Source organism: Rhodamnia argentea, chromosome 10 (assembly GCF_020921035.1).
Source record: "Rhodamnia argentea isolate NSW1041297 chromosome 10, ASM2092103v1, whole genome shotgun sequence".
Taxonomy (NCBI): domain Eukaryota; kingdom Viridiplantae; phylum Streptophyta; class Magnoliopsida; order Myrtales; family Myrtaceae; genus Rhodamnia; species Rhodamnia argentea.
The window spans coordinates 2,379,940-2,448,900 of NC_063159.1; the positions used below are offsets into that span (position 1 = coordinate 2,379,940).

General features: G+C 39.6%; 5 protein-coding genes across 6 annotated transcripts; 2 read left to right on the plus strand and 3 right to left on the minus strand.

Annotated features, from left to right (window-relative positions):
* The first annotated feature begins 15,712 nt into the window (after positions 1-15,712).
* On the plus strand, positions 15,713-17,364 carry LOC115739902 (dof zinc finger protein DOF2.4-like). The gene is made up of 2 exons (XM_030673201.2): positions 15,713-15,928; positions 16,094-17,364. The coding sequence occupies exons 1-2, from the start codon at positions 15,878-15,880 to the stop codon at positions 17,036-17,038; spliced, it is 996 nt and encodes a 331-aa protein (XP_030529061.1). The 5' UTR covers positions 15,713-15,877; the 3' UTR covers positions 17,039-17,364.
* Positions 17,365-25,784: 8,420 nt separating this feature from the next.
* Positions 25,785-30,089, minus strand: LOC115739861. The gene is made up of 7 exons (XM_030673151.2): positions 28,399-30,089; positions 28,186-28,276; positions 27,931-28,088; positions 27,604-27,655; positions 27,329-27,408; positions 27,133-27,226; positions 25,785-27,044 (listed from the first exon to the last, which is right to left on the minus strand). The coding sequence occupies exons 1-7, from the start codon at positions 30,001-30,003 to the stop codon at positions 26,326-26,328; spliced, it is 2,799 nt and encodes a 932-aa protein (XP_030529011.1). The 5' UTR covers positions 30,004-30,089; the 3' UTR covers positions 25,785-26,325.
* Positions 30,090-35,056: 4,967 nt separating this feature from the next.
* On the plus strand, positions 35,057-55,856 carry LOC115739879 (casein kinase 1-like protein 1). The gene is made up of 3 exons (XM_048271308.1): positions 35,057-35,068; positions 39,351-39,360; positions 54,889-55,856. The coding sequence occupies exon 3, from the start codon at positions 54,960-54,962 to the stop codon at positions 55,854-55,856; it is 897 nt and encodes a 298-aa protein (XP_048127265.1). The 5' UTR covers positions 35,057-35,068; positions 39,351-39,360; positions 54,889-54,959.
* On the minus strand, positions 42,936-44,764 carry LOC115739903 (cyclin-dependent protein kinase inhibitor SMR3-like). 2 transcript variants are annotated; one of them, XM_048271747.1, is made up of 2 exons: positions 43,938-44,764; positions 42,936-42,947 (listed from the first exon to the last, which is right to left on the minus strand). In XM_048271747.1, exon 1 carries the CDS (start codon positions 44,478-44,480, stop codon positions 43,962-43,964), a length of 519 nt encoding a protein of 172 aa, XP_048127704.1. In that variant the 5' UTR covers positions 44,481-44,764; the 3' UTR covers positions 42,936-42,947; positions 43,938-43,961. The 2 variants fall into 2 exon arrangements, with proteins under 2 accessions (XP_048127704.1, XP_030529062.1); XM_030673202.2 differs by lacking the exon at positions 42,936-42,947 and adding an exon at positions 43,705-43,776 and having other exon boundaries at positions 43,938-44,763.
* A 2,269-nt stretch (positions 55,857-58,125) lies between the features above and the next one.
* On the minus strand, positions 58,126-59,112 carry LOC115739880 (putative pentatricopeptide repeat-containing protein At5g13230, mitochondrial). The gene has a single exon (XM_030673174.2). It carries the CDS (start codon positions 59,110-59,112, stop codon positions 58,126-58,128), a length of 987 nt encoding a protein of 328 aa, XP_030529034.2.
* Positions 59,113-68,961: the final 9,849 nt, after the last annotated feature.

The window sequence follows — 68,961 nt, forward strand, 5'->3', positions numbered from 1 at the left end:
TCTTCGGGGGATATTAAGACCGCTTCGGTGTCTGATACAGGAAGGTTCATTGCACCATCAAAATACATTGTCCATTTATCTTTTGATATGTTCAAAATTTGACCTTCATCATTTCGCTCTGGATGTCCTTAGGAGGATTTTCGGCCAACATGTCGGCGATCGCTCTTCCCTTAACGGATTTTTGGGGAGAGGTTCTAATGTCAAACTCCGAGAGGAGCACTTGCCACTTGGCCATCTTTCCTATTAAAGCTGGTTTTTCTAGGAGATACTTGATAGAGTCATTTTCGGTGACCAATTGGATATGATAATGCAAGGTATCTTGCTTTAGTTCGTGGAGGACCCAAACCAATGCTACGCATGTTCTTTCCACCGATGAGTACTTAACTTCATATGCGGTGAACTTTTTGCTCGGGTAGTAGATGGCTCGTTCCTTTCGATCCTTGGGGTTAGTTTGGGCCAATAAAGCTCCCAAGGACTCATCATGAACTGTTATATATAAAGTTAAAGGAACGTTAGGGATATGAGGTACCAATACTGGTGGTTGTACCAAATATTCCTTGATTTTCTCAAATGCTTGTTGACAATCGGAAGCCCACTTCACTTTTGCGCCCCTTTTTAAGAGTTTGAAGAAGGGTTTCGCCGTTTCCGACGGTTGCGATATGAACCTAGATATGTAATTCAGCATTCCAAGTAGACCCCTTACTTCTTTAACAATATAGGGAGTCCCTATTTTCCATATGGTTTTGATCTTGTAAGGGTCAATTTCGATACCGCGATTGCTTACAACAAATCCAAGCAACTTTCCAAATCCGGCGCCAAATACGCATTTCGCAGGATTCAGCTTGAGTTTGTATTTCCTCGGCCGATCAAACAATTTTCTCAGTACTTGAACATGATCTTCTCCAGGTTTGGATTTGGCCATCATATCATCCACATAGACTTCCACCTCCCTGTGTATCATATCATGGAAGAGGGTCACCATAGCCCTTTGATATGTTGCCCCCGCATTTTTCAATCCAAAAGGCATGACTTTATAGCAGAAGATCCCCCATTGAGTGACGAATGAAGTCTTAATCTTATCTTCTTCTTTCAGCATGATTTGATTATAACCCGAGAAGCCATCCATGAAGGAGAACAATTCAAAGCCCGCGGTGCTATCGACGAGCACGTCAATATGCGGTAAAGGGAAGTCATCCTTTGGACTAGCTTTGTTCAGGTTTCAATAGTCCACGCATATTCGAATTCTCCCATCCTTCTTCTTAACCGGTACAATGTTAGCGACCCAATCAGCATATGGGATGGCCTCAATGAACCCCACTTTGAGAAGTTTCATCACTTCTTCTTTGATCTTGTCGGACAACTCGGGATTCATCCTCCTGCATGGCCGATTAACTGGCGTGCAAGCGGGATTTGTGGGCAGAGCATGTTCCACTATATTTCGGTCCAATCCTGGCATGTCAGCATATGACCAAGCGAAGATATCCCGATATTCTCTAAGCAACGCTGTCACTCTCAAGACGTTCGTTGCGGATAGATGTCCCCCTATTTTCACCTCTTTAACACAAACCGAGTCTCCCGGATTAACAATAATAGGTTCTTCAGAAACAGGAGGCTTAGACTCCTCAAAACAATCCCATTCTCTTTTGATATCACTTACATCTGCTTCCTCTTCATCAATCTCATATGAGTAGTCATCGAACCGATCTGAGTCACATATTAACCTGTTATGCATGGGTAGGATGATATGCCCGAAATGCATCAAGAAAGGTTAGTATGCAAAATTGATAAAATTACGGAATGTATGACTTACTTTGACAAAAACATTTTCGAATTCCTTTTTGAAAGAAATGAACAGGAAAGAGAACTAGTCCTTGATTCTTCGGACATCCTAGTTCTCAAAGTGTTATTTTAAAACCCAAGATCATATGGCGGATCGGGCCTCAAGTTATATGGTCGGGGCAATGGTCATCATCGGACTAATCCGTTGTTCCATATATCCTTAATAAAACTGGAGATGATTTTATTAATAGATGCAACTAATGGCAATACAATATCGCACTTCTTGAATCACAATACGAGATCCAAAGGGTGATTAGAAGAAACAGCAAAAAGCTTTAGCTATGAGAAACAAATGCAGTAATTGAAATGCATTGAAAGGTAAAGTTCAGAAAGAGCCTTTTACTCGGGGGTGGGAAAATCATCATCGAGCCATTCAATGATCACATTCACCCGGTTGTCCGGAAATGGGTTGAATAGGTCTAGCTCCGCAGCATCAGAAATATCTTCGTTTTCCAGCCATTTACCTCCCTTGGAGAATACTTCCGATAAGGGATTCTTGAACGTCTTCCCTTTAGCTTTCCAGGCATTAGTACCAATAAAACGATCATCTCGGTGTCCACGACGTCCTTGGTCTCCATAACATTTGTTTCGACCTCGGCCTCGACCCATATCATGCCATATTATCTCCTTATATCCCGGACCAACCTTGTGGTCATTTGAATTAAGACTCAGAGGATTACGGATTCCTTGGCCATACTTCCCCAATCCGGTGTTAGGGATGAAACCATTTGTGAGGAGCACCCTTCTAGCCATAGTTGCAGGTTTTGAGAGCTCCGGAGTAGCTATCCTCGCATTAGATGGTATATGCATGACGGATACGATGTCGAAAGTGTGATAACTAAGTTCATCCTCCTTTAAGGGCTCAATATAGGGAACCATTCCTTTCGGAGAAGCGCGATGTCTCATTTCACCGTGGATAGTGATCAGTTGACCTCGAACCACAAACTTAACCTTCTGATGTAGAGAAGAAGGTACCGCCCTAGATACATGGATCCACGGTCTTCCCCGGAGCAGAGTGAAAGCACTACGAATATCTAAAACCCGAAACGGTATGGAGAAAGTTACCGGTCCAATGGAGACATCCAATTCGATCTCACCCACCACGTTCTTGGAAACTCCATCGAATGAGCGAATAGTCGCCTTGGACGTCTTGATGAAGTCTTCATTTATCCCCAAGCTCTTCAGAGTGCTCAGAGGACACAGATTAAAAGCCGAGCCGTTATCAATCAAGACATGAGGTACCTCTTTTCCATGGCATCTTACGGCGATATAGAGAGCCTTGTTGTGAACACGCCCTTCTCTCGGGAAATCTTCATCCGAGAAAGAAATCTGATCCTTCAAAAGGATGGCTCCCATGAAGTTTCCCATTTGGACTTTGATAATAGTTTCAGGAACGTGCACTTCATCTAGTACCTTCGGAAGGGCGTTCTTGTGCTTTTCAAAATTTTTGAAAAGGTCCAGCAAAGAGATCTGTGCGGGCATTTTCCAAAGTTGGTTTACGACTTCGTATTCACTAGTTCTCACAACAGATTGAAGCCTTTCGACTTCTTCCGTGGTTGGGACTTCTTCTCAGATTCCGCCTCTCTCGGAGGATAATATCTCTCAGATCTCATCATGGCATCAATCTCGCCGGTCCCGTAATCCCAATGTACCGCCTTTGGGTCATATTCCTCCACGGGTGGAAGGTTGTTCTTCACGGGTTTAATTCCATCGTCTCGACCTTTCGAGACTTCTGTTACCTCTTCACGGGATGAATCTAACGCCGACGGTTTCTCCGAACCGGACGCTTCCTAGTTATCCACCTTATTTAGATCGATCACAAAACGGATCGAGACATCTACCATCCCAATCATTTCATCCTCATGGACGCTTTTAGGATTATGGTCGGGACATGGCCTTGCCGGTATTGTATGAGCGGCATTCCCTTCATCAAAGCGTCTTTGTCTTTCCCTCTTAATTCTCATGATGATGCCCTCTATTCTCATACCAACATCCACCATGTGCTGGAAGGAGGAATATATGTACGCGTACATACGATCAAAATATTCCGCCGGCGGTGATTTGAGCATGAATTCCAACATTTCCCTTTCTGATAGCGGTGGTTGTACCATCATAGCGTGCTTTTTCCACCTTCCGGCGAAGAGTTCAAAACTCTCATCTTCTCCCTTTCTGATATTCAACAAGTTGGCTTTGGTAAAGTATCCTCTAATCCCAGCTTCAAAGTGTCGTACAAAGTGCTTTGACAATTCTTCCCTGCTTGGGACCCAATCCAGATCGATTGATTGAAACCAGGTCAACGCAAGGCCGGTCAAGCTATGCTTAAAATTTTGGATCAACGTTTCGTCATCTTCATGATAACTAACCATTTAGCGAAGATAATACGAAATATGTGCCAGAGAACACCCAGCACCATCATACTTCACGCGGAAAGTCACCCTCGGATTCACGCCTTGGGGCGAAATATTTCTAGCTTGGGTGATTGGCACAATCAACTCTTTCAATTCGTCCACCTTCTTCAAAATGTCGTCTCTTTGCTCTTGCAGCAACGCGATTTGTCGATTCTGTGTTTCAATACTCCGCCTCATCTCCCGGATCTGCGTACTTTCTTCCACTATTGCGGTATTGTTCTTGACTACCGGTTCGGATACTTCTGCCACCATACTCATCGGATGACGTACATGGGTTTCCAAGTTAAAAAGTCGCATGTCAGATTCTTGATTCTTCTGTTCATCCCGAGGGACCTCTTGATTCTTAATTTCATCAATTGCCTCCATGAACACTTCACTGTTAGGGTTGTCCATACCGCCCCAACCATCGAGAACTATATCTCCCGCATCAACAAAAAAGCTTGGCGGTGCTGAATACAAGATCTTAAAGTTATAACCGCCGCTATCTTCTCCGAGATTGTCAACGATCTCGCCTCTTTCAAGGGCTTTCTACATAAACCTTTTGTCACCTCGGCGAGCTTTCTCAAGGCGGACTTCATAATCATCTAGCTCTTCTATCTCCACATTATCTTGGACATTCATAAGGTATCCCGAAGGAATTCTCCAAGTTTTTCCCCTCGTAGCTTTCATCATGACCTCCTCTGCAGCCATATCGATTGTTACATAAGTCCCTTTAAAAGTGACATCTTCCATTCTTCCGATGATGCCTAGACCGATCAGCCGTTCCATACATGCATCCTTTTGCTCCCTAGAAATACTCTCTCCTTCAAGGTATTGTGCAGCTAACGTAAGGATGTCTCGCATTCTATCCACGTCCATTATGAATTCCAATGTTTCTTCGTGGTCATCTTCAAATATCGCGTTCACATCGCGATGTTCCGGTAAAGGATTCTGTTACACATTTGGTTCAGTCCTATCAAATTCTAGGACCTTACCGTCGATCGGGGCTTGCACCTTGTATTTAAGAGCGAGACAGTTATCAACATTATGCCCCCCTTTCTCCCATGTGATACTCACATATCCGGGTCTCATCGGACCCAGCAAACCGAGGAGGATTCGGTCTAGGAGGCTCCTTCGCAACCAACCGGTTCTCCAACAGCATGGGTAGTAGTTTAGACAAAGGTCGAGGCAGTGGGGTAAAAATAGGCTGGTTTGTTTTTCTTGGCTCCGGCGATTTAGGGACGGTTCAAGAATAAGTTCCTTGGGTAGGGTTAGAAGGTGAAAACTTTTTCGGTGTAGGTGGGTTAGGGACAAACGCCACTTCTCCAGTTTGCTCTCTATCCCTTCTCATGGGGTATTGGCGTCTAAAGGACGAGTCAGGTATTTTCTTTTCCCGCAACGCCCATTCATGACGTTCCGCCACCTTAATCAAATGCGTAAACGTTTGACACCCAGAGGTGTTCAACTTGTCAAAGTACTCGAAGGGTAATGTTTTAAGGAAGAGGTCCACCAGTTCTTCTTTAGGGACGGGTGGTTTCACTTGCACAGCCAAAGCTCTCCACCTTTGAGCATAGACGCGAACGGCCTCGTTCTTTCCTTTAGCGGTCCTCAAGAGGTCTTCCCTGGTAAGGGTCGTCAGAGTGTTAAACTTGTACCGCCGGAGGAACTCATCTGCTAACTTGTCCCAATTGGCGAATCTTTCGGGTTCCAACTCGATAAACCACACCAAAGCTACCCCGGATAAACTTTCTTGGAAAGTGTTGACTAAAAGTGGGACATTGTCTGAGAATTGAGACATGCGGCGCAAATAGTACTTCGGTTGCGCCTTGGGACATCCGATCCCATTATACTTTCTCACGAAATCGGGCTCTTTGTAATCAGCGGGAACCTCGATCTTCACAAATGACTTGACTTTATCAAAGCGTGAAAGTTCATATCCTTGACTAGCCAAGCATTCTTCAATCTTGGCGAGCCTCTTAATTTCCTCCTCCATCTTGAGGGCTTGTTTTTCTTTCTTCTCTAGATCAATTACAACCGGAGGGTCCTTAGGTGGCCGCTCCGTATTTGAAGAAAGGTTCATAGCAAGGGCCGGATTAGCATTTGTACCATCTGATGCGTCCGGAGGAGCTTGAGAATTCGGATCAATGGGATATCTCCCTTGATTGGCAATCAGCATCGCTTTCATTTCTGCCACCATTGTGGCGATCATGTTCATTTGGTTCTCCAGATTACCCACGCGAGGCGCGAGCTCTTCTTGCTCCATTCTTATAAGTCGCGTTTTGCTACGAGTCCTCGTGATTTTGATTCACCTGTTTTTCATGACATTCATCAGTATAGAGAACATTCAAAAATCTAAAAGGATTGATCCGTGGTAATTGTATTTCCTATATGATGATATGTATGCATGAAACGCTCATAAAGAAAATAAGATGCATTTATTACAACCCAAATTGTTCAAGAGTGTCTAAAAGATAACAAGTATGCAAAACTAAATGGGGAGAATGGATCTATCCGAGCCGAGGACGCTTGCATTCTTCTTGTTCCTCCGATTCATCAAAATCCCACAGATAAGGATCTTCTCTTTCTTCAAACATCCAGAGCTCCGGATCTTCTGGAATGTATGGCTCCACTCCCGAGACATATGGTACTATGTACTCGGGTACATAGGATTCCACTTCTTCGATGCGGGGAGATACGCACTCGTGTACATATAGCTCAACCAATGATCTGCGGTATTCCTTGAACTTCTGAATATACTCCTTGGAAGCCCTATGGATGTTCATCTCATCATCCAAATAATCCGACCATTCCACTTGTTGCAACGAGGAATTCTTCAAGGCATGAAGGATAAGTTTGATTCGAGCCCGATAGAGCTTCTCCGATTTTTTGGTGAGCTTTCCATGTGCCATATCGAATGAGAAGATCCCAGGACAAACATCTAGTGACACTTGTTGTAAAACGCCAAATTACCTCACCACACGAATATGATAATAGACCACTGCGCCGGTGCATCCCAATAGAGGAATAGGGCTATCATCAACACTAGTAATGCGAGCCTCCGGGATCTTGGGCCAAGTCGGGTGCCACCGGATGTGCTCAGGCTCCAAATCTCTCAATAGCTCAACCCATTTCTTGAAAGAGTGTTTAGGTACAAGGGATTGGCATTTGAGAAAGGATTTAAGGGGATGAACATGTTCGTTAATCTCATAACATCCCACTCGGAGTTGGAAAGTTTTTATGTGAGAAACGAACCACATGTGTAGTAGTCCGTTGGATGCTTGAAAAATAGCTTTTTTGGAAGTTTTAAAATGGTTTAGAGAGAGGAAGGTCTCAGCTAGGATCACGTAGGAGTAATTCCATTGGCAACATGCTTGTCAAGCTATGTGGACTATGGAAGGGTCAAAAGTAGTCCTAAAAGTGGGAAATAGGACGAATGCAAAGAAAGCTAGAATGAACACCTTTCCCGATTTATGACCGGTTTCGGCGGATAGAGAAGAGTAATTGTCAAAAAGGAATGAGAAGGTAAATCTGCCGGAGTTGGATTTGTAGATCTTATCTATCTCGGAAGTTTTGAGGCGAAGGAAGCTCGATAGAGAGAGGGTAGGGTCCATGTCTAGAGGAGGTTGAGCTATATGATCATTGAACTTGGCCCCGATAATAGCAGAATACTCTTCAAGTGTAGGGGTCATCTCGAGGCCTTGAAAGTTAAACATCATCGTGTGCATATCCCATGTCTTGGCCAAAGCTTGAATAAAGGCCGGTTGATACTCCACTCTAATTAGATTCACAAGTCGGCCCAAACGTCCTTCAACATCTGCCTTGTTGATCGAGTTGAGACGATCCCACCATTGAGAGAGCTCTTTGCGCGGCACCAGGATGATCTTGATATCTCCATTCCCCATGATCTAAAATATGCAAAATGATTATTCTAAAGTCAATTACCACGGATTATTATGGATATGCATGAAATGTGATGCAAATGCATTAACCAAATTCCATGTTATCTTTTGGTAACATGAGGGTCAACTATTCCCATTTGACTCAAATAAATCAAATAGGGTAGTCATAGACCAAATCCCACCCAAAGATGGCATGTAATTGATTAGGGTCATTTAAGTGCAATTGATGTAGAAAGTCACTATTACAACTTTGAATCTAACAACCCACAAAATTCACGAGCCTAATATAGTTAAACTCAAAGAGATAGGATATAAAGGCATCTAAAGATGTTCGACTAATACATGTCGATAACAAGTACAAAGACAATCCGGAGGGGGTGCAATAAACCCTAAAAATGTCCCAAGGTTCAACTAAAACTAACTAGTCGAGGCGACATCCTCATCCGACGATATCTCTATCAACTCGAGGGTTTCGTCATCTTTTTCATCATTGGATGATATGACGAAAATTTCCCTCTTCTTAATTGGAGAGTGATCCGGGGCCGTCTTGATAGCGTGAGGCCGCCTCATCAACTTCTCGTATAGCTCTCGGATCCTCTCTTTTCCCCGCTTGAGCTCCAAATGGCGTGCGCAACTTGTATAGTCACAGTTTTCACCACGGATGCGGTTGCATCCATTAAGTTCTCTCCCATGGATAAATCCAAAGCCTTGAAAGGTATCTGGCTCTCGATCCTTGCGTCGAACGCTCCTTCGCTCCCACACGAACACATCCGGGACATGAGTCCATCCTTGGGGCGTTATCTATCCTAAAAAGAAAAATTGACCTTCAACCCCGATCACTTAAATGATCGTACAATTTTCGATGATATGTTCGTGAAAAATGCATGATATGCATAATTTAAATTTACATGTTCAAAAGGGAAACAGCCTTATCAACCGATGTTACTCATTTTTTTTAGGTTTTTGGTTTTAGGTATACCAACCTTCCAATTACATGCGCATGAGACAAGTGAGGTTTAACTCTAAAGAAATTAAAAAGGCTCGGGTATGGACACGAAAAGGTTCCCGTTATACGAATTGATGATTCGCCCACAAGCGCAATCAAACAACAAGTGGGTAGGATCATCAACCTCGCATAGCGAGCGGGATTAAATATGGTCAACTACAGTGCAATCAAACACAGGAGCTTCGCATACCAATCCCTATCTAAGGCGACCTAAAAGGGTGATTCGCGGCTCGGGTTTAGGTGCTTGTGTGTGCAGTGTCGTGATCCTAAAAAAATGCAAAGCATGCACAACAGTTTATATCAAACACCACTTCAATATGTGCATAAGTAAACACACAATACCCGAAACACCATATCCGCACAAAATTGGTTAGCATAGACGTCACCCCTTATAACTCCCATCTGCATCAACATTTAACACTTTTTGTTAGTGGACGTATCTCACCTTCAAGAGCATCTGCAGAAAACAAAGTTATAAAAAAACTCAACTTTTTTATAGGCTTAAGTCCTCTTAAAAATTTCGCAATCATTGACATCCCCAGCGGAGTCGCCAATCTGTCGCGACCCTCTCAATATCGGCGGGCGGAGGTTAACGAGCCGCGCTTCCGACCCGGTTGGCGGTGGATCTTGACATGCGGATCCCTCTCGAGACCCATTACTCAAGTCACGATGTGAAGAAAATTTTTAATATCGGGTATCGACCTTAGTGTGATCGGGTAACATATGCGCAATGTAAATACATATGGAGTCGGCACCGATCAATTTTTGGAGAGTATGACCGGGAACCCTATTGAGCGGTTGGGAGAAACCGTTCGATTCTATGAGAACCGGAGATTTGGGTCCGGGGATTTGGTTATGCCGAGATTCGAATCCACACCCTTTCGATTACCGAAGTTGAGTGATTTTCTAACTTAAGAATTCATGCATATGAAATTTAGGACGAGGTAGGCTCTAACGATCTAGGATATCATGCAAACGGGAATTTGCTAACCTATCAGTCACAATCAAGAATATGAAAGCGCAATCAAGATAATCACAGTCAAATCAATCAGTCGGTCAAAAAGAGCATATCACGTCTAATATGGCCATATTGGCCCATAGAAAGATATATTCGAGTTCTGAGGTGGTTCAAAAAATTTTTGGGGCCAACTGCCCGGAAGGGTAAAATGGTCATTTTGAGAGTTTCGGGACCCAAAAATCATAAAATAGGATCGGGCCAGTTGAATACGACCATTTCCCATTTTTTGTGATTTTTCAGAATTTTTGAAATTTTTTTTCTAATTTTTTTGGATTTTTTATTCATTTTCTAAAAATAGGAAATTTTCCGAATCAATATAAATCAACCCTCGGAACCTCGAAAATTCTTGATCCAGACTTTAAGAGTCCCGAATCGATCCAAACATTTTTTAGAAATTTTTCTGGGAAAATATGGGAATTTTTTGAATTTTAGTAATTTTTTTGGATTTTTAGAAAATTTTTATGAATTTTTTTTTATGAATTTTTATTAATATTTCGGACCGGGTCAACCCGATCAACGACCGGTCAACCCAACCCAAACCTGTTCGACCTAAAAACGACGCTGGATCCCTATATTTCTATTTTTTTTTTATTTTCTAAAACCAATTTCCTAATATTTGAATATATATAAAAAAAAGAATGGACAGCCAGGATTAATTCTAGAAATGATCTTGACTATCGACCGACTCGTGCTCACGCGCGCTCGGCTACATGGGATCATATCCGCCCTGCGCATCAAAATGACGCCGCATCGTTCCCGGATGAACGGCCACGATTTAAAGCTAAGTTTAATCCGGGCCGTTGTTCACCTAAGCTATAAAACGATGACGCATCAGCCCTTCAGCCCAAATGACGTCGTACACTCACTTACATAAACGGCGCCGTTTCTATTTTTTATTTACTATCTAATAAACGAAAATTCAAAAATTTAATCGGACGGTCTACAATTAAAAGACTCAATTTATCCTAGCCGTCCGATCATTTGAGTCAATTAAACCGATCTAACGGCCAGGTGACTCGGCGACGCTCTGGACCAATGACCGCTCACCACCTAGACCTGTGACTCGTTGACTCGCCAGCTCAACTTCGTCTTCTTCCTCACGACGACAAGCAAACGGACGGCCGAGACTTCCCGGCGAAATCCGACGATGAAATCTCGGCCAATCGAGCTCAAACCAGAGCCAATCGATTCGTCAAGACTTCCGGATCAACATATCGGAGAATCGAGCTATTTCATCCGCTAGATCACGAATAATAAGCTTCGCACGGAACGACGTTGCAGAACTCAATCAAGCAATGCAGAGCACAAAAGGCTAGTTCCTTCATACAATCACACAAATAGGAGTTCCAGAGACTTACCTCAAGCTCGGATTGAGCTCGCGTGGCCTAGAAATGCCCGGCCAATGTTTGACCGGACCGCGATGTATTGAAGGCTCGACTCGAGGTGTTCAAGTGAAATCGATGCAAAACAGGAATACGAATATGCTCAGTGATGTTCCAAAAGAAAAACGCACACATCAATTGCGAGAATCAAGTTCGTGAAGGCGAGATGCCATAAATGCACAGTGAGACGGTTCACAACTCGACTTACCGTTTCCGGAGATCTCGAGCTAATCTGATTGGTGGGATCACTTCTCCTCAACTCAGGCGAGCTTCCGGTGGCGGTCCGATGTCTTGATTTGGCCTGGATTGGTTGGGCTGAAGTCGCGAAGCTTCGGCCTGGAGCTTCGACAATGGAGTCGCCCGAGGCTGTCTCTCTCTCTACTCTTCTCTTTCTCTCTCTACTCTGGTATTTCCAACGAGCACGAATGACCTCCCCTCACTCAAAAACGCGTGAGACTTTATATTTCAAAAAATTCAATCTCGGCCGTGCGCAAGAGCTTGAGTCGGTGACGACCCACACGTGCTAATCACGTGATTTTTGGCGGCCTGAGGTCGGACGGCGATGACAATCACAATGGACTCTGTTTGGTTCTCTGTCAATCGCGAATTGGGATGAATTTGGTTGGATTTGTACTCGGATCGCATATTGTTGACTTTTAGAACCACAAGTGACTTTGATGGATGTTCCGCCGTGCTCCGGCGACCATTGGCTCCGAGATTGGGCTCAATCGATGTGCATTGATTTAAGGAACAAAACGCCTAAGGTATCCTGCTCGATTATCATCAATTGGCCCATCAATTTGATCGTTGAATCTCAGCCTTCAAACCTGCAAAATGGCGTGAGTCTGTGAAGAAGATGACACTATTACGGACCGGTTCGACCGGTCCGACCAGCAATCATACCGGTCCGAACCGGTTCAAACTTAGAATTTTCAAAATTAATCAAAATTCGTGGGGAATTTTTACAATTAAACCTCAAAATTGAACTTAGGGGCCTAAATACTATCTAAAAATGTGATTTTGCCCAAAATTTTCACCAATTTCTATAAAAACCCCAAATTTTTCTAAAATTGTAAATTGGGGAAAAGTTCAATTGGATGCCCAAATGACCAAATTGGATCCAATTACCCCCTGCCAATCGATTCAGAATATGTGAAAACCTTAGGGGGCAGTCCAATTTTATCATGAAAGTCCCTAGATTAAAAGTAATTTCAAAAATTTAGAATTTCGGGGACTAAATTGGAAAGATTTTGGGAATTTTTACCCAATTCATGTAATTTGCGCAATTGGGGTGCAATTGATTAAATTGAAGTTGCAGAGGGCTGAAATTGAATGTCTTGACTCAAGATGTGCAAAAATTACAAATAAAAAGACTCAAATTGTATTTTTTAGGAGAATTCAACCCTCGATGTTGTGAAGAAACACCTAAAATTGAATTCAATTTTTAATTTTTCTTGAGGTCAATATAAAGAGGGAATTAAAATAAAAATATGGAATATTTTTCTATATTTTTGTGACCTCGGGAAGTATTTTTCATGAATTTCTTGTATTTTTCTATTTTTCAAAAATATTAAAAAATGTGAAAAATATGAAAAATTATTTTTTTACTCAAAAATGGTTCCTTATGCTTGGTGAAGGCTACCAAACTTGATTTTTCAATTTTTTGATTTTTTATGAATTTTTGTGAATTTTTGTGAGATGAAACTAAAAAAAATACTTGATAAAAAATTAGGTGTCAACAAAAAGTTTAAAGCTAAAATGGCAACTGTACAGTAGGTTTGGGGCCAGTTGGATAATTTCCGCCAAAAATTGTTACCAAAAATAAATGCCAGCCCGTGGGGCGCACATCCATAACTTTAGGAGTAGGTCAAGACCAGGATCAAAATCGTAGAATGTGGAATTGAGATCCTAAAAGCTCGTAACGAATCAAAGGACGTCTTAGGAGAGAAAAAGCATATACACGCTCATCAAAATCTAAAGATATTACTTATTATATTATTATCCTTCCTTAATTTACCAAACTCACGCTCTTGTAAATTTATTTTAAGCTTGTTCTGTGGAGTTTGAACTTTGAATCGCTCATAAGCTTAATTTATATTCCTTTCTGAGCTGTAAATCGTCTAATCACATTTGCCAGTTTTTGAATTTGATCTTCATTGGGGAGTCAGCCTTCCGGGGGAGAGCATCCATTTGTGCTTGTCAATTGTCGCTACTGATTTTTACAAGGCATCTCACTGCCCAATGGGCTGGACTAATTTTTTCTTTTTTCTTATTTTTGGGCTTGTATTAAATCCTCGTAATAATGACTTACCTCCATGTAACGGACCAAATCACTTGTAATGACAACATTTACACACTTGATCGAGATATGTTGGGGACCGCAATATGATTCCCACATAGTATATGGCCAAGTGATCAAAGTGCCGCCAATTTCTTTTTGGTAGCCTAGGGACACACGAGCACGAAGATCCGACTATCTAGGGGCCAATGAAATGTCTTTAAGCCCCGAGAATAGGCCTTTGTATGCGCATGTGGTCCTAATCCAAAGCAAAGTGCACGCATGCAATCAGTGGGATTTGCATATGTAATCTCCAGTTTCTGAGCTAAAATATCCTAATATAAATGCAAGCCATATCAACCTTGAGGGTTCTCAGCTCCAGTTTTAACCTTTTAATGACTTTCTTTATTTTTCTTTGATGGGTTGCAATAATTCTCTGTTCGGAGCATGAGTGAATAACTATCCAAAAAGTCGTAAACCCATTGTATGACGATCAATTCAATCCTAAGCTACTCAATTTTTCCAATTCAGTCCTAAATAGTTTGATGTTTTGTCAAGTTGGTCATAAACCTTTTGATGATTTACTAATTTAGTCTTTCCGGCAAAAGTTTGGCCAGAAATTGCTAACATGGTGATCGTGCCCCGTAGGTCCACATCAGCAATTTCTACTCGAAATTGGTCGAAAGTACTGCATTGGCAAATCGTTAAAGGTTTATGACTAATTTGGTAAAATTAAAAAGTTCAAGGATGAATCGATTGCCATACAATAAGTTTAGGATTTTTTGCAATGTTTTTCTATGGAGTTTGTATGCTCATAGTTTCTGTGATCTGACAGCCCTACTAATGAAGGGGGTGTCTATGAGATTCGGAATGCAATCAGCACATTCACTAAACTCAAGCTTTCAGGCAAAACTTTAAGGTGATGGCATGACTGATTTGCTAGATGGTTCCTTTGACTTTCCAATGGAAAAAGTGCACGTCATCTCATCATACACTTGAATCTCTGAATATCCTAAGCATGACACAACCCTAATATCTTCTCTTTCTCTCGCTCCCCTATCCCTTGAATCTCCGATAGTCCAAGGCAGAACCGCCATGGCCATTGGCCACTGTGCTATGGCGCCGCCATGTCACACTGCGGCTTCTTGCTGCTGGCCTCGAACCCTCTTCACAGCCACCTCGCTCTGTCTCTCTTAGATCTGTTCCTCTCCCTCCCATAATCTCTTCCCTTTGGTTGGCAGAAACTGTGTCTATTTCAGAGGTTTTGGTAGACGGAGCGAGGTTGACGGAGGCATCTCCAATCGGTAGTGATGAGCATTTCAAATCCAAAATGAGGGGGGAGAGAGAGAGTAGTGTTGGAACTCGACGCCGATTGATGGAACTGGATGATCTCACAGAAAATCAAGCCGCCTAAGGTGGTTGGTGCCGACACGGCTGCTTATATGACATTTTTGAGTGTTTGTTTAAGCTGAAAATTGAAAGGCGGTTTCGGATCAAGAATTCGTGCTGGGTTCGACTAACATGCCATAACTTTTTGATTTTAGGAAAAGTTACGGAGCTCATGGTATATCTACTTGTTCCGAGCACTATACAATGTGCAAGTGTCCAATATAGGGGACTAGAAGAAAGATGAACAAAACAGATGGTAAGATTTCATTAGGTAGTTTATCGTTAGCTAGATGTACAGATGGTAAGATTTCAGAGGGAGGCTCGTGCAAAGTTACTTCGTCCTGAATCCAACTTTCATGTAGGATTAGAGGGTTGCTAAGCTTTTTCTCTTCTTTTGGGACAAAAAGAAAGATGCTTATGCGTTAAGGAAGAAGGAATATTTGTCCCTTTAATCCCTAGAAAGCGTCTTAAGCTAGTGAGAAGTGGCCAGGACAAAATATATTCCATGAAGAAATACGGCACACATAAAAGTTCCCCTCTTTAAGTTTTTTGCTCCTTATTCAATCCTCTCTCTCTCCCTTCTGCAACTCCCTCTCTGTTGATGTGATTCTCCACTATTCCCTCAAGAAGCCCCTCATTGAGACCTTTACCAAAAGGGAAGAGCATCATCACACAAGCCATGGATTTTCCTTCTCTCCCACCTTATCTGGATCCATCCAACTGGCAACAGGTGAGGGTTTTCTTGTATACTCCATGGATTATCTTTCTTTCATTCTTTCTCATCCCAAAAGGCAAGAAAGAAACTTCAAAAACAGAGAAATATATTCTCTCCACTTTTGCTAGTCTTCTTTGCTGAATATACCAGATATTTGATCTTTGCTTTCTTCTTCTTCAGCAACAAACAGATCATCACCGAGCTGGAAACTCCAGTGCAAATACTCAGCTCCTGCCTCCTCCTCTGCTGCCGCCGCCACAACCTCATGGAGGCGGTGGCCCCGGCTCGATCAGGCCCCGTTTGATGGCCGACCAGGCCCGCCTGGCCAACATACAGATGCCGGAGGGGCCATTGAAGTGCCCTCGATGTGAATCAATCAACACGAAGTTCTGCTACTTCAACAACTACAGCCTCTCCCAGCCGAGACACTTCTGTAAGACCTGCAGAAGGTACTGGACGCGAGGGGGAGCGTTAAGAAATGTCCCCGTTGGAGGCGGTTGCAGGAGAAACAACAAGAGGAGCAAGTCGGGGAGCTCGAAATCAGGGGCGAGTAGCAGTCATCGGCAAATCACAACTCCGAGATCGGGATCTACTTGCGTCCCGACCTCAAACGGCGGGTCCAGGGTTGATGCTACTGAAATATTAGAGGTTGGGACACAGCTCCCGTCGCTCGGCCGCTTCATGGCTCCTTTGCACTATCTTCCTGATAACATGAGTCCATCAGCTGGCGCTGGACTTAATTATAATACTGGAGCACCTCCACCACTAGGAGACTTGAATTTCCTGGCAGCAAGCGCCTGCGACAGCGGACCTTTAGAACGGTGGCGCTTTGGGCATGCACAACCATTTTCCTCCTCGTGCGGGTTGGATCCAAACCTAGGATTGTACCCATCTGAAGGTGGGTTCGAGTCATTGAGGGCTCTTAGTGTGATGCCTTATGCACCGTCTTCATCAGCTGGGCTTATTGCTCAGTTCTCCTCGTCGGTGAAAATGGAAGACAGCAATCCGCCCTTTTCTAGGCAGTTTTTCGGGATTAACCACGAAAATAATCACTTCTTGAGCAGTCCCAGCGCATGGACGGATCTTTCTGGATTCAGCTCTTCTTCCACCAGCAACCCCTTATAGAGATGCCTTGGTTAATTTGATCCTCTCTTTTTGAAGCTTTCATATTTCTCCTCCTTTGTTTCATTTTTTTGGTCATGTCAACCAATCCTTCACAGGTAGAATGAAGCCCTAGAAATGTTTAGTGAAGATGTTTGCTGACTGCTCTTAAAGATGAAACCCTAGAAATATCTATCTTTGTTTTTTGTTTTTGTTTCTTTTGGTGTTCATTTTGTTAGGCTTGAACTTTGTCACCTGCTCACCTTAGGGACTGTGTATGACTTTGCCAAGTTGTGATCATATCATGTTCTGACAGAATGATGAACACATATTTCACTGGCCAATCTCCATTATCGGAGGTTTCTCCTCTCTCTTTAATTTGTGATGATAAATTGAGGCAATCTCTTCAGTTACCAATTGTTTACTGTGAGTAGATGTTCTTTATGAGACTTAACTTACATGTTTTCCTATTTTGAGGGACACAAGAGCACTAATGTTAGAATCTGCAGCTCAATAGTTGTCTGCAACACATCTTCGGAAATCGTATTGACAAATCAAGTTGAAGATTGCATCTCAAAGAAATGTGCATGAAGCGATGGTCATATGCAAAGCACTTGTGATTTTTAGTATGGATCAGGTTTCGAAAGTAAATTGGAGCTCTTTCAAGAATTTGAATCCTCATTGCCTATGTGGCTCCTTGTATTACAAGGACTCCATCTTTCTACTAAATTTTAGCCTCTTACATCTGCCACTGTGCCTTTGCTCCTGGAGTCCACGTGATTCGTAATGCAATTACTCATTTAAATCTCGCTTTTCATGAGTAAAACTAGACTTGAATTTAAGGACGTATGTATTTATGTGGACTCATCTTCAGAAGGGGTTTAAACTTTTGGAACATATTTCTGTCTAACCGATCTTCCAAACTTTGTAAAATTTTTGGGTCATAGCAACTGGTTAACGTCGAAGTTTTGCTGCCTCTTAAAGTTATTGACAACCGACCAAGTTTCTATCCAATTATATGTGATTACTAATAACTTAACTAATTTACTATCAGCTTGAGAAGCCACTCTTTTGAGGGCAAACTCTGACCACCAGGCGCTGCGTATATATATGTTTGCTGGTCTATCATGGATACCTTTTGTTTAGTGAAAATTTCTCAGGCAAATCTTTTGATGACCAAACCTAAAAACAGAATCCAGAATTGCGAGAGGGACATCAGTCTAAAGCTAAGACAATAAGTACCGTCAAGTTGTTTATCCAGGGGTTAATTTCATCGTAAATTAACAGACATATTTACATGTGTGGATTAGGTGCGTGACAGTTTTGTCCTACATCTTACTTGGATCATGATTTTAGTATTACCTGCTTAAGGCGAACATTACCGTCATTAGAAAATAAAAATGGGATCTCGGGTACATACACATCCATCATCTCATAGAATTTGCCAAAATTATTATCTTCGATTTATGGTGGGAAAAGATATAGGGATATAAACGAGTCAAGTCGAGCTAATACCAGTGCCACGCTCAAGCTGGACTCAACTTGTGTACGTGGTACTAGAAACCCCACTCCCATACTTGGCACTAGATACTCGACCCGCGAGGTCGACTCAACTCGTTCACAATCAATTTACGAAGAAGTTGGAGCTCTAGCTTGACTTTAGCATGCTTGCAGATCTCTCTATATGCATTATGTGCATACAGTGTACGTTGGCATGTAGTTGCAAGGAATCTTGCGTCCATTTATAAGTATCAGATATTTTTAAAAAGCTAATAGAAGTTCGATTAGGCTAGCGAGCCCAGCAAGGTATTAACAAGCTGATCTCAACTGGACGAGATACCGGAATAATTCGACCTCGAGAACTCGAATGAACAACGAAGCAGGCTCCAAAGTACTCTCTCACTCTCTCATGAGCTAATGCAATTGGTAGGTCCATGAAAACAGAAGAGGAAAGTGCAGATTACACAGCTTTGGCCTCGTTGTGCCCACAACGACGTTCTTTTTTCCCCTTCTCTTTATCCCTGAGGGGCGGCTCTCATTCCGAGATTCCTCATTTTCCCTGCAAATTCAAAAAGGAAGATCCGCCTAGACTTCAGTATCTTCTTCACGTTGGTTCTGTACATTTTGAGGGACAACTATGTTAATACGTCGTCAAGATGTTGAGTAAAGATTCTCGGGACGTGGATTATGGAAAAGGGAATGATTCTGTAATAATTTGTGTGGGACTTCGATTTGATTATGGTTGGTGGTGATGGGTTCGAGACGAAGATTTTGGGACCGTAAGAGAGAGAGAGAGAGAGAGACCAAGAGCCTCTTGATTTCGCAAGACAAGCGCCTCAAAAGACGCCAAATTTGTCAGTTGCCCAATCATCTTTTCTATTCTTTTTGTTTTTGTGGTTATTGCCATTCGGTTCTCTAATCTCACTTTATTTCAAAACACTCTCAATCGACCGATCCACCTCTGAATAGCTACATAGACTTAGAACAGTACTATCGTCGAGGTGAATGATTTCTCAGGCGCCACGTTGAGAGGCACGTGATCAATGGCTTATGATTATCTTGGTCTATTTAGATTGAGACTATACAAGATTTCTCCATTTTTGTTTATCATTTTGATAAGATGGCATTTTTCGATTTCATAAACTCTTTTAGTAACAGCTTTTCTCCTTTTTTTTTTAATTAACATTTTTCATCGTTTATTGCGAGATTATTGCATCATTTATCAAGAAGAAAGACAGCATTACAAAAGGATAAGCATGCCCGAGCGGGTCAATTTTTTGGCCAGAACGTGAAACCGACCTTATTGGACTCTGCTACATGGAATTTAGAATCCGAACCTCCCCGATTGATTTCGAAGCCGGTTGGTTTCGGAATCCAAAATCCCAATGGATAGTTATCATGCGGAATATGGATCGACCCTTTTTAGGAAAAGACATTTCGGACGTGTACCTTTCAAATTGACTTAAACGAACTCTAACACCCACATAAGACGAGGTTAAACATCTAAAAGAGAACCGCCAAAACATATCACAAGTCAAAGTTCTAGAAACAAAGTTCAAGTGTTTGTTCTTTTAAGGGAAAAAGACTTAGTTTAGAACCAGTTCTTAGGCCGGCACAAATTCCACGTTCTTGGAATCCGGAACCGAATCAGTACATCCTAAAGTTGATTTGATCGGTTGCTCACCCTTTCACAAACCTAATGCCCGACCTTCCTAAATTAGATGAAAACATATTCGTTGATCGCATGTAGGGTAGGAAATAGCCTGCGTATATAGAAATAAGAAGAAATTATCGACATATTCAATGGACAGAACATTGTGGATGATGATAATTTTTTTAAAAAATCAAACCATCATCTATTTTTCTAACGACACCCGATGAGCCGCTTACATAAAAAATATAGGGAAAATCTACTGATGGAATTCGATCTAATTTTAATTCGTCATGAAGAAGAAATTTAGGTAGATCCATCTGTTTGGCGAAAAATGAATGATTTGAAAAACAATTCCTTAAAACCGATTGCTTGTATCGCCTATAAAAACGGATGAACAAAAAACATTTCATCGTTCACGAAAATGCTTAAACATAAAATGTCGTCAGTAATTTAAAAAAATCAAATAATTATTTCAAGCGATACATGCAATCGTTTTCAGAGAAATGCTTTCCAAATCAATCACCTTTCGCAAAACAAAAGGAGAAAGAGTAAATCTCGTGCGCATGAAATGCCATCGCGATACCAATTTGCATGCTCATAGCTTTTCCATGAATATACAATATTTCTTAATCAGATTCAGAGAGACTGAGACACTTTATTCCAGAGTGCTACATTACAAAATGCCAGGAATTGTTGCTGGAGATGCGAAGAGTGACGAGGAAGCAAGGCATCGAATTCCCTCTGGGATTTGCTTTTATCCCTTTGTTTATCCATTTAGTTTCGGCAAAAAGACGGGGGCTCAGACATTCTGCTCACGAATAAAGCAAGATCATTCAAAACCACACAGGGCGATTGGTGGTGGGTCTTCGGTCTTAAAGTAGTCGATTGGTCATACGTGGTTTTTTTACAGCTTGTCTTTGCTGGACCTACGGTGACTGCCCTTGCCGGCTATGTCCTCCTCATGAATTTACTATTTGAATAACTGTTTTAAGAAGTGTGAGGTTGCTATATCTAAGGGCAATTTCAAGAACTATTAGGAGTCTCTCGACTTATGTCTGGATTCCACAAAGATAGGTCGGAATTGGTCTTTTGAGGTTCTGATTGTCGATCAGTTGAGTCTTTGTTGTCTTATTTTGATGAATTGATTCCTTAACTTTTTCTATGAAAGGTGAAAAACACTAGAAGTGTCAAAAGTTTCGTACAACGTTCACTTTAGTGTCAAAATATATTTTTTCGGATCACCTAATTACCACTTCAAAAAAATTATCATTTAAATGCTAACTCCGATCTGAGTTACCGGCAATTCGACATGGCCATATTTTATTAATTTCTCAGACCTATGTGGCTCGCCGGCGTGTCCAGTCAGCATCACTAACCCAAAACGACGTGATTTAACATGTTTGTCCCAAATTATAAATCCTAATTTAGACAAATCAAGTTTCTTGAAACCCTAATTTCTCATACCCCTCTTCTTCAATCCCTTTGATGAGCGAACTCCCACCTCTATCCTCCATGATTCGGCAAGCCACAAAGAAGCTACTCCACCGGCCCATCCTGACCTCCGCCGTTGCTGTCCCAACATCAACCCTCCCGGAACTTCTCAAGCTCGATCGGCTATAAATTCATTTCTTTTTGGAAGCAGAAATGACTGAGATGGGTGATGCCGAATCTAAGTTGAGTTGAGGCACGCGAGGAAAGGGGAGGCCAAATCTGGATGAGCAACGCTGACCGTCGTCTATGACCCTCGTCCGGTGTTGTTTGGACATATCTGATCAGTTCAGTCAGTGCCAGCAACTCCGCTGGTGGCAACGGTGTGCGAGGGGCGGAAGCTGGACTCGGAGGGAGTGGAGAACTTACTGCAATTGAAGCTCAGCTCTGCAATTCAGAGCAACGGAAGGACGAGCAAGGAGGAGGAGATAGGCGACTCATTTTAGTATAAAAAATCTGACATGGACTTCTTTTTCATATAAAAAATGCCAAGTCAGATAAAAAATTATTATGAAATCTACAAAATATTCTTGGCCAAAAATTTTCGTCATAGGTACTTAAGTGATCTTCTTTTTTTTAATTTGACACTTAAGTGAGCCAGCAAAAAGTTCTGGTATTAAAGTTAGTGTCGTACACAATTTTTGACACTTCTAGTATCCTTTTGCCAAAAAGAAGTGTACTCAGATCCAGAACCCGCCGCCTCGCCAATGGATTTTCGATATCGGGTGTTCTACGGGGCTTTCAAAGCCTGTGGATGGCACTAAAAATAGGCCATGTGAGAGAGACATAAGATTTTCGGCGTCAGGATTCCCCCAATGTTAAGTGTTCTACTGGGCTTGATTCGCATTTTGGAAACTGTTAAGGGCGATTTCACGTATATTCAACCTTCTTTTCCTATATATCACATGATGTATACAGTGGCTTTTTCTTTTTTTTTTTTTTTTTTGGGTGGGGGGGGGGAGGGGGTGTTGGTGTTTGGGACTTTGTTTATACTTACACTTTTCTACATCAATGTAGTTTCCACACCCAACAATTGACGTTGTGGAAATGAGGATAAACACGAATAATATTTTGTAAGTATTATTATCATACTTGGACACTAACAGAAAAATCTCAGTTAGATTAGGAAATTCAAAGAGGTAAGCTTCTTTACAAGACAAATGGAATTGATATGATATATTAGCAAGATGCCCCTCTGTTGCACGTTATAAATTTATATTTGTTACATTATTTTGAGTGCGGGCATCAATATGAATTTTCATATACGTAATAATATTACGCAAGAAGTAGTAAATGTTGGTAGTTTGTTTGTAGAACAAACAAAGAGGTGGCTTGTCCCACTTGAAAGTTATTTTATTTGTTCAATTGACGAAAGGATACGAGTGTATATATGTTCAAGTAGCAGTTATTTTTTGCCTAACGATTTTTAGGCGCTCTCACAACCTTTTGAAAGGTTGTATCTATTCAAACATTTTGTCTATGAATTACTGAACGTTTCTGTTCACTTCATAAGGACAACTTCCATTTTTGTTTCTTTTCAAAGGAAAAACAGCCACTTTTGTTTCCTTTCGTTCACTATATTTCCCAACAGTAACACGACTAACATGTGCATCAATCAAATTCTTCTCTAGAATTTAGTTGATTTTATTTAAAGTGGATATTAACCCATCATATTGGTATATCCTCCAATTAAAAGAAAACAAGGGACTTATGTAATTGCAAAATTTTGTTAAATAGTAATATAAGTACATGTAACATTTCGTGCACGTAAAATAAGATGAATCAATAAGAACATGAAAGTATAAAGTACGAATGTAAGTTCCCCTCTCACCATAGTTTTCCTCCATTCGTAAGAATCTTCACCTTTGTCACATTGATTGGTTTTGGAAAAAGAGAGCAAGCAAGCTATCTTGATAGGATCTTCATGAAAGTAGTATCATTTCTTCTCTCTTTTCCATTTTATCCTCTCAATTTGTAGAGTTAGAGGTGATTTCTTCGAGATCATCTTCTAATTGTATATATTTTAGTTTCTTATTTAAGAAAGTTCTCCCTAATCTTTTTTTGCATGTCCTTTTTTTTTTAAGAAGAGTTAATGAATATCTATAATCCACCACAATGTATTACAAAGAGCGTTGTTCAATATCTTACAAAAGTATCCAATATTCGACATGTATCATTGAAGAACGCATACATAAAGTTCCGTTCATTTAGGCTTCATTGGTTTCGTGGAAAATGAATGATTTGAAAAATATTTTCCTAAAAATAATTGATTGTATCACTTATAAAAATAAATGAACGAAAAATACTTCCATAATCCACAAAAATGTTTAGACATATCATTGTTGATAATAAAAATATTTTTCATTAACTAATTATTTTCAGCAATACGAGTGATTAATTTCAGGAAAATATCTTCTGAATTATTCATTTTTCGCAAGACAAACGAAGCCTTAGTTCATAATAAAAATATTTATATTTTCATTTCTTGACTTACGAAAATTCCATTTCCAATAATTTTTTTTTTTTGGTCAGACATTTCCAATAATTGATTGATAATGTACTTTGCAATTACAAATGGCCAAAACTTAATTATTTTTCCAAAGTTTGTAATACCTTATTGGTTGTATCATGATTGTTAATAATTTTTTTTTTTTTAATTTTTTCTTATATTTAGACATTCATGTCACAAAAGTGAAAAATAGTAAGCCCTTACTCTAACAAGTAAGCGAGTAAACTAATATCGGCATTACAATCATATGAGGCCAGACGCGAGTATGGCATGACATACATAGTGACTGGTGAGGGCCCCAAATACTTACTAGCACCATATTTATCCAAACTAATTTCGTATCATAAAAAATCTCTAACGGGTATGTTCGCGTACAATCTACTCTTCATTAGGTTTCTTTCAATATTTTCATTAAATTGCTAACATGGAAATGCACGTGAAAAAATAACTCGGAAAATCGGCTCTTGACATGCATTTGACATGAAAATTCAGAATAAGAGGCTCTCCTAAATAACGTCATCTAAAAGATGTTAGGTTTGAAGAAAATCAATTGGGATTTGAAAATCTATTAAAATCTGTTGGTTTTGCAACTCCTTTACTTTTCAAGAATCAGTTATAATCCCTAATTTTGCTCTAAGACTTAGGTTAATTGTCAGGTGTATGTTAGTTTGTAATTTTCTTATACAAAAATTAGTTTGGAGTAAATGTAGCACGAGTTTATTGATATGGGATTTTTTTTAACATCCGAAAATTAGTTTGGTAATTGTGACTTGTGATTACCAATTTTACGATTTTTAGTGGTATTAATTCTATTTTATATTAGTGGGCTTCTCCAGCTCGTTAAAATAGAGGAATGATGTGGGGCTAGACCGTACAAAACCTCCTGAGAAACAACAAACAGCCCATAGGGTTCACCAAAACATTGTAGACCTCGATTTCACTCAAATAATAACCATTCCAAGCTTGAAAAAAAAAAAAAGAGCTTCTCCTATTTAATTTCTGATAGAAGCAAAGGAGTTTCCAGACAAGCCTGTTTGGTGCAGATTTCTTACAACAATTACTACCGTGAAAAAGAAGTGCCGCATCCTTAATATTTACCACAGATTTTAGGAAACTGTCCCATCTAGTTTTGACGTATCGCAGATCACTCACATATATGTAACATTACTTCATATCATAGCTATGTCAAATACCTTGAATAGTTCTTTCCAATCAATGATCTTCTCTATGCTACTTAGCCAATCAAGAAAGTCCTTGGGATGCAATCGGTCATGGAAACCGGGAACGTCCATTTTGATCTCACTATCTCCTTCATCTCGATGCCCTTCTGAGGCCCAAACCATGAAGCTCTAATACGAGATGTATTGAATTTCCGAGGCAAACAATTTTTTTATCTCGAGAGAAATTGCAAAGAAGCCGCTGGATCCTCCTAAAGAATCAAGAGAAAATCCATGGAAATTGCTATTCAAGTTGCACAAATTGGACGTGGGAAAGAGATGACACTAGCAATATCTAGGAAATGAACCATCATGTGCGTATGTGAATATCTAAAACAGTGACTAACTACTTGGAAGTTTTCACTTATAAACTACCTTGCAAGTTAACAACAGAGCTTATGCTTTGTAGAAAGGAAAACAGCAAAACCTTCATTATGAACTCCTGTGATCGTGCATAAACAGAAACATAATTCACACATACTGGTGAGTGATTATGAGAACTGAACAAAATCGAGCCAAGCTCTGGGTTTGTGCTGTTTCGGTATGGACGAACACAGATGTTCCATTCAGAAACCAGAAATCGAAACTCAAAATCAGCCAGAGTTCAACAGAAACTGTTTGCGGAGCATTCTTTCGGGCGCAATTCCATCATTTAATCAGTCCGATGCCGCTCCTTTGTTCTCGATGTTCTGCTATTCTTTTGCACTAAGCTGAGATATAGTTACGTATGAGAACATGAGTAATTGAGCCGAAATCTGCAAAAACAAGGTTCTGCATAGCTTTGACCTCTCTAGTTTCGATGTAGCGGACTAAAACTTTCCTCTGGCATCGATCATTACGTCGGGGAAAATCTGTGTCCCATATCAGATGAGATTCTTCATGTTTGAGCTTAGGATTCATGCTGATGCACCTTGAGATTGGGAAAGGTAAAGCATGTAAGGTCTTAGAAAAGATTCGCTTGACGACCAACTCTGCGCGGCAAACCGAAATTCTGATAAGCTCTTATCTCGCCCCTTAAACCTGCAGTGACGATCACCATCCCCCAAGCTGTCGCTTGCCTAGCATTAGCCCCATTGCTGTTGCTGCTGTCGAACCAAGACCAAGATGAAGACCACGAAGCCGACGATGAGTTCACAGCCGCCGAGATGGATGGCGATTCGCCATACCTGGCTGAGCTGAAATCAGAGTTGAAAGACTCCCCGATCCCGCTCCCCATCCCTGAGTCCAGGCGGGACAGGTGGGCGAGATCCTCTTCGGGTGGAGTTGAGGAACGCTCCACGGGGTTTGCCTTCTTGGGTAGAGGTGGCAACATCAATCTCTTGCTGTTCCCTAGCAAAGGGCTATGATCCTCTTGAGTCGGCGAGCCATTGGAAGGCGGTGGCTGTGTCGAGGTCAAGCGCTTGGAGTGCCTCTTGGAATGGATTGGCATGGCCGGCGGGTCACCCCTTATGGTACCGGGCCAAGGAATTGCCACTGAGACATCTCGGCAAGGGAAGTGTTCATATGACTTGGTAGTGATCAGAGCTTTGGCCTTCGCTGCGTTAGGATTCCGGGGTGTCTCTCTCTTCCACACATAGACTTGAGAATCTTCACTCGCCGATATCACATACTTCCCATCTTGAGTAAACGAAGCCGCGATTTGGCTGCTAGTATTACGGAAACCTGTTGCGAAAAGCAGTGAAACAGTTACTTGGAGATGGAGGCACTTGAGGAGAAATGAGTTTACATTCTCGTGGAATCGCTGATCTACCTCTGAGCTTGTGCTTGATGTCCGAGCCCTCAACAATGCGAACACGGGAATCGGCTGAGGTAACAAGAACTTCAGACGGATTGCTAGGGGAGAACTGATTGGAAATTCAAAGCAGAGAGTTACTTTGATATGCCTTCTTAGCACGTTTTCCCCCTAGAACCAGAACAGGTGACAGTAACCTCTGAGTAGAATTTACCTGGAAACCGGTTATCTTTTTGGCTTGGGACTTTTTCTTGTTCTGAATCTCAACCTGACTGATTTGGTTCAGTTTACAATCTGTTCAAACAAGTGAAAGAGAGACACTATAAACCTCCTTTCTGATGCAACCTCAATAGCCCACTAAATAATTATACTGCAACTTGATGTAGGAGGGCCATTTAAAAGACACATATACTTTCCAACTTGCGTCGTTGTTTCTATGCCGTTGCCAATAAAATTTGTGTAGGAAAATGCTAGTAGAGAATTTCATACCCTTTGTGCTGTACATTCGGCAACTTCCTTTGTGCGATCCTACAATAGCGCCCTTCAGTCATATGAACCCATACAATAAGGAAGAGCAATTAGAGCGAACTCGGCACAATATATCCAATAGAAGTGCTCTTTAATGCAGACTACGATACCAAAACAATCTCATTTGTGCTGATTCAGCTGAAACGTTTGACAAACTCTAGCTAAGGTTCTCAAGCTACACATGAATCGATATAACCAAAATGTAGTACTATCTTCTGCAATTGAAGTGCATTGCTTCTGAGAAACTACTATGACTGTCAACAACAGATCATAAGACCCACTTAGTACCTCGCCATCTGGAGAGTAGCAAACCGCGGTGACCATCTCATGAAGATCGGTCCAGTCGATAACCTGACGGTCTGGTATGCTCCATATCCGGATCTTTGCATCCAGCGAACCGCTTATGAAATACAAGTCATCTATTGGGTTGAACTGTATGCAAGTCACTGCTCACAATGTGGAAGCATATTTTTTTCCAGTTGAGAAACGAGAAATACGAAGACGTTATGCCTACTCATAAGAAGAGACTCGGGCTGACATTACCATAGTCGTTGTGTGCGAACAGCTTCAAACAGCTTTTCGTTTCCATATCCCACAACCTCACAGTTTTGTCCATTGAAGACGAAAGGAGTAGCTGCAGGTTCATTAAAATGAAACTTGAGCATTGAAAAAGAAAGAGCAAGTCCACTCTATATTATCTGTCTCAAGGTGGAGACACTGAGACATCTTGTTTGCATAATGTTTCAAGAAGCTAACCTCTGATTTTGACCAGGATAGATCCAGGACATCATCCAAGTGACCTGTGAAAGAGCACACGGGTCTCTCCGAGAGCGAGAAAACCATTTCAGGCACGTGAACATAGTCGGGGATCGAATTCCCCCTCTTGCTACTCAGCGAACCCTTCCCCTTCTTCTTCTCCACCGGCTGAGGCGGTGGCTCGGCATAGAACTGCCGGTCTGGAGAACTGCTGGCCGAAGAATGTATCGGGCTCCAATTCCACTCGTCTGGCTGCCTCAGAGGCATCATGTCGCAATCTTGTACCTCCCACACATGAATCGTCTTGTCCTCTCCAGCGCTTGCGAGGTAACGCCCGTCCGAGTTGAACCTCATGGTCCAAATTGAGCCCTCGTGAGCCTGTATCTCCTGACAGAAGTGCAACGCGCTCAGTTCCTTGTACGACTTCCCGTGCTGCCTCACTTTCACCCAATCCGACGAGCTCTTGCCTGGCTTCGGGTCTTGGACTGGCTGGTTTTCCCTCTCCTTGTCCCCGATCAATCCACTCATCGAGTTCGCGACCCCCTTTATGTTCTTCAGCAAGGCGACTCCACTCCTCTTGCTCAGCCTCAAGCTTTTTGAGAAGTACGAATTTGGATTTAACTTCCTCTCCGCCATAATGATGCTACCGTCGGTGATCTGTGATACGTTTTCCCTCCGCATGAGCTCTTTCACAACGGGAGAATAGCCGACGCTTTTCTCAAACTCTTCCATTGTTAGCTGCTTCCCAGTCTGCAGATCACTGAGCCGATTCCACATTCCCTCTTCGTTGTACTCGTTCACGATGAACTCCTTCCCAGTGTCCAAATTCTTTATCAGAAAGAACGCGCCTAACCGACTGTTTGAGATCATGTTTGACAAGCGCCTCCGCTGGTCAAAGGATGACGAATTTCCACCTTGCGGCGATACTCTGATGGAATCGGGATATCGGCAAGCCGGCACACATGGCCCGCACAATGTGGACGAAGTCCTCGTAAGGCGCTGTTTGGATGTTGCACCAAAAAACTCTTCCTTTCTCTTGGCAATCGGGGGGAAATCTATGTCACCTTCCGATCTCGATCGGACAAGAATAGCAGGAGCTAAACGAATACAAGACGCGTCTCCCTTTTGTCGCTCGTCACTCGGATGATCATTATTGACAATCAAAGACGAGATTTTTTGGCTTCCAACCTTCTTGGAGGCAACCTGATTGAACTCGCCGCTCGTGAGTCGGAGAACGTCCGTGTTAGAGAGCCCCATCCCTTGGAACAGCCGCTTACGCCTCTCGCTGATTGAAGCAGGCTGTGAGATCCAGATCTCATAGTCCTGGGACACGGAGGTCGAAGCCCTGTTGCCTGATAGGCTCCGAAAATCCTCTGTGGATGCGCAGGACACAGCAGAGGCGAAGGAGATACGGCTTTCTTCGAACCCGTCATCGTCGTCATCAGAGTTCGAGGATGCCAAGTCCAGCGCAATGGCGCAGGAAATCCGGTCTCGGGATTCGAAGAAGCGATCGTCGTCATCCTCATCGCCCAAGGCATCCCAATTCATAGTCAAGGTTCGCTTGGGTCCATTCCCGTCCATTTCGCAGGAATGGCATGGGATCATTGATTTGGATCGAGGGACATGTTCTTCTTTTCTTTGGCTGCTTTTTTTTTTCTCCCCCAGAGAGTGTGAATTGGAGCGTTTCGGTTGTGCTCTAGGGAGATTGAGGGAGGCAATGGAAGGGAGAGAAACAAGGTGGGTGGTAGTTATTTACCGTTATGGTTACGTGCTTTTTTGTTTTGACTTTCTTACGAAAGCGAAAGGAAACGGTCAACGAGGGAGTCGTGGGACATGACAACTCTTCACGACAAGAAATTCCCCAACGTTATTTAAGGGTTTTTGACTGAGGATATGTGCTTGCATGAATCTGGCATCCTCTTTGTTTCTTTATTGGGTTTTATTCCTAGAAAACACCAAGAGATTGACCAGCATCCCTTTTGAAGAACATGCTCCCCCTATGCAAAAGCAGAGATTTTCTTAATTAATTTTTGGAATTTTTGAAGCTTGATTTCTGGAATTCATGAAGCTAGCTAGCCGGAGCTTTGACAAGTAATGCAAGAGCATTGGGCCTTGTCGATTGATTCTCAAGATCAACTCCGAAATTGTCCATTGATCCTCATTCCAATAAGCAAAGATCGATTTCGGCTACACTTTGACTCCATGGGTTCCAAGTTGAAGTTGCCGATTATGCAAAAAAGTTATCGATATGCAAAAATGGTTGCCGATGGACTGCCAAGCTATCAAATGAGGAGTTAACGATTCTTCCCTTGTCGATTAATTATTTGGTTAACGATTCACCAGTCTAATTGCCGATTTTAAAGCTAATCAACAACATATCGATGGGAGGCTATTCTGAGCAATTTCTTTGGGTATTTGTTGATCTTTAGAGATGGTTATTTTCTAATCAAGGTTGGTGGACGAATTTTGGAAGGTGAAAAGCAAGGTTGATGTGACGCCCTGGACATTCGTAGTACGTAATTCGCCCCGAGTTCAATAAAAAGGATTATTATTGAATTCCAGTTAGTATAAGTAAAGAATTTTGGACGAGTCCCGATTTATCGATCGGATTAGATTAGGTCTCGAAATTTCGGTCGTTGCAATTTAGGATTTTTAATCCTCGCGCCTAGACTTAATCCGGAGCGAGCCTAGCCCCGTTAAAATTCAAATTTTATTTTCAGTCAGTTGAGCCAAAAATTCGTTCGGTCCCAATTTATCGGATTACCAATTTGCCCTCCAATAATGCACTAGAGGACAAACTTTTTGAATGAGACTTGATGGGTGGGGCCCACAATCATTCCCCCACCCACCAGTCAACTCAACTTAGCTCTCTCTCTCTCTCTCTCTGCCCTCCCCCTTCCCTGTTACTCACGCAAGCAGCCCCCCCCCAAACCAAGACCATCATCCTCCTCCTTCCTTGGTCTTTGTTGAGCGACCACCACCTCCGACTACCAGCTGCCTTCCTCCACCACTACTCTACCTCCATTTGACCGCCGCGTGCCGCCGTGAAGCTCTGAAACAACCTTCAAGACCCCCTACTCTGTTTCGGCGTCCATGGGCTGTTCGGGCTCCGATCGCCCTTGCGGCCACATCCAACCACCACCATCCACCTCGTCGTCCTCCCTCCAACCCCCAAGCCACCGCAAGACCGCCGACAGCCGCTACGAAGTCACGAAACCGCCGTGAGCAGCTCCCCCTGTTTCGGACCCGCCTATCCCGCTTTAACCGACTCACTGTTCCGCCACCTCACACCATCGTCCGTCGTCGTCGCTGCTCCCTTCCGCCATCTTGCGAGCCCCCCAACCCAAACCGACTTTCCCCCAACTCATGAGCCACCCGAAATCCTCGAAGCCGCCCCAAAACAGCCTCGTTGTCCACTCCCCTATTATGGCCGCCCCTGCACCGCCCCGCTCGACCACATTTCACTTCCGGCCGCCACTATTTTAGCCACCGACAACCACCGGCCACCGTCCCGAGCCTTGTGCCGCTATCTCGAGGTGTCGCCAAGTCCTTCGGACCATCTTTGACCGAGTTGGAAGCCCAAAGTTCTAGTGGGCGCAAGTCATCAATCATCGCCATTGGGCCGAGCCAAGTTCAATGTCGTCGCCGCCCCGATTGAGACCGCCCGAGCTAGTTCAATAGTGAGTTAGCCCCTAACTCTCGGTTAGAACGCTAATTGCGTTTGGAATCAAATTAATTAACTAATTAGGGTGTTTAGGTAAATTAATTATAGTCGGACTAGATAGAAATATGGTTTAGGCTAAATGACCATAATTAGTTAAGATTAGTTGATTAGCTAAGTTGTTTGTGGCTAATTGGTGATTAGAACCGATTGAATTGATTGATTGTATTGATTGATCGCGAGCGAGAGATAGGTCAGAGGCGAGCGCCGGACCGGCTATCAACTGGAATTGAAATTGTGATTAAAAATCGATCGATCGCAATTGATTAATTGATTCTCGAATTGTTGGATTTGAATGCCAAAATTGACTGTTGATTGCTGTGGGGGTCCGATTAGAGGTTAATCTTCCCAAATTGCTTGAATTGTCATTCGATATAATTATGCATTTATGTGACCACGTATGATATCAAATTGCATGATTTTACACGAAAACGGCCTTGGGCCAAGTATTTAAACATGAGAGTATGAGCATTCAACCTAATTCAAAGAAATGAATTGGTTAGTTGTCGAAGTACTTGAGTAGTCACATGATTGGATAATTCCGACAATCATTGTCTTACGGTTGGTCGGTCCCGGCAATCATTGTCTTTCGGTTGCTGGATGCGCATCAGTCATTGTCTTCTAGCTGTTCATTTACCGGTCGCAGCTTGTGAAGAGCCGAAGCCTTTTAAAAATTCATGTTAATTTCGTGTCGTGTCGACAATCATTGTCTTCCGGTTAGTCGAGCGGAGTCCCATGGACTATCAAAAGCCGTCGCCGGAAGTAAGAGACGATGTCCGGTCTTGCCGGGAGAGCACTAACCGACTAGTGTGTTGGACCTATGAGTCATATCTGATAATAAATGGACTACACGTGGTGTCATGTGCATGCAAGTGCTATGATGTTTTGTCAATGGATTGAATTGGTTTTGTTGATTTGATTGTTGAGTCGGGTTTGCATCGCACTATGTGTGGCCTAAAGGATAAGTTTGCATGTAGTTGAAATATCTGCTCTATGATGATGTGATTGTATGTTAGGATGTCTGAGATGTTAGGACGTCTGACCGAATCAACGCCCTAACCGGGCTTAGGCGTTGACTCACCGAGATTTATTTCTCACCCCGGTGTTTAACCATTTCAGGTCCCGAGTGATGGAGCCGTGGATGCTTGGGCATGTTTGTTGAGTAGTCTTTTGGGAGTAGATGAGGGTTTAACCCTACATAACCGCATTTCTTTTTGAGGTCCTAGATAGCCGCCCCGAAGTATGAGATTGTATATGACTGTGTGTAGCTACGTAGGGTTAAAATTCATCTCCTCTGACTTTATTAATGAAATTGTCTTTGGGAAATGAGTGTGATGATTTTCCTATTGTACTATCCCGTTGATCTTGTTTTTTTAAGAGAGTTGCACGTTTCGCATGCGCCGAAATTTTATAGGTCAATAGTGTACTTGGGACGCTATCATTCGTGACCTGAGACGAGTTTGGTAGAGATGTCGCGGGCCCGGGGATCGGGGCGTGATAGCTGAAGAGTCAAGATTTCGGTCTTTTATGTCACTATTGCATTCTTAGTAGGGTGATCCATTCTAGGGTGGGTTGGTTCCGGACCTAAAAATTAGAACATAACATGTTATAACCGTTTCTTAGTTTTTTAAACCTGGAACTTGCCCTATTTGCTTGGAACCTATTTTGGAACCTACCATATTAATCTGGTCCGATTTCAAGGTCTACTCGAAAATATGTTTTTCTTTAGTTCTTTTTTCTGGTTTCATTATTTTGAGCAAAATAAATGAGTACTAAGAATCATTATCCGCCAAAGCAACAATCCCTAAGACAAAAGGCAAAAAGAGTTGCCATGTTGCTAAGTCACAACTGTTGAGATTAGATTTTAGGGGAAAAACACATTGTAGTTTGATTTTTTTAAGACATCAAACCGGTACCATAATTGATCTGGTTCTCGAGTGGGTATTCACTCGAAACCGAGGATCGGACCTGTTCCAATTGGTTCCAAAGATCTGGGACAAGTTCCAACACGAACTGGTCCTCGAACGTGTTTTTCGGATGGCCTGGTCCGATTGCATACCCCTAATTTGTAGTTTCTAGGTCTTTATGAGTTTTAATTGTGTTGCCGACTTCGCGAGTCAAAGTTCTAATATCTAGGTGTTTTATTGCATTTGTTGGTTCCTAAGACTTTCATGTGTTTTCTAGCTCCTATGACTTTATTAGTTATATGTCCTAAGTGTTTTTTTTTTTTTTATCTAATGTCCTAAGTGCCAGTTTCTCTATAAAAGAGGCAAATCCTCATTTGTAAGTAGCGAAGATTTGATGAATAAGAACATATGAGATTTTTCTCTGTATGAGTGAATATCTTTGCAGAGTGGATAACTCCTATTCCGATTTCCTTATCCTTGGAAAGTAAATTACTCCTCAATGGTGAGCCAAGAAGCGCTTTACCCTCGGCTGGTGTTATTTTTTAAGTTTTGGTGGTGAGTTTCTCATATTTCGAAGTCCTCTAACCTTAGCGGCTGTTTCGTCCTATAAGCCTCGGTAGTGAACTTCGTCTATCACAATCTTTATCCTTGGTTGGTGACACGTCTTTTATGACTCAGTAATGATCGAATTCTATCTTGCATTATGGGTGGAGACGTCTAGATTTTGCGATCGGAATGACCCTTCTATGCTTAAGTTAGAAATTGGACAAAGAGAGAGAAAAAATTATGTGCAATTCGGATCGCATTCCAGAGTACCTAACCTATTTCTCGGCTTCTAAACGGCTGTAAATAGAGTCACCCTCACTAGTCAGGTCAGCGTTGATAGAATGGTCATTATGACAAATCGAAATACATGGTGATGGGTGTAATATATCGTGGCGGTTTAACTTTAAGGCCTCAATCTAAACCATCGATCATGACTCTAACTGACAATTAGTACTCTTTTCTCTTGCCCTTTTCATCTCGACCATTGATTTGTGCGGTGACTTCTAAACTCGTTCCTAGCCATTGATCTTTTCGAATAGTCTAATCTCATCCGTCCATCTATGCTCCTTTCGCTTGCCAAATCACTGTTAATGGTCTTGGGACAATCGTCTCAAAATACATTTCTCGGAATTCCTAAGTCCTTGGACTGTTGAACATATCCGCTGCGGTTGATGGTGGGACTCTAGCCCACAAAAGCGTATCTCACTCCCGTGAAGTCAATCTTCTCAGTTCCCCTATCCCTAGATCTGTTACCGCCCCAAATTTTGTACCCTTTTTTCTTTTAAGAAATTAGTAAGATCGACGTAAGGTTTATCGAGAGTTGACCTTGGTTGACCTGCGAAATACAAAGCCCAAAACACATTTCAAACAAACACACAAAAAATAAAAATAAAAAATTTTACTCGTTAAAACGAGTTTTTTGACACACATATCGCCACTAGAAACGACAATTGATTTTTTACGCTTTGAGATCAGTCGCCCATCTTTCACAATATCAAGAAGTTTGCGATTCACCGATTTCGATCGAACATCCCGAAACTGGGGATCACAGGGGTCCCAACACAAAAAAAAGAAAAATAAAATAAAATCGAGTCATACAGATGACAAATGGGAGCAAACTTAGGTCAAACCGTTCTATACACGAAAAGGGTCATAGAGTCCAAAACCATTCCTAGAGATATTGGAATCGAACGAAAACTTCCAGACCTCTAAGTTGCGTGGTAGTCGATTATGTATGGAAATGATAATTCACAGAAATGACGCTTGGTTCATAGTCTTGAGGCTTAAGCCCCGTGGTTGAAATCTTCGGCCTATGATTTCACAATTTCACCTAATAACATTAGGCTTGTTGGAGAGCTCTTCACACGACCATTCCAACGGCGCCAAGATCACACGAGTTGGATTTTGGACGGAGGAGATGCAAGCCCGAAAAGAGCGAGCCTCGGCTCGAGGCGTACACCTCATCTTGAGATGGAAAAACAAAAATGGTGAGTCAATTTCTCTTGAAATCTCTCAAATTGAAGTCATTTCTCTTGTTTTCGGTTGTTTTGTATTAGTGTGAATACCGAAACTGTCACGCTGTCAAGATAAGTCCCGCTCCCTCATTTTCATATGCATTTACAAATGCAAGCTAAGACGTCAAGATGCTTGTTGAAAATCATGAGATTTAAAATACGTTGTTACATCCGTTTGAATAGTGAAAAAAAAAAAAAAGAAAAAAAAAACCTCATGTTCTTAGGCCGTTACAATGGCAAAATGAAACCTCAAAAGCCTAGAATAGGTCGTGTTGCTGCCTGTATGAATAGGTAAAATGCATAACTTAGGAAGTCGTAATGCCGAAATAAGATCTCGAGTGAAACGATTCGTGGCTTTTGTGATGTTGGCTGCCATGCGAAATGTGATGGAATGCATGCCACTATTGTTATTGATAAGTAAACCATTCGGTATAGAAGGATGGAGGTGGCAAAATGGGTCTAGAACCCATATTCAATCCATATTTAATGATGGTGGGTCAAAAATGGGTTGGCTTAAGTGCTTAAGTGTGTCATAAATTGGTTACTTAAAAACTTAGTGGGTCCTAAACAAGTTTTAAATTGGACCATAAATGGATTAACTAAAACATCTATCTCAAGGGAGTTATAAATAAGTTTTGCGAATATTTGAATTTTTTTTTAAATTTTAATATTTTATTCTCATTTTATTGTTTTTCTTTTCTTCCTATCTTCTTTTTCCTCCTACCTTGGCTGCCAATGGCCGGCGACAGCCATCGGCGAGCTCAACTCTCCTAGATCTAGCGAGCCTCGAGCTCGTCGGCCCCGGGCGAGCTCGGGCTCACCTAGATTGATCGAGCCTTGAGCTCACCTAGATCGACCGACCATTTGCGAGCTCAAGGCTCGGCCGATCCAAGTGAGCCGAGCTCACCCGAGGCCGGGGAGCTCAAGGCTCCCAAATGCTTGCAAGCATGAGCTCGCCCGAGACCGGGCATCGCTTGCTAAGGGCGGCCTAACAAGAGGAAAAAGAAAATAGGAAAAAAAGAAAGAAAAATAAAAAAAAGGAAATAAATATTAAATTATTAAAAAAATTGAATATTTTTAAAATACTAAAAAAAAATTCATTTATGACTCACTTAAAATCCGGCGAGCCTCGAACTCATCGGAATTGGCCGTGTCTATGGTTAGTTACCCGCCATTGCCGAGGCCCGACGACCAATGGAGAAAAGAGGAAAAACGAAAAGAAAATTTTTAATTTTTCTAGAGATTATAAAAATTATCCATAATGTTTTAAGAATATATTTTTTCAAAATTTATAAGAAAAGAATTTTTCTAAATATAACTAAATATTAAAATAATATGGGTCGAATAGAATATGGGTCAGGTCGGATGTAAGTCGTTAAATTTGTACTATATGAAAATGGGTCAAAACAGGTTAAATAGGTCAATATGGATCGGACCATATTCTACCCAACCCAAATCAGACCCAACCTATCCGTTTGACACCTCTAGAAGAGATGCAAAGTGATTCATATGTGGAAGTGCTACATCAGAACACCATGTTATAAAAAAAGACAACCCGTAGGTTATGCATTTTGAAATCAAACATGATTTTGTTTATGTACCTTGCATCTAGTTTGCTATGTCATGCTACTTGTGATATAACAATTCTTGCAACATCAATCGTCACATTTATCATAGTTATTCACTAACTTCATAGCAACCATGAACACCGTAGCTGTCGTTAGGGGTGATTTATTTCCGATCCGTCCAGTTCCCCCAAGGAACTGTAAACCGGACCAGTGGTCCCGGTTTCTAGTTTTCAAACCCGGGGATTAGACCGAAGGTACCTAGAATAAATTCTATCCAGTCCTATTTTCTGGTGATCCAATAGAACCGATGAACCCTGTATATATTGACACCTAAATTTTGATTTTTAGGAAGATCGTTCATTTAAGCATAAAATGAGAATTAGTTACAGTTCTCACAAAAATAATTTCTCATGCATTGTATATTTTTCGTTAGTCATACGTGTCATTTACATCTAAGATAGTGATGAGTCAATTGAGCTTAATTTTGATAGGCGATGGGATCAAAGACTCAGTCTAAAAGTTTCGCCTAGAGTTAGAGAGGGTGCCAAATTTGCCTAAATTAGTTGGACTTGTTCTTGGGCTCGATTCAATTCATTTAAGCTTGAGTTTATTATTGAGGTTTTCAATTTAATATCCATTATTTAGAAGGAGTCTTATTTGAGCCCAAAACAAAAACAAACCTATGATGGAAAATTTGAATGGGACGTAGATACATGGCAGCCGAAATTTCCATGTAGGTTTGGACCCCGATTTAAGTTCAATTTCGTTTATTTTATAAGGCCTTTGGATGATCATTTACCTGATTGAAGGCCAATCAAGCTTAAGATCCCATCTCAAGCCCACGAATGAGGATATGTTCAGCCACTTCCATCATCACATGCCTTAACCGAGGATCCGATGAAATTTAGATAGGTTGAGCTCTTCAAATTTTGAAAAATTTGATTAAATTAGGACTCTTGCTTTAGGTAGAGTTTTAGTAGATGCGGAAACTCAAAATCTAACGGTCAAAAAGCAATCCTACTTGCATTAGGAGTACTAATCCTATGGTCACAATTATTTCCTATCTCGACTAGGATTGGTGCACTAAAGTCTATAAAAGGAGCTCGTCACACAAGGCAAAAAAAGAAAAGGGGAGAATTTTCGGCAAAGATTATAGAGCAACTGAGAGTCTGATTGTCTCTTTCGAGGTTGATACAATTCTCTTAAAGCCAAACCATCATACGCCTACTCCGTCAAGTCGTAGCCTCAAACTCCACCGGTCCTCCTCCGCACACGACGTGACCTCACCGTCCGGCGTCGTTCTCCACCATCCAGCAACCTCATGAGCAAGCCCTACTCCCCGCCGATCGGTCCCGCTCATCATCTACCACCGCAGGAGCCGTTGCATATCAAACTGAGCTGCTGTCCAGCTCTTTGGCGCTACTGATCCAGCATTGTACGAGGGTTGTTTGGCTTAGGTTTTGATTAACAACTGGTGACTAACCTGTGTGTCACTTTGTGCAAGAATCTCTTGAAGTTTAGAAGTCAATTCAAGCTTGAACAGCGGCTATTTCGAGCAAGAATCAACACTGTGAGTGTGTTGGAGTTTTTGCATAAAAGGTACTTTTTCTTCAGTTTTTTTTATTGCAATTCAATGCTCGTTAAATCGATAATTTACATGTGTGTTTGCCATCACATGTTGATTTACAATTGAAAGGAATTTTTTTCATCAACTTTTGTTCAAAGCCGAAAACTTGTTCTGATCATGAGAGTTTGGCCGTAAAATTGTTTGAACGATTTGAGAATTGTTCGACCTTAATTGGAGGACTTTTTTTTTCTCACATTAAAATTGTTCATCACCTTTTTATGACTTAAACTAGATTGTGAAAAGGGTTTCATGAACTAAAAGTTGTAGTCTTGGGTACATGTACATCTCTTTGGCCGAGCCTATCATATGTCGTGGATGAGTTTACGTCGGGATACTCACCTTTGAATCGGTTGGATGCTTGAATGCTCTGGGAAAGTGATTTTAATTCAATTGGAACTTGTCTTTTCTTAAATAAAGGTTATTCCTCAATGATCGTCGAGTTGCATTGAATAAAAAATCAGAACTTTATGGCATGAGCATGGAATTTTTGGCACGTAGGCAATCCGTTTGATCGAACGGTTTAATGTGAGTGGAGGATTAATCTTTTTCGCTACGTTGGTTGACTGGAACTTATCCATTGGGTGCTCGATCACAACCTCGTGTTGTTGATAGGAATTTGTGATTGTTCGATGTTATCTCCTAGTATGAATAAAGATTTAATCAAATTGAAATTTTATCTGATTTGGCTAAATTAGATAATTTTTTACTCATGGATACATTTTTTTGAGCTAGTCGTTATCTTTAACGCATGCGAAACGATTTGGATGTTATATGTTGTTATCTTATCTTATCTCTGGTTGGATTGAATGTCTATCTATTTTTTTTATGAGGATTATCTAAAATTAAATTTTCAAATCTCAAAGATAATTTCTCAAATTAAAAATTGACTGAATTTTTGGATAAGGAAAGGTAGATCCCCAATCTCATAATTTCGGCCACCCCTCTAATTTTCGAAATTTCAAGCTCAATTGATTCATTTTACTTTATTTTTGTCGTGCTTGTTTGTTTTGATTTGTTATAAAATTTGCACAATTTTAAATAAACATGCCCATAATATATGCTCCCCTTTGTGCCTAGACCCGTCGGAAAAAAAATCGCACGCCTTAGCCACGATCTCGTGGAATGGGATGGTGATTTAGTATAGAAATTCGTATTCTGCCTTTCAGCAAAAGGAACGTTATTTTTCTACACACATATCCACATACTGGTTCGAATCCTCGAGGATGTAGCGGATAAAATCTCGCTCTAGCCCAAATCTTTGGGAACAAGAGGATTTTCGAAAAAAATCGAAAATTAAAAGGTATTATGGGCATTTTTGTTTAATTTTGTTCAGATTTTTTATTGCTTTTGAATGTTTTTTTTTATTACCGAAAATATAAAAGAAAAATCATCCTTTGGACGCATAATATATGGTCTCATATTACATTTTTTCAAAAAAATCAAAATCATTCAAATCACATCGATCAATCAAAAAGGGATTTTTCATGACATTGGTACTAAAAGGGCATTAATTTTTCCAATTAATGTAACCAAGTCCCCAGACTCATTCTTTCCGGTTCGTAGAGATAAATTAGTTCTCCCGCTATTTTATATAGGTTTCTAATCAACCTACCGTAAATGATTAGTGGCGGCTCCGATTAAATATTTTCTCATGAATAAACCTAAGTTGCGATTCAGTAGGACTTGGAAGGGTTCAAATTAGGTTAGTTAACCCGATAATTCGTTAGCCTAAATTTTAGGTCGCGACAGTATATACGGGCGTGATTTTTTTAAGTCATACAACATGTCACATTTCTCAATGAATATATTTCATGTATGTGTTTTATGTTTTTCTACTAGTTAGGGTTTGAAAAGATTTTGGGTTTTTGAGTTCTCAATAATTATGACTTACTTAATCATGAGGATTGAATTTTAATCAACAAAATTGACAGTTCGGTTGGGAGGTCCGATTCTCCCCGTGGAACTAGGAATCAAACCGCCTAATTACAGGTTCCAATTTTTGAAATCGGGAACAGGACCCGTGCTCTCGAAACCGTATCAAGCGGGCCGATTGGTCTGGTCCGGGCGATTCTTGGTTCGGTTGGGCCGCCTTGCTTATCCCTAGCCGTTGCAATGGCAGCAAGCCCCCACAGCCTACATACTCAGCATAATGGCCGCGAAAATTTCTCCTACCATTATCCCGCCTATCCTCTAATGAATTGTATTCCTTTTGGGAAAGTTTGGACATCGGTTTAGTCCGCGTTGCCGAGGTACGCTTATGGGACGGTTGGCCATTGGCTTAATTCCCGATCGGTGCCACTTCGTCAATCGGAACCTGTTTCGTCTTCAAGCCGAGAAGTGATCACCTTCGGTTGTCATTCTATAGCTTGTTGAGATGCCCTTCCACGGTCGGGAAAGAGGCCCCGCCTTCCAATCTTCGTAGGCGAGATGGTTATCCCCAATGCTGTTGTTACTAGATGTCACGTTCCCACGATCTCCGGTCGATACCGACGCAGTGGAAACGAGGAAATAAACACAAGTCACCGCTCGCAAGCACACAAAGCGCAACACACACGAGGCTCACAGAGTTTGTCAGTAGTCAATAGGTAAGCTGAATTATATGAAAGATGAAGCATAATTCAATACGCGGGACAAACCCGAAAAGTTGGAAACCACGTCTAGTAAGCTTTAATAACAAAATAATATCACTGACTAGAATCCGACTCCGAGTGATATCAACCAAGATATCCTTAGTAAGTCTAAAACCTAAAGCAGAAACAATAAATTCAGAGACTCTATAGTAACTGATTGACATATATATATAAGTATCAAATTTATGGTTGCATGTGACTTATCTTCCAACAACAATAGCTCATATCTAGGCAATGTGCGATCAAAATGCTTCTAAAATTTATCATCCCCACCTTGCCTCCGATACCATTAACAGTAGCCCATCCAGATGCCGCAAAATATTGTTCGCGCTGGTCGCAACTCGTGTACTAGTGCACGGTTTTGAAATGCATAATGCTAATTGAAGTTTGTGCATGACGTATCTACATTTACAAGAGTCCCTATCTAGCCGGAATGGGATCGGAGACGAATATGAAATCTAATACAAACCCAAACAGATTTTTTTTTTTTTTTTGGTAATTTGGTGCAAAAAGAAAATTTTGTAATCGAGAATGGTATGGGTTTATTTTTCCAAAGCAAAAGATCAAAAGCTTTATTCTCCGTTTCGCATTTATAGATCCTACAATAAGGGGTAAAAGTTACTCGCCAATGGCAGACGTTCTTAGAGTCAATCATACTGTGAACGAATTTCTATGCATGGTTATGAGAAAAGAGGAAAAACTAGAGTGATCTAGCCTTATTATGCTTGGGAAAAACTCGAGATGAACTGTAAGTAGAGAGGTTATATTACTGGCAATTTTCGATCAGACCATTAACCTGAACCCGTAGTAGCAGATCACATGAAGCAGCCAAAGATCATGTACATCGTCCTAGAAGAGACACCACACGCGTATATGTACACAAAATCCTCCATACATCCATTGATACTGTTTGTGTTGAGTACTCTGGAAACTTGAGGAGACCTCCTTTATCAGGTAATAAAGGAAAAAGAAGAGTAACATGTAGTATCTTCAAATACCGAAGAGCAAAATTTATTAGCCCACGAATTACAAATGTCTGCAAAAAGTAGAGGTGAGCATGGTTCCGGAGTAGAATTTGAAACCTGGATACGGATCGGTGGGGAACCCGTATATTTCTAGGTTCCGAGGTATGGATGGTAGGTTTTAAATTCCGAAAATTGGAGAACATGTTCTAACGGGTAGGTTCTAGGTAGGTAGAACATGGAACCCGTAACAAGCTTTTGCGTTTTTCTTGGTAAATGTTTTCGCGATCCTGCAATATTCTATAGCATCCGATGATAAGTGTGTAATTTGGAATCACTAATCCGAGCTTTCATTTTCGGTAATATCTATGACTAAGACTTTTACTTTTTTAATGTTTCATATTTATTCGTATGTATAAATATAAGTTAAGATCAGTGATTATAGCAGCAAATTGTGGTTATTAAAAGTGATGATTCACTGCATAACGTTAAATTAAAAATATAGGTGGACTTACGAATATTATGGAACCTGTGACAGGTAGGTTCCAAATTCCAAACTTGTACGAAACATAAAACTGCTCACCCCTAGCAAAAAGCTCTATTGCTATCTCTCGAGGCAATCCATGTCGATGTAATGGAAGTGAGGGTCCGACAATAATGACAAAACGACCCAAATGGTCCACCCGTTTGCCAAGCAGAGTCTCACGAAAATCTTCCCTTTTCATATGGAACTCCAAATTTTCATGAGAGAGTCTGAAACTAAATTAGCAGATGGTACACAACTTTTGGCAGAAAATGTTTTCTCAAAGAGAGCACTGTAAAACCTGGAGAAAAAAGCACCAAACTGGATTTCCAGGTTATGCTCCTTTCCAATTGATCTGGTCCACATTATGCTTTCAGAACCTTTTCATTTTACAGCATATTCAAGTGTTTCTCATCAAGGCCAACCAACTAATTCAAGAATCAGAGAGACGGTGAGGGAGAGAAATTATTTTCTTGTTTATTTTGTTCTATAGCTAGATAATGCATGACTATGGAAGCCTTATCTACATAGCACTCCTTACCTCCTCAAATGGACATATAGTCAATCACCCATTATTATTTCCATCTCTTCTAGCTTTCTTGATCTCATCTCTAAGAATTGGCCGAAACAGCGATTCCACTTGCTCAGAGGAATCGAGATCAATCCGTTCTTTGCAGCGATCATCGGAGAAAGTGGACGATGATGACGACGAGAATTTCCGCTTTCTGGTCGGCTTGGGCTTCATCGGCGCAGGCGGGCATCGCGTCATTGCCGGGATTTTGTGGTCGGAGGATGTTGGAGTCCTGAATCCATCATTGTTCTCCCCATCTTCTTCGACAAGCTCATGTTCTTCTCGGAACGACGTCATTCCACACTCCTCCTCCTCCTCCTCCTCCTCCTCCTCTTCTTTGCTTGCTCCGATGGATTTCTTTGGGCTCGGATGATCAATCTTGAAGCCGACGTGGTCCAAGGGGGAAATTTGGGCAATCTCATAGTCGAACTCGAACCGGGTATTCTTCAAATTGTCGCTTCGGATCGTTTCTTGCTCATCTTTGGCAACAAGCTTCCCGGAACCATTGGACATTGTACAGATGATAAGAGAGGAAGCGTTTCGGATGAAGTTGGAGTAGCGGATGAAGAACGAACCAAGAAGACGTAGCTGGTGATGAGCACGAGGAACCGAGAGAAGTGATGGAGAGATCCCCAACGTGGTGAATGGATCACGCACACGATCACGAGATCAACATCTGAAACCGTTTGTTTAGTTAGAGAATTTTCTCAGACTTTTGACACTTTCTCAAGAGAGAGAGAGAGAGAGAGAGAGAGAGACGCTGTTGGCGAAGGATCCGATGAACTCATATGAACTCCTTTGCCTGTTTCTCTCTCGGTCAAAACTGTTTGTTTCCGCGGATGATTCTCTACGCTTACTTCACAAGTAAAAATAATTTCAAGCAACCAATAGTCATTTGAAAGCCAAAGAGGAAAAAAAAACATATGGTTGAGAAAAATGAGTATTATTCGAACAATTTAATAAAATAAAGGGATAAGTACACTAGAAGTCCTATAACTTGTCACGAAAGTACAATCGAGTGTTAAGACTTTCAAAATGTTCAATCAAGTTCTAAAATTTGTCACCAAAGTGTAATCAAGCCCTAAAATTTTCGAAAAGTGAAATCAATGGAAGGACTTGATCTCACCAATTTGACAAGTTTTAGTACTTGAGTGAACTTTTTGAAAGTTTGATGACTTAATTACAATTTCTGATAAGTTTTGTGACTTAATTACATTTTTCGAAAATTTTAGGATTCAATTACACTTTATTTCGCAATAAATTTTAGGATTTCCAGCGCATTTATCCCATTATGATATGTACCCAACAATGTTCACGAGATTATCTGCATGAGCAGTAAAAATGGGGGAAAAATGGTACAACTGAATTTTTTGCACTTAGCTTTCTTTATTTTTATGTTGAGTGCTAACTTTGATGCATCAATGCACGTGGTCGTCCTTACTTCGTGAGGACCACATGTTTGTCTCTATCCGAAATTTGCCCATCTAACATCTCATATGAAACCTACTCTAATATCAAACTTAGGATTTGTTGTTTGGCGGAAAATTTAGTGTTCTGCAATAACAAAACTTCACGAGAGTAGAAAATCCGATTCCAGCACGTGAGCACGCATTGTCAGTCCTAATTTTTTTTTTCTTCCAATCTCGTGTCAAAAATCACAGTCGTCATTAACGTGTCCTTGGGATGGATCAAATCGCATGGACGCTATAGGACACTTTATCCGTACTTTAAGAGACTATTTGTTTCAAGTTCTAATAAAAAAAAAGAGGAAAAAAAAAAGGTACTTGTTTCAATTTCCAGCAAAGTTAAAATATTATTCAAACTTCCAAATAATTATGAAGAAATTATTCGCGAATGTACTTGTCAACATTTGTATCTGGTGGAAATTTAAAAAAAAATACGTACTTTTATACTTTCTAGAAGCTTTTTCGGGCTTTGGATTCCTCCGGGTGGGGTCGGGGATGATTAGGTACATTCCCCACGGTTCCACCGGAAGCCAAAGACTTCGTGTACGAACAAAGGACCCCCCACCAAATCCGTTGGCCCGTCGTTTTCCAACTTTGCGATCCCTTTAAAAAAAAGAGAGAGTGTCGCACGGTTCGTAGGGTGTTTGACAAACGCCTCGCTGCAGCAGCTCATCATAACTTTTGGGCAGCTGTTTCATCCAACTTTAAGTCGTTGCCATTGGAAACATGTGTTGCTAAATTCACAAGTTATTATACTTGTGCCAATTCAGCCATAAAAATTTTAATTTGATAAATTCAATCATAATTTATTTTATGATTTGCTAATATAGTCCATCCGACCAATTTTGGCTAGAAATCGTTGATGTGAATAACGGTCATCCTAATTGGCATGGCTGATTTTGACGTAAATATTTTTTTTCAATCTTCTAAATTCTTTTGAATTTATTTTAATTTATTATTTGTTTACTTATTTTCTTTTTTCTTTTTTTCTCTTTTCCTTCTTCTTTTTTTTCCTTTCACTATGGCCGGCAAGCTCTAGCAACCCTCGCAAGAGCTCGCCAACCACTAGGTGAGGCCATCGCAGCTTGGGCTTGGCCACCTTGCCCGCATTTGCACCAACGACATGTGAAGGCGACCTTGCCTAAACCATTGCAACTACGGGCAAGGTAGGGTGAGGGCCGCAACCCTCGTCGGAACTCATGGGCCATAATGAAAAAAAAAAAAAACAAAGCAAGAGAAGAAAAAAAAAATAGAAATAGAAATTCAAAATGAATGGTTTGGAAAAAAAAAAATCCATGTTAGCAACGGCCGCCACGTAGAATGGCCAATATCCATGTCAAGAATTTTTGGCCATAATCGGCCGAATGGACTAGATTGGCAAATCGTCAAAAGGTTTAGGATTTAATTGGCACAGTTGAAATGTTTACTAGGTAATAGGAAATTGTGTGTAATGTAATTTCTTGTAAGCTATAAACATCTTTTTAAATAACTAGGAAAGTTATTTATTCTGAAGATAGGATTTGGAAATTATCTTTTTAAATTCAATAATCATTTTATAACCGTCATTTGTAGGCTATAAACAGTCACACGCATTCTTTGTAAAGGACCACAATCAATCACAGAACTCACCGTTCTATGCAAATTTATCTTTATCTTTATCTTTATTATTTCGCTATTTAAGTGTCTAGCCACAATTGCCTCCGGTCGTCGTATCTTTAAGTCCCTTGTCATTTGCTTTTCGTGTCCAAAATCAACAAAGGATTTTTTGCAACCTTTCTTGATTCATATTGATCCACCCATGTTCTTGGAAGATATTTCATTAACACATATTCACTGAAACATCCTTTTGGCATGTCTAGTGGGACATATTTGTTGATTGGAGGAGATTACTAGCGCAAGAACAAGAAAACAGTAAAATTCCGATAATGTTACCAGCAATAACAATCCATCACCACAAATCAACAATGAGTTTGCTTGATGTTAGAATTCGGCGCACAAGCCACAATGAATTAAAGCGTAAAAGTGAGAAAAGGAAATTGAGACATACGGTTTATCTTGATTCACCCTTAAATTAGGGTTACATCGAGCAAAGGACTCTATTGTAATTAGCACCACTCGTCTCTATGTTACATCCCTTCAGTACATGAGAAAGATATAATATTTAGCAATAGCTATTCATAGGCCCACACTCAAACTACCAATGAAAAAATATACGCTCAAACTATAAAATAGCGCTGCCCCCAAGATCTCTGCCAGAGCGGCCCTCTTGGTGAGCGGACCACGTGTCTTACTGTCTGTGAAGAACATGAACCATACCCCAACATTCTCTCACTTGATGAGTATTTCACATGCTTCTTTAAACTCATCATAGTCATACACCATTCAAGCTTTTCTACACTCATTGCCTTGGTAAAAATATATATACTATTCACTTGTGTGTCAACTTTCTCCAGTACTACAACATTTTCTTCCACTTTCTCTCGGACGAAGTGATATTGTATGTCGATGTGCTTTATTCTTCCACAAAATCCAAAATTTTTCTTCCACTTTCTCTCTACAATTTATTAAACTGTTTATTTATTTATCCCATCCTAAATTATCATATTCGAACTCTTATCCTCACCACTGAATGCAGTTTAAAAATGTATATGACCAGGGCTTCTTTTTTCAAAATTCTTTAACCTACAGATTAGGTGGATTCGAAGGGCTGTTTCCCTTGTTTCTCAAATTATTTGGCATTGTGTCTGGACGTTTGATGAATCCACATTTACCACGTCTGCTTCAAGCCACAAAAAGAAGAAGAAGAAGATATGTTTGCCAGAAGTACTAAAACTTGTCATGAAAGTGCAATTGAGTCTTAAAATTGCAAAAGGTACAATCAAGTCCTAAAACTTGTAAAATTAGTACAATCGAATCCTTCTGTTAACACTATCATTTTATATAACGAAAAATAGTGACGTGACATTTTTTTATATTATTTTCTCCCTTCTAAGTAGCTTTTTACAATTATTTTTTCTTAAATGGAATTTTTTATTATTTCCTTCTTTAAATTTTAGTTAAGTTGGATTAACAAATACAAAAGGCTAAAATTTGTTCTAAAAAAAGCTGAAAAAAAAAAAAAAGAACGTTGGGGGGCTCGTGAGTGCCACCGCTGCCACTCCTCATCACTAGAGGGGATGGCAGAGTTGGTGGCCCAAGGCAATGGTGGCCAACTCGCCAGCCATCGCCTGGGGTCGGTGAGACCTGCTCAAATCCGCCTTGCCCGGATCTAGGCACCCAAACCAGACCTGGGCAACGCCAGCCGAGGCAAGCGTTGCCGGCCATCACCCGGGACCGACGAAGCCTTACCCCAGCCTAGCGAGGGTCATCCCCCTTCCTACGGGTTATCCTCACGCCCCCAACAAACACCCCCGCCTCTATCAAATTTATAAACCGATCTCTCATGGCCTCGATTCCTCAAGAAATGAAGAGCAAGTGGCAATCATCGTCCCGACCACCGATACCAGGTGGAGAACAATACCAAACCAGTGGAGATGGAAAGAAGAAAGGGTGACGGCGGGCGAGCCGGGCACCCTCACTCGAGGCAAATGACCTCTACCGACCCCTTCGACAATGAGGAGTCGCAGCGGCGGCATCTACGAGCCTCTAATAATCTATTCTATTCTTGTCTTAAAATTCGAATTCAATTCTAATCTTTGTTGAATCTATGTGATCTACTATTTCTATTAAACCATTTGAAATGCATATCCCAGTTTTGCATAGCAGGATTATGAAAATCCACAAGAAGTGACCGAGCGTATGGATTCTCGTGAAGAGAAGAGCCGTGGGGGTCCCGCCCGGACCGTTCTCTCTTTTTTGCTTTTTTCTTTTCATTTTTTTAAAATAAAATTTTATCCTTTTATATTTGTTAATCCAACTTAAGTAAAATTTAAAGAAGAAAATAATTTAAAAAATGCCACATAAGAAAAAATAATAATTTTAAAAAGCCACCTAAGAGAGAGAAAATAGTTTTAAAAATGCCACGTCAGCATTTTTCGTTAGATAAATTGACGGTGTTAATAGAAGGAACTAATTGCATCAATTTGACAAGGTTTATGACTTGATTGCATTTTTTAAAGTTTTAGGACTCAATTATATTTTTACAAAAAAAATTAGGACTTCTAGTGAACATATAAAAAAAAAATTAACAAGTGTGAATTCCCCTATGGTAACTGTATCGCTCACGGTAGTTTAATATTTTCTTTGAGGTACAATATTTACCAAAATAAGTTATACAGTTTTTTAATGGCATTATGAAATATTGGGAACTACATATTCAGATGCCCATATTAACACTAATATTTTGGCTATTTCACGCAGCCATCTGTCGCATAGAAATTAAGGTTTGATCCCGACCCCTAAACAATATATCATTGACATGGTTTGCATTTGCATTATAGGCGTTAGGAACATTTTTCATTTAGTTTACATATTTTTTATTTTTTGTTCTGATTATTAGGTATTACCTGATTGTTCGTGCACTATCATAATCTCTCAAACATTAGTATTTCATTAGCTTTACCTTGATGGTTCTCCTCAAAAAAGGTCGTGATAGCCCCGTAATCTTACTTTGAGATCTCAAATTAAACGAAGTTGTCTAGCTATAGTGAATAATCAGTTTTGATGATCCAAGCTTGCCAATTTGATATTTGAATCACGAATGTAAGTAAACCGTAAAGATTTAAACGGACCGACTCATCGACGGATTTAAAAAATTAATATGTTTAATCCTTTTAAAATGGGCATATATTGACACCTAAAATTGGCTCGGGTATCAGAAAGTAGGAGGGTCCATAGAACATCGTGGGCTTGGGGATCCAGAACATTTAGAACGTGTCGGCAACCAAATACATGTCGTGGCCGATGCCCGAGGAGTGGAAGTATCAATGATACCACAAGATCAGTACGTAATATCAAAGTACAAGCAAAGTAGATAAGGCAGAGAATCAACCATTTACTGGATAAGATGAGCAGTTACCGAAGCATAGTCGAGTGAGGATATAATACATGAAAAATAATCGTTACCGACGATTATCCTTTGTACTCGGCTATAAGTAGTTGAAGAGGAATCTTTGTAAAGGATCCATAGTCAATAAAACTTATGAATTTCCTCATCATCCTTTCTTTACTGTTTCATTTGTTACCTTTATTGTTCAGGTTATTTCTTAACCGCATAGTTACTTCCCGTCCAGGATCATCACAAGAACTCGATTAAACATCAAAGCCGAAAATCTAAATCTTCAGTGAAAGATCTTTCGTCACGAATCATTTTTGGCGAAAAAGTAACCGTTTGTGCTCACCTAGTATTCCATTAGCTTTTTCTTGGTGATTCACCTCAAGAAAGGTTGCTACGTCTTTCCCGAACAAAAGAGAATGTCAGACCTAAGAACCTTGATTTACGCATATGAATTGGTCACCTTGCACACGTCACTTTGATTCCCTGAAATCTATTAAGGATGCTAGGTGCCCAAGCAACCGACTTACCTTCGAATTTTAAATAATCAACATAGGGATCAATTTGAATCTAGATTAGGTAAACCTAGGAATTGAAAATTTCAGGGTGCTACCAAGGTGTTAAACAAAAACTGCACATGTTTCGGGCTCAATCTAAGCCTATCTATTGGGCTTTGAGGAAAGCCCAGATAGTTTCCAAGCAGGTCCAATTTGAGCCGGCCAATGTAAATTGGAACTGTGACGACGAATGAGTATGTAATTTCTTCAATTAAGGACTCGAATCATGATGTGATCCGACAAAATGTCAATCCTCACTAAGTACGGTACAATATTAGTTTTTAATGGTTTTTATCGGTTAGGAAAATGAATTAATGACAATATTTCCATTATCAGTACAATATTTAGGCATTAGACTGATGTTAATTATGTAGCCATTTTTTGGTATGACCAAATTTGTCTAAGGTGTTCGACAAAAAAAAAAAAAAAGAATTTGTCTAAGGGGTGAAAACGATAAAAACTAAAAAAATATTTTTCAGAAATTATTGATTTTTTGTAATACGAACGGACTCGAAGCTAAAAGAATGGATGGCCAAACTCCAGGATCGATGGTATTTTTTATTTTTTTAAAGTGCTAAATTTAGGCTGGACAATGATGGACCATGAGCTCATGACTTAATCTTTAGCTAATTGGGGACCGTCGAAATCAACTTCTGACCAGAATTTGATTATTCTATTTTTGCTTCTCAGCAGATAAGGATTTTTCTACTTCTAGAGAGAAGTAAATTTTTGTTACTTCTTCAAGTAGTTCCAAAATTACTTCTGGAGTAAAAATGCTCCAGAAGTAGATAAATGAAATTAAGTAACCAAATAAATTTCTACTTTAGAAGTTGTGTTACCAAACGGATTTCTATTCCAAAAGTGTTGCCATGCGCGCCCTGAGCTGCATCTAATCCAAATCTCAGCTCGAAGGTTTTATGTAGTGGAGATTTGGTGCCAAAATAGGCATTAAGAGGGAGATAACGCGATCGAAAAAAAAAAATCAAAAAGTTAGTAAATTTCAAGATTTTTTTCAAAGCGGTAAGCACGATGGCCTTCCTCAATTACTCAAGGCCCGCAACTGTTAATGTTCACGCACTCCACAGGGCTTTTACTGGTTAATCGAAAGAAAAAGGGGGAATTGTTCGATCAGTGGTTAATATGCCGCATGGATGTTAATTCAATCTTAAGTTTTTAAATCTTGTCAATTTAATCTTAAATCTGCACAAAATTTCAATATAGTCTATCCGATCAATTTTGCCGAGAAATCATCGACGTGGTGGTTCAATCATCGTCGGTCGTCTTATGTTGCACGCTGCCAAGTTAGTGATTTTCGGCAAAAATTGGCCGAAAGAACTACATTAAAATTATGAGGCAAAAATGTCCATTTGTCGTTAAGGTTGAGACCATAAAAAAAAAATGATGGGTAATCTATTTACTTGTTATGCAAATTCAAGTTAAGACAAGATAACGTTCCCTTTTTTTCCAAAAAACAATCGTTTTTCTAGTACTAATATTATTGAATCTTTAATAATCTACTGAAAAGACCCATAATCAAAGTTTTAATTTTTTATAAGTTAAATAATGGAGCAGAATCACCGACGCTAGTGATCTATTCCAAGTGTTCTTATAAGTATCTTACGCTCGCTGCGATATAATGATTGAATCATGACTATTACACACCACCCAAAACTCGAAAGTCCAAGATCGGTGAGTCTGTCACCGCAACATATCCAAAATATTATCGATTAGGAAGTCCAAACAAGATATGCTATAGCTAAACAATGTAACACAAGCATCATCTAGATATTTGCTCACAATGTAAATTTTACTCATGATCTCGAAAAGATAGGCGATCCCTTTTGCATTAGACCAACAACCTTGGTGTTATCGAAGTCTTTATTTCATATAAGACCATATACATATGTAGGTGTGTATATAATGTCAAAAGTGGGTAAAATGGAGTTTTGCAATTGAGCCATACCAACAGAAACCTTCATTCCCTCTCACTTCCCTTGTCATCTAAATATGAAATTATAAACTTGTATCGCGTCATTAAATGAGTCCATTTATTCCTAATTAGCGTTGGAAACTACTGTCTCCTAATTGACTGTAGGGTAAGTGCCAAAAACATGCATCTTTTACCTTATGACCACTTCCCTAACTCTACTTTTGGTAATGCATTTTTCATGCCTCTCAACAACAACCCATCATGGTAATTGCGGATTGTACTTTTTGTCTATTCCGCTTCCCTCTGAAGCAGGAAGATTTGCTCTCGCAAATGTTAAACGTATGTTCATTCAATCTGTTTTGATTGTCTCCATACGGTAATGGTGTAGAGGAAGTCGAACCTCGGCGTGCCTTGTGAGATTTTGTGAGATCACTGTCAATTGTCCTAAAATTTTAAGCTGTTAGATAAAGACATGATTTAATATTTAATTACTCTAACACGCACCACCGCCGTAGTTACTGGAGAATGAATTTTTGGCGTATGCTCATCACCGACAATGATATGAGATCCAATGATCAAACGCTGATTACTTTGATTGACGGATACGTTCTTGCAAAAAGAGCATATACTTAACTCTGCTGGCGCTCTATTGGTCCTTCTTGTTTCATGAATTTGGTTTATTTTGCAGTATTCTGAGCTTTGCTCTGCTTCGATTTGATGTAACTTCTCATTTATGTTTTTGAGTAACGAAGATTCAAACTCAAAAGTGAGGTCGGATCTAACCGTTCAAGACCAGTAATGAAGTGTGGTGCAGGGACTATGATCAAGTGAGCACATGGATCTGTGGCCCCATTGGCGATACGTTCTCTATCGACCCCTGTACACCTAAACTTTCATTTGGATTTTGGTATTTGGGAAAGTATGTTGACCCACCCCCTCCACGATCGAGTGAGGCGTTCGGACAAGTTGGCTTCTTTTACTTTTCAGAGAAAGCGAGAGGACAAGCTGCATCGCAACTGACTGGCTCGTCCAAAGGAACAAAAGGCAAAAGAGAATATCACAATGCAAATAATCTAGAGTAATTCATTAATTTTTTTATAGGGTAAAAGTCACTAAAAACCCTAAACTTATATCCGTATGACACATTTACCCCAAACTTATATCCGTATGATATAGTTACCCACACTTTTTCTTGTGACACCAAATAACCTAAACTTGTATCCGTGTAATATATTTACATCGAACTTTTTCTTTGTGATAACAAAAAATCTAAACTTGTAGGCGTGTGATATATTTACTGCAAAATCTGGTGTAACTATGTAACACGCATATAAATTTAGGATTATTGGTGTCACAAAAAAAAATTGGTTAAATTTGTCACATGGGCAAAACCTTGGGTTTGTTGGTGTCACAAAAGAAAAAAACTTCAAGTAAATATGTCACATAGGTACAAATTTAGGGTTTTTGGTGTCACCAGAAAAAAATTTGAGGTAAATGTATCAAATTGGGCATAGTTTAGGATTTTTTTTTTATGGCTTTTTTCCTTTGCTATATCAATCGGCTTCCAGAATTCTCAAGCACCCGATTGGTCTCTTCGGGACATGGCAATCCCCGTCTCCCGAGCACCCATCGAGTAGACACACGGGTCTGTGCTCCTAAAGAGTGGCCTCAAAGGAATGTCCCAAGTGCACCAATTCAAATTCGAACTCGGGAGGCGGACAAATTCGTCCAGATAATATCTAGCACAATCGATTCCTATCTGTTAGCGATAATTAGGGATTTTGTAGGATAATTTCTTATATTAGAGAGATTTTTATAACTATGTTGATGGTTCGTATCTCTCAAGATCATGTGTATATCTTGATGGATATGTTGTCGTACATAGTTATCTAATAAAGCCTATAAATAGGCTCATGTATTCTATATTGAAATATATTGAAATTCCTCAATTATTATCTTCCAGAGCTAGGTTAGGGTTTTGCGTGGTTCTTCTACGCATAACTCGGTCGAGGTTAGGGCTTCGAATCGCTTCTTGGCGAAGCGGCGATGGAGCCTCGAGTGGGGAACAAGTTCCAGCTGGGTAGGAAGATCGGTGGTGGCTCCTTCGGAGAGATCTATCTTGGTACTAACATACATACAGATGAAGAGGTCGCCGTCAAGCTCGAGAACATCAAAACAAAGCAACCTCAATTGCTAAATGAATCAAAATTGTATCGGATCCTTCAAGGAGGAACTGGGATTCCTAACGTAAGATGGTTTGGCGTCGAGGGAGAGCACAATGTACTTGTGATGGATTTGCTCGGACCCAGCCTTGAAGATCTATTCAACTTCTGTAGTAGAAGGCTCTCCTTGAAGACGGTTCTGATGCTTGCGGATCAAATGATCAATCGTGTCGAGTTTGTTCACTCCAAGTCATTTCTGCACCGAGATGTCAAGCCAGACAATTTCGTGATGGGCTTGGGGAGACGTGCCAATCTGGTGTACGTTATTGACTTTGGTCTGGCCAAGAAATACAGGGACAGCTCGACCCATCAACACATCACTCGCAGGGAGAACGTAAATTTGACCGGAACCGCAAGATATGCAAGCGTGAACACTCATCTTGGCATCGAGCAAAGCCGGAGGGATGATCTAGAGTCTCTTGGGTACCTTCTTATGTATTTTCTAAGAGGGAGTCTCCCTTGGCAGGCATTGAAAGCAGGAACCAAGAAACAAAGGCATGAGAAAATTGGTGCGAAAAAGGTTTCTACCTCGATTGAGGCTTTGTGTCGTGGCTATCCGGCGGAATTCGCATCATATTTTCATTACTGCCGTTCGCTGCAATTTGATGATAAGCCAAATTATTCTCACTTAAAGAGACTATTCCGGGACCTCTTCATCCGCGAAGGTTTCCAATTTGATTATGTCTTTGATTGGACTATACTGAAATGTGGTGATAATTAAGGATTTTGTAAGATAATTTCTTATGTTATAGAAATTTTGATAATTATATCAATTATACGTATCTTTCAAAATTTTGCGTATCTAATGAAGCTTATAAATAGATTCGTGTATTCTAATTCAAAAGATATTGAAATATATCAAGATTCTTTACATTCTCTTTATATTATTTTAACGATATCATCGGAGCTCCTAGTTCATGCGGGTCCCACCACGAAACCCGGAACAGCATGATTGAGTAGCGGGGCCCAGTCGACGTCAAGTCATCATTCTTGTCGGAAAATGGATTTTGTATGGGAAGAAGGTGAACCATCCTTTTCGTAAATGCGTCTGCGAGTCATGTCCTTCGGGGAATCTAGAGTTCTGTCCCTTTAAATTGACATTACTTTTCGTGTTATTAGTCAATGGAATTGCAATTTTTGCCCCTTCCCCAGTTGGATTCGGACAATAGGTGATGTCATCATATTGAATTGGCATAAGATACTTTCTCTCACTGGTTCCACAACCACGACCATGGATCTTAATAAAGAGCGACATCGATTTGAAGTCTGATTCTTAAATAGGTAACAATCCTATTGGCTACGTTTGAGCATCTAAATTTCTAAACAAAATAAGACTGGATATGATATGATATGAAATTCGATGGATCGTGACAATAAAGCCAGCAATTTTTCACATTCTATCTTATTCATTATTTAATATAAACGGTATATCAGTGTAAATGAATCTAAAAAATGCACAAATGGAGATGGTAAAAATCTTTCACAACATTGTTGCCTACTTCAATTTCATTTGCTTTTTATTATTATTTTCCCACTCTTTTTCTAATTCTTTTTTTATTTCTTTTTTCCCCTTCATCATTTTCTAATATAATTTTATTAAATATTAAAATATACTAATACATCTAAACTACTTAATTACTAAAATATAAATACTAGGTATGATTATATATAACGAAATTATATTATAAAATAGAAATAATTTTAAATGTATAAATACGACAAATATAAACAAAATGTCGTTATTTTTATTTGTTAAATTGAATTTATATATTAGGATTCAAATATTATTTATATGTTGTTTTAATTGTATTAGTTTAAGAAGTTTGTTATTCGATAAATATATCTTTTAAATTTTGGATATAAGGGGCACACATGACAATAGTTCTATTTTCCTATTTTTCTATTTTTCTATTGGAACATGTTTGGAACAGCAATCTATTTGGTAACAAAATTTCATTTTTCTATTTTCGAAATAATTTTTTTGGCCCAGAAATGGATTTAGAACAGAAATAAGAAGTAATTTTTTTTATTTTTCTATTTCTTGAACATAAATAAAAATAAAAATTCTTCTCATGGTTCACTCCCTCTCGGGTATGGTCTCCCTCTCTCTCGTGTTCCTACTGCCGGTCACCCACCACTAATATCTAGTCTGAGGCCGGCACTCGCCGATTATCGTTCGTTGGCCACCATCCGTCTTCGAAAGCCTCTCTCGCATCCCTACCGCCGTTCACCATCCATTGGCCATCGGTCGCTTTTTGCTAGTCTTCGATCCACCGATCGAGCCCCAACATCGATAATCGTAGAAATTTTATGTTGTTATCAAAAGAATTTCTTATCCGAAAATAGAAATTTAGTGCCGTTATCAAACGCGTATCTATTCAGAAACTCATCCCGAGGAATATAAATAGAAATATATATTTCGACACTGAAATAAGGTCCAAAAAGAGAATGATTATTATTCACGCCTTAAAAACCTTAAAAATCCTGTCGACCATTTTAAAGCTAGTCTAATCTTTTTTCTTCTTCTTTTTTCGAGTTTATCTATATCCAATCTTGTTTTTCCACCAAAGAAAAGGAATATTGTACTAACGAAAATGTACTGCTATTTAACTAGAAAAGAAGGGGGAGTGTACTACTGTAATTTGTGTACTACAAAACAACTATATATCCATCCCTCAACTCACAAAAAATGAAAAACAATAAAATAAAAGGGAATATGTTCACTAAAAATCCTAACAATTTATTACGAAGTTGCAATTGAGTTTTAAAATTACAAAAAGTATAATCGAATCCTAAAACTTATCAAATTAGTACAATCGATTCCTTTTATTAATTACCTCTACTTTGGCTAACGAAAAATGCTGATGTGGTTTTTTTTAATATTTTATCTATCCTACATGGCGATAAAATGACTAAAATGACGTCATTTTGATCCAAATTTGATTTTTACCGTAAATTTTATTTAAATTAATTTAAAAATAAGCTAAAATTTAATTTAATTTTTTTTTAAAAGGACCCCCACACAAAGAACCAGCGGCGAGCTCGCGGCTGCCTGGCGACCCTCCCCTGGATCCACTGTTCATCGTCTCCTTCACCATTCGGCAACTCCCCACTCTGCCAAGAAAATCAAAACCTCCCCCATCCAAAAACTTCCCCAGAAAACTCCAAGAAACGTTCCTTCTTTTTCTTCTCCAAAAAGCCATGGCGAAGTCAAACTCTTTCGGCCGAGAGAAGAAACCCATGGCCTCTTCGAAGCATCCATTCTCAGCGCAGCAGGATATAATCCCAGTCCAGGAAACCATGTCCTTGAAAACAATCCCACCAAAAACATCCTTGGCGCAGGAAACATATCCACCCACAGAGTAAGCATCTACCAAAGCTGTCCCAACAAAAGCATTCGTAGCATGGCCCAACTTACATATGCATGCATGAACAGCACCAGCCATGTCTGCCCTCACCACACTCACAAGCAATTTCAAGAAAGTAGTGAAAGCAAATGGATTCAGCTCGTGCCCCTCCCTATGCAGCCTAACGAAAAATTCGACAGCCTCGCCAAACCGGAGGGCCTGCGCTAAGCCCTGGATCAACGTCACAAACGATATGGTATTTCTCGTGGGCAATTCGTCGAAAAGAATGCATGCATCCCCCAAGAGCTCGGACTTCACGTACGCATTGAGAAGGATGTTGGAAGCGAACAAGTCCAGGCAAGCACCCCTCTTGATGACGTCGCAGTGGAGAGGCCTGGCCAAAGTGGGGTCGCCGCTGCGGATGCAGTCTTGGAGCATACCGGCGTAGGAACGAGAGTCGAAGTCTGAAGGCGGGAGCTCCGAGTCGCTTGGACATTGCTCGAGCAGACGGGCGGCCTGGGCCGAGAACCCACGTGCTGACGAGTGGAGGAAACTGTGGAGTCCACGACCATCGCATGGAGTCGCAACGCTCGCACATCGCAACGCTCTCGTGCTCAGGAATTTGATCATGCGACTCTCGTCTTCCTCGTGCTCACGTTCCTTCCCGGCTGTGGTGGGGCAGCGGCGGCAACGTCGGCGAGGGCTACAAAGCCCTCCCGCTAGTTTTTTCTTTTCTGTTTTCTTTTTCCTTCAAGTAAAATAAGAATTATATTAAAAATCATATTCGGACCAAAACGACATCATTTTAGTCACGTCATTATTACGTAAGAAATAGAAAGTATTAAAAAGAAATCAACATCTAGCCGAAGTGGACGAAGTTAATGAAATGACTCGATTACACAAATTTAACAAGTTTTAGAATTTGACACTTTTTGCAAATTTTAATTAAAATTTAATTGTATTTTGGTGACAAGTTTCAAGACATCTTCGTGAACATATCCCAAACAAAAAAAAGCCTCTATATCTAGGGTCGTGGTGAGTATGATTTGTTTATTGTCAAAACAAATATTTCTCTCATCTTTTAGAAATATATGCACATATCATATGAGTTTTATCATTTTTAGTGTTGAATAAAATCGAAATTTGAATTTTAAAACTAATAATACAAATGATGAAGGTAAAAAAAAAAAATCATTATAAGTCTCTATCACCAATCGGATACATTTATTTTTGTTTGAACATTTCTTAAGCAAAAGAAATGTTAAATTAACATCACATATAATGTTATAAATATTAAATTGACCCGATCAATAAGCAAGCGACGAGCGATCTTGCCCGTTGGCCGAACTCTTTGCCTCAGGGAACTTTTTCCAGCCTTGGTCAGTTGGCGGGTCGGACTTGGGCAAGTGCCTTGACATTTACCTGGCTGACTCGTCCACATATTTATCATAAGAGGTTATATGCTATTGTGAATAGCATTACTTTGATATTTCATATCTATCAACACTAATAAGATAATATAACCCTCAAATTTATACTATAGTAGAGAAAAAAACTACAACAAAACTCATAGGTAATAATGCAAACTCCTAAAAGAATTCATTTTTTCAGATTTGCATTTATTTTTTAGCTGTAATATTATTATTTTTTTCGGAAAAAAGAAAGGTGGTCCGATGGGCGGCCTGTGCAGCAGGTTCGGGCCCAAGCCCGGGCCTGCCCAATGGGCAGGTCTAATTGTAAATAACATCATTGCTCTTGTAGCTGTAAGATTTGAAGTACAATATTGTTTCATGTCAAATAAAGTTTATGATTGCCGGGACGGTCCAAGGCATCAGTAGTGGGGTCAACTGGCCCCACTGACTTTTACATTTTTTTTTCCACTTATGATATATTTTTCTTGAGAAATATCAACTTTCTTTGACCTATTGTAGCACATAGCATGCTTCTTGTTTGTATCTAGTTTTTGAAATTTGCTTAGACATTTAGTAGGATTTCTAAAGCGTGATTATTTTTCTAGAGACGAATATAGTGAAGAAATAAGCTTAATTCATCTCAAATCAAGTTTCTCCGTTATGTTGTTGCATCTATTGATAGAATGTTCTGGCTCCGTCCCCGATTAAAGGCTCATACTATTATAGAGCATAAGTGAATCAGCGCACCCAATTTCTAAATACGGTGGCCGGATCACATCATTATTTATGATTTTTCTGAGTTTGTAATTAAATCAGATGCTCTCACTTTTGATCTTCACGTCTATAACGATGCCACTCTTTCCGGAGAATTTGTTCCCTTTGCTACCATTGTGACTTTTGACTAATTGTGCCACTACGAAGGCCATATTTTATAGCTTTTGCTATTTGGGATATCAACTATTAACCAAAAAAAGCCACCTAAATGCTTAGAAAATATCAAGTGTTGTCAATATAATATTTTAATCTAATAGGACAAATTATACTTATTTGCCAATGGAATATTATGGTAAAAGGTTATCAATAGTCTTAATATTCATGATTCTGAGGTAAATATCATGAAAAATCTCAAACTAGTATATCGGTGACAAATTTACCACAAACTAATTTTTTGGTCACCAAAACCCTCCAAACTGATACACATGTGATAAATTAACCAAACTAAATTTTATGTCGGTAAAAATCCCAAATTGTTACAAGCCCCTTCTATTAGGTTTCATAAATTTTACCATAAAATTGATAAGCTGGATGATACATGGTAATAGCTAACTTGACCTGGTAAGTCCACATGAAGAGATGAATATATAGATTTCTGTGCATATCTAGGCAAACTTTCTACTAGTAGTGGAGTTTGATTCGAAAAGCCTAATGATCGAATGACGCTTCCCCTTCCTTCATCAAAAGCACTGGTGAGTAGATAGATTATCATTCTACTTGCCAGGTCAACTGAGTTATTACCATATGTCATCTAGCTAAACAATTTTACGGTAAAATTTGACGGAAGCTAACAAAGGGTAATGTGTCACGCATGTACTCATTTGGGATAAAATTGTCATATGTGTATCGGTTTGAAGTTTTTCGTGGTATTAATCCTATATTCTATTTTACTATCTTAATGTACTAGTAATTCCTTAGATTTCAAATGTGTGCATATATCATTTAATATCTTTATTGATTTTTCAGTCATGCTTAGTTTTATCATTTCTATTTCTTGTATTTTTATGGGGATTTTTTCTTTTGTAATCTCTTGCTCTTTTCTTTTCTTCTCGAGGGCATTTTCCTATGCTTTCTTTTTATTGGGGGCTTCTGTATAAGAGGGATCGTATTGGGCACAAAAATCACCTAATCCTTTATTGGTGAGAGACTGTTCTTTTTTAATCTGTTTTTGTAATTTGATACTATTGCACATTTGTGTTCCTATCTTATAAATGTAAGAAATTAATTCTCCGTAGGAGAGTAAGAGATGAGGAATTTGGTTATCATATTCTTCCTTATTTTGTTGCGAACTTGGTCTCCTATGAGTATTGGTAATCCTGCTAAGAATTTTTCTTTCCAAAAAGGTTGGTTACAATCAGGCCTAACCATTACTCTTTGTAAGAAAAGATCAAAGATGAATACTTTAGATCATCATGAAAATCATATATTTTTCTTTGATTGGTTTGAAGAAAATTTATAGTTCGTCTCAATAAGCTAATCTTCATAGGTATAGATTTAATCTCCTCTTAGGTAAGTTTGATCCCTAAGTGGTCCAGGCAGTGAATCCCCGGGCGGGAGGGCAGTAAGTCCGTTGGTTAGACCCAAAAATCAATAAAGATATTAAATGTTATAACTCTGGCAAAAGAGGACATATTTCTAGATATTATAAGATTAAATAGAAGATTAAATGAACTCTCCCTAGATGATGAAACTCTTTATCAATTAAACCATGCAATGGCTGAAACAGACAATGACTCTTTCTCAGAAGATTTCATTGAGGAGGCAGGACTTCAAATCAATGAGATTGACACCTCTTCTGATTCAGAAAATGAAAAAAAAAAGTACTTACTGGTAAACGTATTCCTGAAATAAACGTGTTAACCAAGGAAGAAGAATTCCTTTTGGATGCTGCTGATATGATATCAGATCCTGAATCAAAAAACAAGTATTTAGATAGACTTAAGCCTACTATGAATATTACATCCCCAGCTAGTACCTCTTATAATCTCAAAGAAATTTTAGATAGAAACAAGAAAATACATACCGGACCCGTTGGTATCAGCAACCTCAGTCAGGAGATTAATCAACAAAAACTTGAGATCCAAACACTTAAATTAGCTCAGATAGAAATGCAAAAAGAATTCTTAGATATTAAAACAAAAATGCTTAAAAGGAAAGATAAAGAGGAAGAACCTGATCTTCCAGATTTCCTCATGATACTTAATGAAATTACATCTAGGAAATGGATAATAGAGGTAACGTTAAAAATAAATGATGAGTTTATTTTAGACATCACGGCAGTCTTTGATACAGGGGCAGATCTTAATTGCATAAAAGAAGGATTGATACCTACAAAATATTTTCATAAAACAACTGAATCTCCCAAATCTGCCTCAGGAGATAAACTCCACTTAAAATATAAGTTACCTGAAGCGTTAGTAATTAAAGCTAGCATGTCCTACAAAACATCTTTTCTCTTAGTAAAAGATATGAGACAAAATGTAATCTTAGGGATGCCTTTTATAAGGTTACTTCAACCTTTCAATATGATAGATAGTGGTATTGAATCTCAATCATTCAATAAAAAGATTACTTTAAACTTTATTACTAAATCACCAACAAGGAATTTGAATATTTTGCAGGAACATTCCATATCAGAAATTAACTGCCTTATCAAAGATGAAGAAAACCGGCTTGAGTATTTAAAAGAAGATTTAGAATTCAACAAGAAAGAACAAAACCTAAGTAAACCGGTAGTTCAAAACAAAATAAAAACATTGCACTTGCATATTGAGAAAACAATCTGCTCCACTTTGCCTAATGCATTTTGGGAAAGATAAAAGCATGTACCCAAATGAATCATGAAGAACTACAATTTTGCCAAAGAGAAATCAAAGATTTACTAGAGAAAAACCTCATTAGAAATAGCCAATCAGCATGGAGTTATTCCACTTTGTATGCTGAGTTAGAAAGAGGAGCCCCTAGGTTAGTTATCAATTACAAACCTTTAAACATGGCTTTAAAATGGATAAGGTATCCAATTCCTAACAAAAAAGATTTGTTGATTAGGCTCCACAATTCAAAAATATGTTCTACATTTGATATGAAATCAGGATTTTGACGAATACAAACTAGTGAAAAAGATGGATATAAGACAACTTTCACAGTCCCTTTCGGACAATATGGATGGAACTTTATGTCTTTTGGACTTAAAATGCCCCATGAGAATTCCAAAGAATTATGAACGAGATATTCAATCCGTATTCTGACTATATCATAGTCTACATTAATGATGTCTTGATATTCTCATCCAATATAGATCGACATTTCAAACATATATCCATATTCATCAATGTAGCAAAGAAAAACGGATTAGTCGTATCTCCTACAAAAATGTTGCTTTTCCAAATGAAAATCAGATTTTTAGGCCATTACATCCACCTAGGTACAATTATTCCTATAGAAAGATCAATTTTATTTGCAGAAAAATTTCCATATGAAATTAATGATAAAAACACAACTACAAAGATTTTTAGGAAGTCTTAATTACATTCTAGAATTCTTCCCAAATATTAGTATAATTTGCAAACCGTTGCACCAGAGAATGAAAAAGAACCCTCCACCATGGACGTCAGTGCATACTTATATTATTAAGCAAATAAAAACACATGTTGAAGAAATACCTTGCCTCCACCAAACTGACCCTTCATCACCGAAAATAGTCGATAGAGATGCTTCAGAAATAGGATATGGTGGGATTCTAAAACAAGTCAAACAAGATAAAAAAAACAGATTGTCCAATTCATTTCCAAACATTGGAATCCTGCCCAACAAAATTATTTTACAATCAAAAAGGAAATTTTAGCTATAGTCTTATCAATTTGTAAGTTTCAAAGAGATTTATTAAACCAAAAATTCCTCTTAAGAATTGATTGTAAATCCACAAAAGAAATTTTGCAATAGGATGTCTTAAATATTTCGTCAAAATAGATTTTTGCCGGATGGCAAGCTATCTTATCTATATTTGATCTTGATATTGAATTCATAAATGATTCTTCAAACTCATCACCAGATTTTCTCACAAGAGAATTTTTACGGGGTACAAACATCATGCCACCAAAACCATCCAAAAAGACAAAGGTAAAGCCATTGTCGAATCCTCAGATATTAGATCACCAGTCAAGCCAATGACCCCAATCAAGACATGGTTGCAAGCAACCAAGCCAGAAAACCCATCACCAAAACAAAATGCATCACCACCCCAATTACAATCCCTTTCACAATTAGCCTCCATATTACCCGAAGAAACCCTCAAACTTTTAGCCTACTCATTACAAGACCCAATCAAAAAAGATATTGATATAGCAGTAAGCCTAGAGATGGCCACGGGTCGGTTTGGGCTTGGAACCGGCCCGTTGGCCGGGCTCGCTGGTTTTAAACCGAAACCGGCCCGGCCCTCATAGGCTGGTTAAGGTTCGCCCAATTTCAGAACTAGCCAATTAGTCGTTGGGCATAGACCCAACGGCTTTAAGCCTAAAAAAGGGGGGGAGGGGGGAGGAAGAGCCCCTCGCGGGGCTCGGCCCACGAGCCCATAGCCAAAATTTGACCCCCCTCCTTTTTTTTTTTCCTTAATTTATTAAAATTATCCTAAATCTCTATAAATACCCCTCCCCCTTTCATTTTTTCTCACAAATTCTCACAAATTCTCTCAATCCTAGCTCAATTCTCGCAATTTTCTGAATCTGTTTTCCGGTCAATTCTCTCAAAAAAATGGCAAGTGGAAGCAGATCCGGTAACAAGGGAAAGAGCGCGATGCGGATGGGGGAATCTGATTATCCTCATCCTCATAAATATGATTCTCGTGAATTTGCATGTTGGGTTGGGTAGATGAGGATGATATTATCAACGTTATTCCCAATGTCGAGCATGTCCCAATACAAGAAAGTCTTCATCCTCCTACTAATGTTAAAGAAACGTCGACAACACAGTAGCTAGAATTGGAGGGTACATCCAACATATGGAAACACTTCACGAAGGAACATTTAGGCGAAAACAAGTATCGGGTAAAATGTAAATATTGTGGAACAACATACGGTTTTACAGGTGGAGGTGGCTATGGAACATTTAAACGGCATTTGAGGTTGAAAAATGCAATGCAAGCGAGAATCGATACCGACCAACAATAAATTTCCGGGTACGCTAATCCTAACACTCCTCCTTTGTTTCAATATAATGAAAAATTTTATAAAGAAACATTAGCTCAATATGCTGCCATTGATCATTTACCTTTTAACGTTGGTAAAAATTTTGATTTTAATTTATTTATAAACACTGCATGTAATCCGTAAGCAAAACCTGTTCCAATAAATACTCTTAAATGAGAAATTTTTGAGCTTTATAAAAAAGGAAACAAAGATTTGAAAAACTATTTTACGAATTTCAATGGACGTGTGCATATAGGTAACGACATTTGGAGTGATCCTTGGTAAACTCATTCTTATATAGGTATTGCATGTCATTGGATATGTGACGATTAGAACAGTCAAAAAAGAGTTATTGCATTTCAAGTTTTTGATGATAGGCATATGGCAAATAATATTTATAGAGTAATTAGACAAGTTTTAAAAAAATATAATTTAATTAATAAAATTTTTTCAATTGGTTTTGATAATGCCGAGGCAAATACCGCTTCTATTCCTGATTTAGAAAAAATTTGTGAATCTTCTTTTGGTGGATAATTTTTTCACATTAGATGTGTTTATCATATTTTAAATTTATATGTACAAGATGGTTTACAAACTCTTAATACTTTTCTCAGTCCAATAAAGAAAACAATTCAATTTTTATGGAAACATCCTCAAATTATAAAAGAATGGGGTAGATTTTGTAAAGCAAATAAAAGAACACCAAAAAAAATTTCAAAAGATGTTTCGACTCGTTGGAATTCTACCTACAAGTTCCTTAATCAATCTTTTGCTTATAAAGATTTATTATATACGTTTATTTCGAATAATATTTTCGAAATTAATTTACTCCCACAAGATTGGGATATTTGCAAAAAAAAACAAATTAGATTTTTTAAAATTTTTTGACGATGCAACTTATAGATTATCTGGTTTTTATTATCCTACTACGTATTTATTTTTAATAGAGTGTGTGAATATTGCTAGTGTTTTTGAAGAATATGAAAAAGATGATCAATTAGCTCCGACTATTATAGTACTGCGAGCAAAATGGTTGCTTTCTTATACCAAAATTCCTCTTATTTATTTGGTTGCTTTTGTTTTCGATCCACCTATGAAATTAGATGGTTTATGTGATTATCCGAATAGCTATTATGAATGTTTACATTTGAATGAAACGGCAAATGTTAGAACTATATAAGCAGCGATTAAAGACGCAATAATAGAATTATATAGTGAATTTTGTAGTACATATGGTTTAGGTAATAATGGATCTTCCCAACCAAGTGACGTACAAAGCGGGGAGAGTAGTAGAATTAGTAGAGGGTATAAAATGCTGATGAGTAGGCAAAAAAGAAAAAGGGAGCAACGGGTAATATTTGTAAAATAAAAACCTATTTAACTATTTCTTTTGAGTTTGGTGAATTCGAAGGCATAGATTTTCCAATTCTAGAGTGGTGGAAGAGGCATTCAACTCAATTCACAACCCTCACTCTCATCGCAAGACAGATTTTAGCAATCCTTTATTCAACAATTGCGGTTGAACAAGCATTTAGTGCTGGAGGATTAATTTTAGACGACCGACGTTCAAGATTACATCCGAATTCGGTGGAGGCTCAAGCTTATCTCGATGATTGGACAAACGCTCAATTTCGATAACAAGAGATGATCGCAACGCAGAAGCCGAATTCTTCGATGATGATGATGGAAATATCATCATCACTATTATTGGAATGGGTAATGACGATTGACGATGAGGTAAGTTGGGGTTATCAAAGGTAAAAAAAACTACATAAGTTTTGATTCTTTATCTCCAAAAAAATATGTAGCTGCTTAATGGTAATTCATTAAGTTCAAGCCCCTTCCCCCTCCCTTTTTCCCCCACCCAAATTTGATTACAATGTACAATTTAATTATAATTTATATGATAATTTATTATTTTTTATTTCATAATTTATTATTTAAAAATTAAATATAAAAATCGAAACCGGAACCGAAATCTAGGGGTGGCCATGAATCGGAACTGGCCGATTCCGAACCGTGGCCACCTCTTAAGCCCATCATCACTTGCTTCACATAAGCAAAAGGAATTGCAAAATATGAAAAGAATTTCCAATGAGGTGGTTATTAGGCCATCAGCAATCCCTCCAACATTTCGGATAGGAAAATCAAATTTTTTTTATAAAATTTGTATTCCAAAATATATTTACCGTAGAGGTTGGGTCGTACCATAAAGACCCAAAAGTATCTGGGCTCAACAGATAAAAAATGAATATAATTACAAATGGCAATTAGACAATGGCCAAAACATAGAATCTAATCAACCCCGCGCCGCACCTAACACCACCCCGCAACCAACCACCCCCCGCCCCCCCAACACACACACACACACCACCACCACCACCACCACACCACACGCACAACAAAAAAATACAAATTTTAGATGCGCACCAAATGGACAAATTTGGAAAAAGGATCGAAAATGAAAATGGACAAATAATCCTAGATGCTGGTAAAACCCTCATATTCTCTATTTCCCAACATTTCATAGGAGATCCATCTACTTTTAAATATAGAAATCAAGATCTATTATCAAATATGAAATAAACATCCCTCGGAAGATTTAGAGAACATAAATAAATATATTTGTGCGTGCGTACGTGAATTTAAGCATTATAAGAAATTACATACACAGTACAAGGTACATATATAAGGTATGAGTTGGGTACAAAATGTATAGTCCTAATCCTTGTAATTTGCCATGCACTCTAGGTGCTAAAATTACAATGAGTTGGGTATAAAATGTACAGTCCTAAACCCTGTAATAAGTGATTAATACTCTAAAGCTAAGTTACAATGTAAATCCTTTTTCTCATAGATCTTCTCTTTGATGATAATAGAAGAAGCCTCATAGACTCTATGTTCTACAATGAGTCTCAAAGCCAAAAACCACATGAATCATCTAATTTACCATCACAAGGAAACAAAAACTGTGCAAGCAGACACCGCAGCCACAATCAATGCAACCGCCGTAGAAATTGGCATCTTGCCCTCATCCTTCCTCAAGATGCCATGACAGATAGGCACATTGACAACAATCAGAACTGCACACAAAATCCCTTGCATCCGTA

Coding starts and splice junctions, on each gene's coding strand:
- LOC115739902 (XM_030673201.2), top strand. CDS start 15,878: ATGGATTTTCCTTCTCTCCCACCTTATCTGGATCCATCCAACTGGCAA. Junction 15,929..16,093: donor ATCCATCCAACTGGCAACAG/GTGAGGGTTTTC, acceptor CTTCTTCTTCAG/CAACAAACAGATCATCACCG.
- LOC115739861 (XM_030673151.2), bottom strand. CDS start 30,003: ATGATCCCATGCCATTCCTGCGAAATGGACGGGAATGGACCCAAGCGA. Junction 28,277..28,398: donor TATCCTGGTCAAAATCAGAG/GTTAGCTTCTTG, acceptor ATGAACCTGCAG/CTACTCCTTTCGTCTTCAAT. Junction 28,089..28,185: donor GTTCGCACACAACGACTATG/GTAATGTCAGCC, acceptor CATTGTGAGCAG/TGACTTGCATACAGTTCAAC.
- LOC115739903 (XM_048271747.1), bottom strand. CDS start 44,480: ATGTCCAATGGTTCCGGGAAGCTTGTTGCCAAAGATGAGCAAGAAACG.
- LOC115739879 (XM_048271308.1), top strand. CDS start 54,960: ATGGAGCCTCGAGTGGGGAACAAGTTCCAGCTGGGTAGGAAGATCGGT.
- LOC115739880 (XM_030673174.2), bottom strand. CDS start 59,112: ATGATCAAATTCCTGAGCACGAGAGCGTTGCGATGTGCGAGCGTTGCG.